Raw genomic sequence first — 72,089 nt, 5'->3', positions numbered from 1 at the left:
AAATATAATAGATATGTACATTTGGCAACATTTTCGTAATATAATATATCCATATACATATGTATGTACATAGGCGATAGTACACATATGCATATGTACATACATCCCGGAAAATAATCGATTATGCAAGTACATATGTATGTAGACAGATATGACGAAATGGAATTTACATTGCGAATAAATCAAACATTTGAAACTGTAACACTCGAAGATTGTGACAATGGAAAATCGTGAGGCACGTGTACACAAAAATTCATACATGAAATAAAAACAATAACATGCAATATCGTATATGTATTCTATACGTATAGAGATTTTTTCGATGAGCAATACAATAAGCATACATTTGACATGAGTTGCAAAAAAGCTGTATAAAATCGAGATTATCCGATGGAATTTCTATTTTTTTCAATTAGCTTATTAATTCAGATGTGTTACTATTAATATTAAAAATATTTTATATTTCATTCAAAAAGTTTGATTTTTGTGAGACTTTTTACAATTCATGTTAAATTGTGTTGTAGTTTTGTGAATAAGGGAAACATTACGATCGTTGACAACTTGTTCTAAAATAATATATTAATGCCAATCTAGGGCAAATCAATATATTAGTATCGTTTAGCAGTCAACAGGAGCATCTTCAAGGGCACAAAGGATGTTCAGTAATATCAAAAAGTTCTTATTATGTTAAAATTAAAATCTAAGTTGTCAAAGTTCATACCGTTTCCTCTACGTATGTATTCTTATTCACATTATCATTTTTAAAAATCATTCGGATACTTTTTTCTAGACATGAACTATATAAACATCCAAAAACTTTCTTAGATTTCTCACTCACTCAATTGCGGATGTATGTGTGTGAAAACATTGAATATACGCAACCTTACAGAAAAATGTTCGGTGGTGTGAAAACACTGAATATATCGCAACCTTAGAGAAAAATGATACGTATATTATATACCTATATTAAATGAAATTGGATTATTTTGATCTCCTTTTTAAATTCAATCAAAGCTTGTTATTAACATTTAAAAAAAAATGTTCTTAAACTTTAATTCGAAATCACGAATCAATTACCTTTCATAACCACTGTTTGAAACACCAACTAGTAAAACGCTAATTAGAAATTCAGTATTTTTTCATAACAGTTTTTAAAACTTTAAATTGATTTTTTGATATATGTATGTACATATATATCACCATTGTACGGAAAGGACGCGATATGTATACTAAATGAAATAAAATAAATATGTATGAACCTTTCGTTCGATCACACCGGCTCTTCAGATATCCTCACAGGAGTCCACCAAGATAACACTCAACTGTTTATTTATATATTTATTACGATATATGTGAGTTCGCACTAATTTCCGTATCACTACGCGAGATAGTCCCGTCCCGGTTTAGTCCAATTGTCCAATGTGATGGTTGGGGGAGGGGTGGTGAGGGGGTTGTCACTTCCACGCCGGTTCCGGTAGTCTTATGGCGGTGCTGCTAGACTTCCGGCGCAAGCATGCCATTCCCTCTTGTCCAAGCAGGGGGAGGAGGTTGGTGGGGTGGTGTTGAAGAGGGGGATGATGGTGTTGTGGGGATGTTGAAAGCAGCGACGCGACGCGCGTCCGCCGCGACCACCGGTCAACGGTAAACTGCCGAAGAGTTTTCACATAGCCCGCGAGTTCTTTTTCATACAAAAGTAGGCGAACGTGCTGAGCGATGTTGCACGCACATCACACAATTGGCCGGTAGATAGTTACGATAAAATTGTTGATGATTTTCCGAGTGCACTTTGTAATGTACTCTTCTATAGGGTTTTCAGATCACGATGGTGAATTTTTAACATTGTGTTGGGTGGGTTTTAAATGTATGGGAATCAAACACGTTCGAAATGTATTAGTGATCAATAATTGTAAATATCTTTTACACGCCTTTTACTAAGGAGAATCAAATTGTTTCAGTATAATGTGTTGTTTTGTTGATTATTTCAGTTCGAGATGGTTTATGCCGGTGACCATCACCGCATCGAAAGGTCGAAAAATCATTTTCATTTACCATTAATACATATGAAAAGCGGGTAGTATATGTATATATCAGTGGCGTGCGGTAAAACTCTCTCTCCCCCCCCCCCCCCCAACCCCCCGTCGTACAGCTTCACTTAATTTGCGCGAGCAGGATACAAGAGAAACAGGCTTTTCCTCCCGTATCCTGTACGAGCACATTAAGCAAGGCTGTACGACAAAAAGAGAATTTCACCGCATGCCACTGATATATATTATATATAAATAGTACCGTTTACAATGCATACATTAATTTTGATCTTTCGACTTAAGATCTTTCGATTTTCGATATTTGCTTTTTTGATCTTTCGACCTTCCGATGCCGTGATGTAGACCCGGTTTATGCATACACTAGTGGTGCTACCCGGCTTTGCCCGGTTCCACTTTTGACGATCTCTTCCGTTTTAACACGGATATAATAAAAGTTACTTGATATGGAAATGCAGTATATTAGTGAGAATATCATCGAACCATGAAAAAATCTTCGTTTGTTTTTTTATTAAATTTATTTGAATGAAAAAAAAATTATTTAACGACCGACCAATCAATCACATACGTCTTTCTAAAACTGAAACGACTTACAGATGCCGTTTCGGTTTTATATATAAGATTTTTAATAAAATTATTGTAATGTAAGTTGTTTATTATTTAAGTTCATTTAACAAAACTAGGACACTTTTTTTTTTAAATGTTTATAAATACTTGAATTATCAAAAACATTAAAAAAAGGTTGAACACAAATTTGCGAAAATAAAAAAATTGAATTCAATATTTATAAACAGGCCCATCCCAAGGATTTTGCCGGGGTAGATAGGTATACCAAAAAACCAATAAACTAGTACAAATGATCACCGTATTAGTTTTTAATGTTGACATTTAATTTATAATTTTTCGCCTTTGCGACCTGTTAAATATATTCTAGAAACGCTTAATATACTTGTATATTAAAGTATATGTATTTTCACTATGAAATTCGTCTAATATTCGTAATATAGATGTTCCAATTAGATTCTAGTTCATTTTCCGACAGTTTTTCAATGTGTTCTAAACTTAAAGCATGAAGTTTCAAAAGTTGAATATAAACTTGCAATTTGTTTAAATCTCTCTTCATTTTTAATTACAATAAATGTAGTTTTATAAAAGTTACGTTTTATTTTATACAAAAATAATTTACTTGCGTTTTTTTAATAAAAAATACTTTTTTTTAAATAGAAAACGGTTTTTATAATTGGACGTTTCATTAATTATATTTGTTGAATAGTGAAGATAGCTAGCAAGGCTTCTTTACAGTTGGAATCGGGGTCGTGGTGTTTTTGGTGAGGTCAAAATCGTGTGACGACTTCTGTTTTCTTTTTTAATTCGAATTTTCAATTATTAAGTAATTTTTGTACTTATCGAAGTAGCGATAAATAATTTAGGTTTTTTGGTATTGTTTGAAAAATGAAACTGAGCTGAAATCAGAGCCGGAGTTAGATCATAGATCAAAATCAAGGTTGGACCCCGTATATTTTTTTCTTAGATGATTAAACCTTAATAAAGCAAATCATATATGTATATACCTATATAATAGGCTAAGCCGACTGTTGGTTTGTGTTTTAGTGATGGATACTATATTTTAACATTTTATTATTTCAAATAAGAACACATTTTGCATATCGTAGACACGGCTGCCGACGACAGAGGAGCACCCATCCCACTAGTCATGCGCATTTTTTCAATACAATACAAGTTACATTACATTCTGCAAATAATTTGCTCGTTGAAAATTGCAATGAATCAATGATCTGCAACTTCGAATCGAGATAAAATAGCTTGGAATATTTAATGTAATTTATAACAAATTAGAAACGGCGCAAAGCTGTAATGAATTCACATACAACCAACCGATTTATACACAGAAACATACAATGTCACAACATTTCCATAACAGACATAGATATCCTTCCCGGATCACGCTCTAAAATTGTACAGAATTATTTATCTGAGCATACAATTCATAGAATGTTGCGCATGCGACGCAATATTATGATACAGTACATAAAACATGATAACAATCTGTACAAGGAATAGGCGGTGCGCGGCTTCAGAGCTACCATCTTTCGATCGAGACCGGATAGTTGTGTAGTTGGCGCGCCAGCACGCCGGCAGTCACGACTCCTCGAGTCTACGAAACCACCAAAAGTGGGCGGGATGTGGGAGGGGGTGGCCAGGGGGAGGGAGGGCAAGAAGAGGGGGGGATAGACGATAGATATGGTGGTGTTGTAGTCTGTTTGGGTCCATTGGCAGTGCGAGAGGAGGAGGTGGGGGGAGGCCCGGCAGTTGGGGGGAGGGGGGAGGCCGCTATGTTTTGATCAGCCCAAATCTAATGGCGGCCGCTGCCTACAGTTATACACGACTTGCGCTTGCAGGTGTGGTCAATCTTTCGCCTAGTTTTGTTCTGGGTATTTGAGACGTACATATGTACGTATGTACATATTAGGGCTTCCAAGCCGAAAGAAAAAGAACCGCTTAAACCGAATCCGAAAAGCCGGCTTTATGACCATTTTTCGAAAAACAGGCTTTTTAAGGTTTCCTTTAATTATTTTTTTTTTCCTCAAAACTAATGATTATGAATTTCAAATTTCTATAAAAGATCAAAAAAAAATGTGTATATCCAAACTTTCTTATGGAATAGGCTGGTCTGGTTCACGGCATCGAAAGTCGAAAGATCGGAAAGCAAAGATCGAAAATCGAAAGATCTTAAGTCGAAAGATCGAAAATAATGTTTGCAAGGTAAACGGTACTATGTATATATAATATATTTATATCAGTGGCGTGCGGTGAAATGCTCTCTCTTTTTGTCGTACAGCCTTGCTTAATGTGCGCGGGCAGGATACGGGAGGAAAAGCCTGTTCGCGCAAATTAAGCTGTAAGATGGGGGGAGAGAGAGTTTTACCGCACGCCACTGATATATACATATATATATATATATATATATATATATATATATATATATATATATATATATATATATATATATATATATATATATATATATATATATACATATATATATATATATATATATATATATATATATATATATATATATATATATATATATATATATATATATATATATATATATATATATTTCATGAAGGCCTTTGATATGGTAGACCATAATGTTTTGTTTGTGAAGTTAAGAAATTTTGGGTTATCAAATGGCTTGATGCAACTTATACAAAATTACTTTGAAAATCGGAGGCAATTTGTCTATTTTCATCCTAATTCCTCAAATGAGTTTATTTCACATTCTGGGGTACCTCAGGGGTCCAACTTAGGGATATTATTCTTTTTAATTTACATTAATGACATCTCAAAAATAATCAAGTATTCAGACTATCTTTTATTCGCCGATGACCTTAAGATTTTTATGACAGTTAAGTCTCATAGTGACGCAGCCCTTCTCCAATTGGACTTAGATGCGCTGTCAAGTTGGTCTGTCGATAATAAATTATTTTTTAGCATTCAAAAATGCTGTGTTCTCAATGTGGCAAGATCTTCAAATCGCTTGATTTATCCATATCGCCTAAGTGGTGTTGAATTAAAGTTTGTGGATGAATATTGTGATTTGGGGGTCTTGTTCTCGAATAATTTTCAATTTAAACGACACATAGACAATATTTGTTTGCGAGCCACAAAAATGCTGGGATTCTTACTAAGAGTTAGCAAACCTTTCCAGAGTACGTTGGTGCTTAAAATTCTTTATGAATCTTTAGTACGTAGTATTCTAGAATTTTCTTCTATTATATGGAATCCTACCCATATAACTCATTCATTGAAGATTGAGAGAATCCAAAAACGGTTTCTCAGAAATCTTTATTTGAAACAGTATGGTTATTATCCTTGGCTATATCCTAGTGCATTCCTATTAGGGGCGTTAGGTTTCAACTCATTGGAGTCTCGTCGGAATATGTTACTGGGAAGGCACTTTTTTAAGCTGTTGAATGGGATAATTCACAATCCTCAGGTTCTAAATGAATTTAGGTTTAATGCACCTAGCAAATTCAGGGACTTGAGATATCGTGATTTGTTTGTTCCTCCTGTGGCTCGCACAAATATGTTGACAACGGCTCCTATATCTAGGGCTATATATCTGCTCAACCGGATTTCTGGTGAAATTGACCTCTTCAATATAAAATATACTAATCTGGTTGAGTGGTTGTTGAGGAATGCCAGTGGTTGATTTTGACTATTATTTATTTATTTATTTATTTATTTATTTTAATATACAAGTATACCACAGAGTCTTTACAGGTCACCCCAATATGACACTGTGGCCAGACAATACATAAAAGATCAAATACATAAGAAAAAATAAAACAACAATAATAGAAAAACAAATAAAATAAAACATTTAAAAAATTGTACATAAAAATTAAAAATTGAAAAATTGAGAATTAATAAATTGAAAAATCAAAAATGAAAATAATACACAAAAAAAAAAAAACACATATATAAATAGTTTAAATTGAATTAAAAGTAAAAAACAGTATTATAAATATGAATGATTGTTATTACTTTATCTATGTTTTTTTTTTAATGATTTTATGATTTTAATGATGTTGTGTCAATATTGTTATTTTTATAAGTTATTATTACTGTTATGATGTTATTATTACTGAATGACCGGCCACAGTGACGCGTTGGAGATCTCTGTAATGTCACTTTGGCTAATATGTTAAATAAATAAATAAATATATATATATATATATATATATATATATATATATATATATATATATATATATATATATATATATTTATATATATATATATATATATATATATGTAGGAATGATTTTTAAACGAGCCGAGCCGTATGTGTGGTTGGTCAAACTGCTAGGGATAAAGTGTGTGTGTGGTATGCATGGGAGAGACCGGATGCGTGTTGTTATGGTCACTTGTTGGAGAACAAGCCCAACGACATGTGATAATAAATAGTTCTGACTTAACCTGCACGTTTCATTTGGAATCCTTCACATCCGGATCCTATATTTGGGTGCTCGTTCGGGATGCCCGAAGACATTCCAGTGACAGCCAGGAGCGGTCAGACGACGACGCGGAATTGTGACAGTTGAGGTTATGGACGCCACTGATATGGATGCGGTACATCCGCTCTAAAATCGCCAGACAAATTGAACGACATATTAACGGACGGCTGCTTTAAATGCAATTCTCATCTTCTCGAATGATATATTGCATATCAGATGACGGGTAACCTTTCGATGTGCGCAGATGCAATTATTACTCGTCATCTGATGTGCAATCTATCATTCGAGAAAACGAGAATTACGTTTAAAGCTGCCGTTCTGTTAATCCGGCGATTTTAGAGCGGATGCACCAAACTCCACTGATATATGTATATAATACAGAGCCAGCAGCGTGGCTCGGTCGTTAAGCTTCTGCTTAACACTGAGAGGCGCCGAGTTCGATCCCTTGAGCTGACCTCGATTGAAAAAGAATTTTTCTGAGTATATCTGTAATGCTGCTGGTCAGACCAGGATTTGTGACTCCTGGTTGATCGTTTCCTATCAGAGTTTGCCAATTTTCTCTGATTTCATTGTTGAAACGATTCCCGATTAAAAATTGGCTAAAAATCCTTCCTACCCACTATGTCACCACTATTTGAGTATGATTAATGTAAATATTACAATAAAAATGTATGTACAATTCATAGATGTCTCGTTAATTGTCGAGTTTGTCAGTGTCTCGTAATTTAGCGACTTATGTATATAATAAAAAAAAAAGCTGTATTGTTTGTAATTTGGCCAGGAAGGCGCATTGGGGTTTACCTGTAATGCCTTCCTGGTATGAAATAAAAAAAAAAAAAAAAAAAAAAAAAAAAAAAAAATACCCGCTCTTCATATGGTAAATGAACATTTTCGATTTTTCGACTTTCGATGCGGTGACGGTCACCGGGAATAGGCGTATATTTCTTTGAACAACAATACGGTACAGCACTTAGCGGTAGTTTCGAGATTTATGAATTGTTATGAATTTCTTTCCGAAAATTGCAATGGTTCGACAAGCTTTTTCTGTTTTAAGCTAAAACAAATGTGTAAAAATAACTTTGAAAGATGGAAATATTTCATAGTTCATTACGTTTTCGAACACAAATTCATCTCAGCAGTGTTTTTATTCACGATTCCACGATTTTTTCAGGTAAGGTAAGACATTTCTTTTTTTAATATACATATCCTTTATAGTAGCTTATTTAAATCATTTAATTATTTGTGCGTATTCAGTATCTGCCATTTTACGGCTGTGATATATAATAAAAAAATATTATTTGTAATATTTGTAATAATAATATACATACAATAATGATCTTATGAAAGTTCATAACTCAATTTAATTTATAAGCAACTATTTTTTTGCATAATATAATATGTACATGTGTATATTTATAATTTTTTTGTTCGATATAAAATTTAAAACTTAAAAAAATCTTGAAACCGATGAAAGCCGGTCAATAGGATTTTTATTTGTAAAAAAACCGAAAATGGTTTTTTTTTTCGGGCGGTTTTTTGGAACCCCTAGTACATATATGTATGTACATAGGTACATATGTATATGGTTGTACATAGGTACATATGTATATGGTTGTACATATGTAAGTCTTGGTGCCGTCGTCTTGTCTGATATATCAAATTCCAAAAATCTTGGACTTGGGTGCGTTTGATGGAAAGTGGGGTTTTTCTGTTTTAAATGTTTTGAATTTTTTATCGCATATGTAATATTCATTATTGAATAAAAACTAGTAAGAATAAAAATCATCTTTTACACAGTTGTACGTTTCAACTAATTATTCTGCATAAACGTACACACTACATACTTAGTAATGTTATTTCTATCGTTGTTTTGTTTAGGTAGTTTTTATTGTTAATAAATTATATTCATAATAAATCTTAGGTATATTCTAATAGCTACTGATCAATTGATCATTGTCTATTTTACATATTATTTTTTTCTTGTTCGTTTTTACAGTAGGTATTAATTACCTTATTTTAATGTTAGTGTATATCAGGGGCGGCTCGTTTTTAACCCTTTGAATGCTGACCAACGCCGATTGGCGTTTTGCCAACAAGTCCATGAGCCTGAAATACGTCGATAGGCGTTGTTTTTTAAGTATGTAAAAAATAATCAAGAATACTACCCGCTAAGCCTTTCCAGGTAGCATTGAAAAAAATGCATTGAACATGGGTCGTGTAATGCGTGTCAATGTTGATAAAAACTGGTTTACACCGGAATTTCTAAATTTATAACCATAGAAAAATTTCTTGATGGAAATCCCTAACTGCTGAGTATTTTGTATTGTGGTTTGGCATTTAGACTGTGAGCATTACATTTTAACAACAATGAAGAAAATGGAAAATGGACTTATTTTGTTTATTTTATATTGTTGCAAGATATATTAGAGTCTAAACACACATTTACAAAGCTCAAAATCCTCGGTGGTATTAATCTAGGGTAGTCATTTAGGATTTGTTGCATTAGCTACAATTTTTATACTTGCTTTCTATTCGATTTCTAAATAATTCTAGTTAGAAATGCTGGTGAAAGTTTCAGTGTGGCGGGCTTTCAATAGAAAAGACGTCAGCACTCAGAGGGTTAAGGGCAACTTTTTCACAATTATCCTTGCCAAAAAATAAAATCAATGTTGTATATTGTTGGTCAAGAGTCAACAAGTATTTCTTAATCCCGTTCACCACGCGGTGAGCAGGACCGGTTTTTAGCTCAATTTGGGGCAGTCGCTTATCTACCGTGGTGCCGTGGTTGCCAGCTTCAGTTTACATGCTACTCTGGCACTTGCAAATGGTACCGCGTGTAGAGTATTGACAGTCAGTCAAGGCAAAAAACGATGGGTATTTTCGTATACAGAAGGTTGCTTTTAGTTGAAAGCGTAAGGGCGAAAACACGCTGAATGGTCTGGGGTACGTGTTTTTTTTTTTTTTTTTGAGATACTTCTAAATATGCGAAAAAACGTAGCACCCCTAGCCCATATACATGGTACGTGGACCCAAAAATCACTACCCTGAGTGTTTTCTCCCACTCAAAAATCACTCCCCTTTGTATTTATTCTTGCTTGACAGTGATCGGTAACGGTGAATCCCATATTTGACGAAATGTAGGAGAAACATATCGGTTGCATGTGGATATGCATACATATACGACCTCCTTAAAATATGCATTCTGCACGTGCAAGTTCACCCGAATTCGGTTTGGAGAACACCCACTCTCAACGGCCATAGTGGGAAGTCAAAGACACATGAACAACCATAGCCAACAGAATGGTTGCCGAGAAGTCGCCAGGTTAGATCCCGTGAGTTGACCTCGATTGAAAAGAATTCATTCCAAATATCTGTAATGCTGCTGGTCAGACTTGGATATTTGTGACTCCAAGTCAATCGTTTCCTATCAGAGTTTGCCAATTTTTCTGATTTCATTGTGAAACGGTTCCTCAATTTAAAAAATTGGCTAAAACCCCATCCTACCTACTATGTTCACCACAATTTGAGTATGATTTGTGTACAATAAAAATTCATGGATGTCTCGTAAATTCCGACTTTTTCAGTGTCTCGTAATTCAGCGACTTTGTAATTTGTAATTGGCCAGAAAAGCGAATTGGGGTTTACCTGTCAGTCCTTCCTGGTGTATATTTATTTATTTAAAGTTTGGACCATTGTAGCGTTACAGGAATTCCTAATGCGCCACAATGGTCAAAAATATAACAGTATATATAAATATAAAAATATATATGTATTTACATACATATATATGTATATACATATGTATGTAAAATAAATAAATGACGTCACATACCACTCAGTGTGTTTTCGCCCTAAAGGTCTCTTTGGGGCAGAATACGCCAGCCCCGGTCGTCTATATTATCTACAACGTAAAACATATTTTGACCATATGTGTCACATTGAGGTAATTCCTGTAATGGCACATATGGTGTATGTATCTATCTATGTACATCTATATGTGTATATACATATATACAATTGAATGTCTGTGTGTGTCTCGAATAGGCCCCTAAACCACTGAACCGATTACGATGAAACTTTCAGCATTTGTTGTATGCATGTCCGGGAAGATTACTGTGAAAAAAAAATCGCCCAAAAACGGGAACGGAAACGGGAAAAACGGGAATGAGTATCATTGCAACACTATAATTTTAAATGTTTTCGCGTCGCGACCAACGTGTTCGCTGCCTGCGTTTTTCCGACAAATGGGAACGGGAACGAGAACAGGAACGGGAACGGGAACGGGAACGGGAACGGGAACGGGAACGGGAACGGGAACGGGAACGGGAACGGGAACGGGAACGGGAACGGGAACGGGAACGGGAACGGGAACGGGAACGGGAACGGGAACGGGAACGGGAACGGGAACGGGAACGGGAACGGGAACGGGAACGGGAACGGGAACGGGAACGGGAACGGGAACGGGAACGGGAACGGGAACGGGAACGGGAACGGGAACGGGAACGGGAACGGGAATTGCATGCGTTATTATGGCATTGCAACGCATGCCGGGTTCAGCTAGTATGTAATAAAATAAAATATAATATGATAGTATTAAAAATGTCTACAATATGTATTACAACTACAAATTATTATTCGACTCGTTTCTTATGTCCCATATTTTATTTGTTCTACATAAAGTTACTCGAAAAATAAATCCCACATGAGCTTTCGTGCATTGTGTAAACACAAATCAACTACTATGCATTAATTCCATCATTGGAGCCACAGATCGCTCTCCAACCGATATGATACGACCCCTGCTCCAGTCGAGGTGAACAAAGCTCCGCTCCGTGATAGAATTATATCGTCGGGCCAGTTAGTTAGCTGTGTTTGTGCTGTTATTTATTAATTCGGACTCTCCGGTTGGCCTTGAATTCACTACGGTAATTTCGGTTTTTGAATAATTAACCAACCAGACCCAGGAATTTCTGCTCGATTGTCGACCAACACACGCCGGTGAATCACGCCGAACTGACCACCTATTTATACGTACACACACATACATGCATACATGCTTTATCTCGAGGCGTAAGTTACGCACACGATCGCAACCGAAAATCCGATAAGAGCTTAACGTATCGGACATGTCAACCGAAACACGTGTGCGCGTATTTCTGTCGAGGAAGTCTTTATACTTACTTACATATATATTTACACGGCTGACGATAAGGGGGGAGGGGGGAATTCTCGTGCTACTTAGGGGGACAGATTCTGAAGAAAATCATGGCAAGGATATATTAAAAAAAAAACTAATTAAAAATCTAAAGCAAATAACAAATCTGCACTCGCTATATGGTTACGATGATTGAGGGCTGTTTGTACTCGTTTTTAAAAATAAACAATATTTATGTGCTTATTACATATATTTATAAGGTTTTTTTTTTTGTTATGTAATTTAACTTAATGGAACGGCGTTCCGACACCTTTTTTGGCTTTTTAAATTAATATAAATTATGCTTAATTTTATATGCACTCCGTGGCATAGGTATAGCTGCTTTAAATTTCATTTAAATGATATTTGACTAAAGAAGTGAGTTTTGGCATCTATTTTTTTGAAAAAAAGCACTGCTTTTGGTTGAAATCTTTAACCAGTTAGCTGACACTCGCGATATATTTTATCTTTACCTGTACGCCAGCAATTTTTAAATAAGTTGAATATATGTACATATATAGAATCCCGAAAACTCAAATCGTCGCTTTTTTTATAACCAAGTTCGTTCATAGATAGTGCAGATTGTACAGTCATTTTTAAATGTAAAATTTTGAGTCAATGTGCCACTCACAGGTGAATCGCTGGCGTACAAAGGGTTAAGGAAATCGGTAAAAATTGGTTATTTGTATTGTCATAATTCGTCTGCAACGTGCATACGCTACATCTAAATAGAATTTTTATATAATTAAAATATCCTATATTGAAAACTATTTTCTTATTTTTGATTTGCGAAGGTTTTCAACCTGCAAATAATATTTTCAAGGTACATATATGTATATGTATTTTACGCTTATTCTAAAAAAAATTGTTGCCTACGGCACATACTTTTTTTTTTAATGATTAACCTTTTCCACTCTGGCTATCGAATAAACGAAACATTTTTTTTTATTCTAAAATAAATCTCCCTCCTTTCAGAAAAGAAGTACGAAATCATTGTTTTCCCAAGTTCGCTCTCGACTGTAGCATTCAGTAATTATTCTGTTTTAATGATAATAAAATAATTTCAAGGAGTCAGAAGATATTGAAATTCCCATGGTTCATATAAATATTGCATAGCAATCAAAATAAATAAATATTAAATTTTAATATAGATTCAATAGCTAATTTTAGCTTACCTTATTTTTTTTCTTGTGTAAAAATGTTTTTCTATTGTAATTGGCTAATCGATTATTCAATTTGTTATATCGTCAATACTTTATCGTAACAAAAAAAAGAGGTAATGTTAGTAGCAAATCTTTCAAGGATTAGATGATTTAGCTTTGTTGCAGTCGATTGTAAACAATTTTAAAATTTTAATTTTAATGTTTTATATACATACATAAGTATAATCTCAAAATTTTTGACATAATTTTCTAACAAAATGTTATTCGAAACGAATTGAAACTAAGACAAATCGCTAGCTACGACACATATCGTGGACAGCGATCCCTACAACAGATAAATCGGACGAAAAATCACTTTGTCTATAAAATACACTTTCTAACATAACTTTTGACGAAATTTGAATAAAAGAAAATAATTATGAACAACTCTAATTCCAATCAGAGCTTAGTGGTAAATGTTTATTAAATTTAGTTTACTTGCAATGGATGTACATATTTAAAAAAAAAATCACAACTCATAGTAATATCTTTCAATGTACGATCGATGCTTCAAAATAGTTTTATATTGTGTATAAGTATTACGCGAGAGATGAGCTTTGTATATATGCACATATGTATGATATTGCTCATATATGGTACAATTTAAACGTGACATGAAATGTCATCATACAGATATGACTAAAACGTGATGGAAAACATGCCGATCATGCTATTCTATTAAACATAATAGTACACATGTTTGCAATATTGTCGAACACGGAGAAAACACATCAGATGTTATGATATTGTCGTCTTTTCGCTCTAAAAGTCTAAGTTTTGCGAAATGGAATTTATTGATTCAATTTTTATATGAGCGTAAAATATGAATAGAAAACAAATGGAAATGAATTCAAATTTTTAATTAATTTTACAAAATGGATTCCGCATTTGAATATTTTTGCATCACTTTATTAGATGCATTTATTAGACATAGATATTCTTTGAAAAATGTCTTGTTAATTTTCAAAGAATTTAAAAATTAATTCCATATAAAAACTGCAATACAAAACACGCATTAAATTTAAAATAAAAAGTGATAAAATTCGCGCTTTAGCAAGTCAAATGTTTTCCCATATTCGGTTACGGTCATGATTGCGATTATATTTTAATTTATTCTCATATTTACAAATAAATAATGTTAATGAAAAAATTGTTTAATTTTGAGTATATTATCGCATGATTTGCATAATACGATTTTGTACACGTATTTTTAACGTGTGTGTTTTTTTTAGTTTAAATAATATAAGTAGATAAGTAAGTGATGAAATGAATACACTCATTTTTTGCTGCAGGTTGAATAATATATGTACGAATTAATATGTGCATAGAATGCGTATTCGCAGCGACATCGTTCTAGAAATATGCGGGTTTTAGATAAAAGGAAAAAAATGGCTAAAAATACATATATACGTATGTGTTAACGTGGCGGTTTTTTTTTTCATTGAAAATAAAATGCATTAATCTTGACGGATGCGTGTTTTATTTATGAGATGGCAATTATCGAAATGTCAGTTGCCATAAAAAGGTTGTGCAAATCACGGTCATGCAAACGGTTTCATGTTTGGAAATTCGCATCCAACAAACAGCATTTTAAAATAAATAATAGCAAAAAGAGTAAAACGATGATTTAAAAAAAACTTGCCGCAGAAGAAATAGATTCGTTAGAAAATAATTTGCAAATATTATTAAAAAAAAACCAACCTCATATACACACACGTTTATACTTCACAGTATGGATTAAAAGCACATTGGTCGGTTACTGACGTCAATACACATTTTAAGTAAATATGTTACAGTCAAAGTGTACATTTCGTTCATTCATGAACCTACCAGTTTGTTCATACACGAACCAACCTGGCCAGCTATAGTGTAGACAAAATAATAAATTGAACTAGTTTGTTCATGCACAAACTATTAGCCAGAAAGTGTTTTTCCTCCCGTATTCTGCGCGCGCACATTAATACGGGAGGGAAAGCCTGTTCCTCTTGTTCCTGTTGTATCCTGCTCGCGCAAATTAAGTGAGGAAGTACGTGAGTATGTACCGTTTACCGTGCACCCTTTTTTACGATCTTTCGACTTAAGATCTTTCGACTTAAGATCCGACTTAAGATCTTTCGACTTCCAATATTTGGTTTTTCGTGCATTTCTAATTCGATCCATTTCTAAGATATCTTTTGACTGTTTTAGCAACTATTTTAACTAAAACTAATAGTTATTTTATGAATAAACTAGTTTGTTCATGAACAAACTGGAGTGAACACTTAAACTGTAACATATGCATAATATAACAGTTCGATTAAATTAATATTTTTGTTGATATACTCACTGTGAGTATAATTTAATTTTTGTAGAAAATTAATTAATATCATATTCGTGCTCAGTAGATCCACATACAAATGTTATTAAATGATACGTTAAACCCAACTTGAATAGTTATATGTATGAGTGTATATAGTAATTAAACTTAAAAATGTAATAGATTGCATTATGCCTATCTCCCAATACATACATAGTATCATTACAAGTATGCGGCTTTTAAATTGACGGAAAATGTTGTTAAAACTGGTCAAAGTCGTTATATAATATAACACATTTGTAATTGGAAGTTTTAATGATGATACTATACGTATAGCACGAAATTAATTAGTAGTTCATGTATGTATGTGTAAAATTTCGTATAAACGTCTTTGGCCGGGTATTGTCCTCGATGGCATCGATACAAGTGCAACAAAATAACCAATTTTCCGTTGCAATCGTACGTACGACCTCCAAGTTTTAGCTCGTTTATTGTGCGTACAATAATGAATATTGCCATGGCCGTATTTTACGCGAAATTGGACGATAGCAACACAAAAGTTGGCGCGGGAAAAACTGGTTTTTAAAATGCGTCGATAATTAGGCAGTGCCCCCGAGCTGTGGTGGTTGGCGTTCGCGAAAAACGAGAATATTCGCAAATAATGTTTCTGCAACACTCGTTTCCAGCTCACGAATGCACTGATTATATTGTACGACGATTATAACCGCAAGATAAAATTAAAGAAAAAAGAACGAGGCTTCTATATTAACTTTTTTCGCCGAAGCCAATCAAAAAATATGTGCCGAATGTAGAGAACGACGATTGTTTACACACAAAAGCGACAATGTCAACATTAAATTTGTCAAAAAAATTGCCTTGAATGTGAAGCATTTAACTATGCATAACAGGAAACACTTTTAAAATGGTAGATATGTAACAATAAACGGTCCAACAGTGTTGAATGCAAGAGAGCAATTAAAAAAAATCTACGAATTTAACAATAGCCATAACGCCTCAAAAATAAATTACCTTAATAACCTTAATATTTAGTGGTAACCGTTAGGATGAAATTATGAACAAACTTGTTTTCTGACTGACCCAAGAGAATATCAGAAGTGGAAGCTTCATAAATGCTTCATATGTATGTATGTGTACCATAGATCTAGAATAGACTAGATATGGCATTCATACAAATTTCGTTGGAGATCTTGTTTAACTAGCGGGGGGAATTTGGAGAAAAAAAAGGTTTTTTTCCCCACGTTAGTGACGAAAAGATGAAAAGATCTCCGCATATCTATCGACAAGATCTCCGCAATCGACCTTTCCTACTTAGAAGCTACTAACCTACTGAGAGAAAAGTGTGCATGCGCCATGTATTTTGCATGCGCCAAAAGGGAGACCAGTATAAACCGTGAGGGCGGATCTATGTATTATACATCTATGAAGTGTACATATAAAAAAAATATCAAAAATTTATTCTTGCCATAGTCATATAATAAAATGATTATAAATTTAAAATGACATTATTTGAAATGATTATAAATTTTAAATTACATAAAATAGAGGTGACAAATGAGGGTAGCTGGCCAATTTGGTAGGAACAATTTCAATAATGAAATCTGATAAATTAGCAAAATTTTATAGGATGACCTGGAAACACATATATACAAGGTTTGGCCACCGACACTTTATCAGGACTCAAACCCATGACCCCTCAGTTGTTAGCATGTCCGGTCATCAACGTAAACATGCACGGTATAAGATACTCAATTTCTATACTTCTTTCAAAATCATAGTCAGTAGTAGAGCGTGCGAGCTGTCGGTAAGAGGCTTACGGGTTCGAAACCCACCCAGAGTGATTTTTTTTGTTCATATGAATATAAATTTTATTCTAATAATGTACCCGATGACATTTAATCGTCTATGATAATTATAAATACTACCGAACAGTAATGAAACAAATTAGCGGGGATTCAAATCAATTAGCTGAAATTTTCACGTGATTATTATACATTACATTTTTCGATTTAAGTGTAAGGAATTAGTTTGTTCATATGAATATGAATCTTTTTTTTTTCTAATAATTCGCAGGGTGCTATTTCATCAGCCTATCACTTGTTATACTAGTATAATATAATACATATGTACATATGTATATCCGATATTAAAAAAATATATATTCAAACGGGCAAATGCTGGATAATTAGCACAATTATTCATATTATCAATTAAGTTCGGGTTACTTCTACATATATGTATGTTATCTCAAAATGACCGAAAATGTTAAATATTTGTAATAATATTACAACTCTACATTTAAAAGTGGTGAAAGTCCAATTTTCAGTTCCAAAAACACTATTTCTATTTGACTTCATTTACAAATTATTATTACTTCTTTTAATTCCAGAATCTCAGAAAATCAGAATAAACATATTACAGGTCACCGGTATTTTTAGGCATTGTTAAATGCAAAACATTAGATTTAATGTTTTGAAAAACTATTTTGCAAATTGTAAACTGTCAGTAACTACTTAGAGAGATGATTTTAAATTTATGTATGTACATATATGTATATGTAAATATAATTTTACATATAATGCTAAATTTATAATATGACTTCTTTCAGACTGAAAATATAATTAGAAATTTCGATTTCTTGCGTTGAGCAGGCATCAAGTGCGATTGAAGCCCGATTAAAAATAAAAATTGAAATTTTTAACACGAGGAAATGCATATCAGATTCAATGTGTAAATTTTCCGCGTCTAAGATTTAAGCTTCATCATTCTTATTGAATAAAAAGTGAAAGACAGGAGTAAAGCTATCATCTAACCTCTAAAGACCAATATATCTTTGATCAAAGTGATCAACATACAGTACATATACAACATCCATTTGCTTCTGATAAATTAGTTCAAGACGTTTATTATAATGATTTCTTTCATCTAGGCTACGTTGAGATATATTCAGGAGGATCAGCATCTGCTGATCGGCGCCACATAAATCCTCCGAGATGCAAAATCAAACTTGACAACTCTTATATGTGCAAACACACATTACTATACAAAACAATAAATCTTAACGGTAGCATTCGACTAATTATCGTACGTACTACACACTGCAAGCAATTAACTCGATAGAATTTATTGAAAGACGTAATTGAAATTTGACGTATGTTTTAATTAATCTAAACAACAAGGCCACTTTTGATCGTTGCTTAATTTATTCATAAACAATACATATATAATATATAAATCGACTTGTCAAATACACGCAAGGAGGGGGGAGGGCCTCGACGTTTTCAGACGAAACAGGTGTAGGAGGAGGGGAACAGATGATAAAAAAATCTAATTATAATATTCATAAATCGACTTTTGGCATTGAAGTGAAATCAAATAACTGGCTCTTTCGGACGACCGACAGACGTTCGATCAAAACTTGATTTCTCAATCGCTTATCTGCGATGATCTAGCGGGCGTTGAAAGGATCATGTGTTCGCTAGAAATGTTCCCGAAGATCTTTGATTATAATAAATGCGGTTTTTCTTATCGATTTTGTACGGAAAGGTTGTTAGGATTGTGTAATTGCTTGTTCTTATTTGTAATACATAATGATTATAATATAATATAACAGGAACCCGTGCCGAGTCGGAACATGAAGCGAAACCGGAACGAACCGGTGGAATTTTTAGCGAACCTTAAGCCGGAACTGAACCGGTAATTGTAACAAAATTCAAATCAAAATTGGACGCATATTTTATTATCAGCGTCATTAAATTTGGTTGGATGAATTCTTAACTAAACAACAGCAATATAAAATCAAATAGGGAATTTTCCGAGGCTTATGAAGAATTTTCCAGGCTTGTAACATTTTTCTATATATAGCACTTCACTTAAGAAAATCCTGTATTTAATTAATAAATTTTAATTAAATGGACTTATTTTTTGAAATTGTGTATCTTTATATAAATATTTAACAAAAATGTCACATATATTAGTATAATTAGAAATAATAATAAGAAAAGCTGTATGCAGATCACAATGCATGTAAATAAGATGACTTCAAATTTGAAACTTCAGATTGGGTTATATAATTCGAGTAATGATCTTCTTACCTTCATATTAAACTCGAAGTAAATTTCGTGTGCACTATTGATGCAATTACAAAAATAAGACCATGACAACAATGACCCAATACTTTTTATATATTATTGATATATGTGATGAGAGTTAGGTAGAGTATCTACTTTATATGTTGACGAAAAAAAGATACATATTATCTTATAAAATGATTATTTTATAAATATGGTACCCACTCTGTAAAACGTATCTATTTCTCGTAAAATTGTGCTGTATATTGAATTTGTCCATAAATGTCTCTGTGGTATTGTATACAAATAAAATCGTATTTTTAAAAAAATTAGTACATAATAAAAAATAGTTTACCAATAGTAAAAAAATCAATAACAATTCAACTAGATCAGCATATTTTATACCAAGCAAATATGTACGTATTTAACAGCAATATGATTCAGGAACTTGATACTCTTAGCTTTAATTGATGAGATCTTCATATTGGTACATGCAACTAGAAAAAGTGAAAAGATACGGAGAAAAAGTGGTTCCACCAAATTGACAACCTATCCTCGTTTCTTGCAAATTTGAGTTTCTAACATCTTGAATTTGTTGATTATTATATAAATATACTACTCAATCTGTAAAATGTATGTACGTATTTCTTTCAATAATTTGCTGTATATCGAATTTGTCCATACATGTCTCTATGATATTGTATGAATAAAATTGCTTATCGTTGTTTGTAATTGGCCAGGAAGGCGCACTAGGTTTACATGTTAGCCAGCAGTGTGGCTTAATGGTAGCGTGTATGTTTAGCACCAAGTAATCAGTGGGTTCGATCCGCTATACTGCTAGTTAGATCTGGGGGTATTTGTGACTCCAAATCAATCGTTTCTTATCAGAGTTTGCCAATTTTATCTGATCATTGTTGAAACGGTTCCTCAAAATTAGCAAAAAATCATCTTTCCTGTTGTCCCAAATCTTCTGTATTTATTGTGTGTATAATTTGTAAAAATTATGTACAAAATCTAAATCCATAGATGTCTCAATGCATTAATTTTGTAATTAATTAATTAATTAATTGTTATTTCGTGTTCTTCAGCTTCTGAAAATACAGTGATTTATGTAATAATAAAATGCTGCATTGTTTGTAATTAATTGTCCAGGAAGACGCATTGGGGTCTTCCTGCCAAGCCTTCCTGGTATACATATATGTACATATCTATGTATAAATAAAATAAAATGTTGTGCTTTTTTGGTGTAAAGGAAATAAAATATCTATATAATATCTGAATATCTACGTTTCTGAAAACGTAGATTGTTTTAGTATGCAATGAACGGAAGGAAAAAATATCTCTCATTTCATAACTGAAATATAAATTCACTGAAATTCTGAAATCGCCAAAGGCTTCAGCAGAATAAATTATCATATAAAATATAGCAGTTCTAAAGAAATGTTTCGTACATAAACTTGTAGCTTTGTTACCCTAAGGCACATTTTTTTATTCAACCTGTAGATAGTTACTCAATTTGAAGTCATAACCATAAAAAACATTACCAATAGCGTAAACGATAGACTCGTTTATTGAATAGGTGCACACGAACATAACAAACATACAAGTTTACACGAAAGCGTATTTATGTCAGCGCACACTTTCAGTATGCAACTAACTGAGAGGTCAATATAATTGTGGTATGAAAATGAAGAAACCATCCATAAAGCTTTTAACGTATCTCATCAGCAAATCTCGAGAGGCGAACGGAGAGCCTCAGATGGGACTATCAAGCGCAGTTAAATAAAACGTCACAATTTAAATGTCCGATGAAAAAAAACTGGTTAATTATGTGGTCAGTTAACGCGTTGATGATGGATCGCCAGAAGAAGAGTGTGCCGATTGAAAATTTTTTGATTGATACCCTTCGGGTCGAGTTTCACAATTTTGCTCATATGATATGATGAGATTCAAAGCATCTGGCTCACCTTCGACGAGGATGTACCCGTGTGAACGACCACTAAAAAAATAAATGAGACTGACCGATCCATATCTGAGTATTACGGCTTCATCTCCGACCTCGTACGTACGCACGAGTTAGACGTTTGATAGAAAGTCGCAAAAAATTCGTACCCAGACTCCATTAAGTCGTCTTTGCTTATTAATCACGGGGTAATTAAGTTCGGCTTCTGCTCTTTCTCGAGGCTGCTTGAAGCACTGGTTTGTTTGCTTTGTAAACTATTGGACAAGTGTGCTGTTGAACGAAGGGCTCTTGCCAGATGCATGTACATATGTACATATGTATTGGCGATATAATACACCCGGATGTTTAATTTACCTTGGACTATTGTATATATATATATACATATTATGGAAAACTTTACATTTATTTCGTAATAAAATATTAATTAGAATACGTGTTGAGATCTACATATGTTGTGCAGAAATAGATTAAGAAAAGTTGTTACTATAATATAAATTATTTATTTGGAAAATATGCAGTCTTGTTTAATAGATTGTATAGGTATATATGTAAGTTCGATTTGCTGAATTAACATGCATAGATAAGTTTGTCACAATTGCCGAGTGATATAAGTTTAAGAAACATACGAGTATACTCCTATATGTATGTACATATGGGTAAAGACTAGAAAATTTTCTCAAGTAGACTAGAATCTTTTGTGAAAATTGCCGTCATTTTATGGAATTATTTAACGACTCCTTAAAATTGACAGTTCAATGTATGTATTTTAAGTGATTTATGTTTGTAACAGAAAAGTAGAGAGATGTTATTGTAATCGACGAGACCTTTCACTGGTTTACGAGTATTGTGATAATCATAAATATTCTTGTTAATTCTGTTGATTACAATTAACGGAATATTATTTATGTATATACTCTCTATATAGGCCTTTGCAAATCTCTGTGGTTCATCGAAAAAGAAGTAATAACAGTCTGGAGATCCGTAGTAATTGGTGATGTGGAGGGAAAATATGGAAGAGGGAAATCCGCAACACATTGTACGTGTTGAAATTATAACGGTCACAGGATGTTCTCATGATTTGTCGGAAAACTTGTCTGTCATAGGGTTACTTTGGCATTTGTACAATTTTTACGTTTCTACTGTAGCAGATCGCCAGCCTCTGAGAAATATATACGGTAGAAAAACTTGTGTAGACTGATCTGCTAGCAGATTTTCCAATGAATTTCAAGACTATCTTGATGAATTTCAATGAAAACAAGTTCAACACCATTGCGATTGAAATGAAAAAAATGATGAATTTATATAGGAGAAAGACTCTGCTACCAATGTATATCAAAAAATGCAACAAAAATCATAAAATTTTATAGTAATCTATTGAAAGAATACTTTTGATGAGACAGAGAAATTCTTACAGGTAAAGGATAGTAATGTTAAACAGTCTTTAGTTGAAACAGCTACAGAAAAAAATATGATACACTTGAAAATACTCTTATAAACGTAGATGAATTGCTATGAAGATTTCTTGTATTAAATTTTGTTTATTTCAGTTCAATTAACGATATTAATCATTCAATTATAGTATTTTGTTCTACCTATAGAATATATGGGATAACAGTAACACCCAATCCATGACAACGTTTCAATAAGGCAACAATTTTTTGGTCATTTTCTAAATACAAAAACGGTGTGAGTAACTAAAATTTAAAATTGTCATTCAGTAAGATTCAACAGATAACAACCGCTGATAACCGAGATAACAGTATTAACCTAATCTTTGACAACGTTTTAATAATGCAACAAATTTTTTAGTCAGTTATTAAATACAAAAACGGTCAGTAACTAAAATAAAAATTGAGATTCAGTAAGTTTTTATAAAATTTATCAGCAAAAAACAATAAACGGTCAGTAAAAAACAATATTTTATATAGTGAAACACCAAAAATGCTGAATTCTCTAATTCCGGTATCTCGGTATGGTCCGAACACCACCGTTCTACTTGACCTAGACCATTTTTTTCTTTTTTCTATGTCTTTTTCCTGTCTATTTTCTATACTATGAAATAATTAAATATTTTAATCGCATTTTTTTATTTTTTCATATTTTCCAATTATCTTATGGCCACATCATCAAACCGTTCATGTGAGTGTCCTTCTTTTAAATTACAAACACACTGACCGATGGACGAAGTCCCATTTTTTAATTCTAACTGATCATTTGATATTTTACAGACAACTTATTTAATGACCGTAAAGGGGACAGTAACTAAACATTTTAATACCGGCCTTTAAAGAAAAGAGAATATTTGCATTTGCTTTCAGCTGTTTTTTAGAGATATTTAAAATACAAAAACCTTAACTTATGGCCTTCATTTTTAAACTATGTATCATACATATGTATATTGCAATAAGTAGCACGTAGTTAGAATAATCTTCATCTGAAATTGTGAGAATTATTTTTGTTCATTTTTATTATAATGCATAGACATATGAACATATGTATATGCTCCAATTTGAATTGTAATTAATATTTTTTCTATAGATCCACCATCATACTATGAATGTAGGACTACCCAAAACTTCCATGCTAGATTTAGAGCACGCGAGCGTTTTGAGCACCAATTTGAATCTTAATTAGTATTTTTTTTCTATAGAACCACTATCATCGTATATATGTATGTACATATGTACCCAAAACTTCCATGCTAGATATAGAGCACTCGAGCGTTTTGCACCATATACCCATTACGCTAGAGCAAAATGACACGGTCCATATTGCAATTTGGTCCAACCTCAAATTGAGGGGTGTGAGAAGTGTGGCGAGGCCTTCGTCCACTTCGTGCACGGTTGCCGGCCGACAATGGGAGCTGGTGTGGTGCAACGCCGGTGGTGCTCTGCGTATCCGGCTCGGGCAGGTAGAGGTACCTTGAACGAGACAAAAACCAGTGGTGGCAGGTAAGTGCTGCCACAACTGGAGGCACACAGACCCAGTGCCCCCCTCCTGCTTTTGTCTCAGCAGCAACCAGCAACCAGCAACCAGCAGGACAGCCTGAGGCTATCATGCCGCGCGTGTTGCAACCACAACACCACTAAACGCGCAACAACGCAGCGAGCAAACCTTTTACGTCTCCACCGACAAATGCACGCCGTGTAGTGTACATATATCTATCTCTACCTCTAGATAAAGTTGCTATTTAGAATCTCGGCGGAATCTATCTGCAAATTTACGATTTGCACTGCCATGCCGCGGTGCGTGGGTGCAGTGGAAACGAGCGAGCATTTGCGGCCAACGAGCAAAGGAAGATGGCAGGTTGGGATTAGGACAGCTTATCTCCCTTATGATGCCTATAGCGGTGGTTTACAAAGTGGCCAGTCAACCTTAAGATCCTTTGGAATTACTATGTTAATAACTTCTATTAAACTATGCATCATACATGAGTAACAACGATCTATCAATATTATTTCATTCGAAGCAAAATGTTCTTCGATCCTTGGATCACTTCAGTTGTATTTTGACTGCTTCAAAGGGTTAATAATCTTTGTCATTGCCTTGTGCCAGTTCTACACGCGGAACATTGGCATCAAACATCATACTTTAAGGTACTTTTGTGTAGATGGGAAGATGTATTTTTCTTTTTGAAAAGAAAGTCTCATGAAGACAAAGTCTGTGATTGAAAAACTTGTATCTCGATGTCACTTTTCAAAATGATCATATATGTATTTGCTATTAATAGATGTTATTCTTTTCTATACTGTCAAATTTATATAATATTTAAATTGGAATTTGTATACGTTACAGTTCGTGTTCACTCCGGTTCGTTCATGAACATGCTAGTTTGTTAATATACAAACTATTGGTTTTAGTTTAAGTGCTAACCGTTAAAATCTATTTTCAACTGGACGCTGCATGAATCTTTTCACTGTTAAAACTTTTGAACTGTCAAAACATCGAGTATTTAAAAGGGAAATCCTATGGAAACCACATTACAACGTTGAGATAATTTTCGTTTCCGCTATTATTAAAAATAGTGTAACCCAGATTAAGCATCTATGTATATGTATGTTCATAGAGAATGGGACAAACGATTGGGAATACTTAAACTTATTCCTAATAGTTCCTATAACTGGCCAGATTGATTTGTGCATGAACAAATTAGTATGTTCATGAACGAACAAAATGTACACTTGGACCGTAACATATTATATATGTATACTATTTAAAACCGTCAAATAGTATACATTTATGTACATATGTCTAAATATTTCTTATGAAAAAATAGAGAATCCTCCTTTTCAAATAAAGTGCTTATATAATCTACCAAATGTCTAAATTCTAGTAATCTAAGCCCCTATTTGGTGACTTCGTCACCTGCTGCAAGGAACATCAAGCTCCTCAACCAGATTTCTATTAGCTTGGATCTTCTTAATCAAGTATACCTATCTGGTTGAGGGGTTATATAATTTGAGATCGTAAATTTGTTCTAATATGGTATTTGTTTTAATATATTGATTTATTTCTTACATATTTTATCTTATCTTTATATATCTTTGTTATTTATGTATCATATATGTATATACATAAGTATAATTTAAATAAATAAAACGCACACGCTGCTAATTATTTTGACTTTGAAGCTGTCAAATAACTGATGTGCTCATAGTAAGAACTGTTGACGATCTCTGCTCAGCTATTACTATTCACGACCGACGAACAAATCTCGCCAACTTATATTCCCGACGATGCTGGCCTAGTAATCCGAAATTGCTATCAGCGATATTACGCAAATTCTATTTGAAAAATTGTTTTAATTACATATTTACTAATTCGAATGACACACATCATGGTCGTGCAACAAATATATATGTATGTATACACATTTAAATAAACTACACACGCTACACATATAGACAGATACACGTTTGTTAAAAGAAACTGGGTGAGGATGCAATATATGCAGTGTGGTCCAAAAATGGCACTTGTTTTGATAAGAAAAAAAATCCAGTTTTTTCGACCGTCAATTAATTCGAAATTTAGTGGTGTTGCGTCGCTGATGTACATAAGTTGTTCGTGAAATCTTCTCGAAAATCAATTAATGGAAATTTAAAGAAGGCGGTGTTTCTTTCGGCATTATTATTACTGTTATTATTGTTTTTTTTTATATGTATATATTTCTTCTACCGTAAGTCCATAATTAAAGTGGCCATTACAAATTTTGATCGCCAAAAAGAAAAAAGAACATGTTAGCAAGTCGTAGAAATTCCAATAAAAACCAAACAACGTAATTTGACAGTTAAAAGGCGACGATTAGTGAACACCGACAATTATTTAATTTGACAAAATTATTAGTAATGAAATGTGAATATCAATTTTGCATATAAATATTGCAATAAATCACGGCATGATTATTCGTTTTGAGAAGAGAAATTTTCTTCAAATATTTGCACAATTTATAATGGATTCTTATTAGATTTGGCAAAATTCAATTATGTACATATTTTCATTTTCGCAAACTTGAATCATTGAAGCGTGTCAGTGACATCTGTGTTTTTACATTTATACTAATAGCATAATTGAATAATTGTTTGGTTAATTTTTGCGCCATCTATATAATATAGACTATATGTATGTATATTATATGAAAGGCTTTAATTATTATATATATTTTCTGGGGTAATATGATGTTTAATTCTATAAACCAATGCAACTATGTACCTAAATTAAGATTTCACCATATGTATTCATATGTCAAAAACAATAAAGAAAAAAATGTTGCCATCACTAAAACAAATATTGTTACATTTTATGTATACGCTAATATCTAAATATAGTAAAGAGCAAAGACGTGTAAAGGTCTGTTCATACTTAGTCGGCACGAACGACTTCAGCAGGTATCTGGCCGTACGAAAAGTATTATTTGGTACATTTTGTATAGGTATGTTCATTTCAACCGCCACTGCAGTACCCGACATTTCCTTTTCATACCTTACAGCAACATCCGTCAACGTATCGTATCCGTCTTTTTGGCCATCGTGGAGATATACACGCGAATTACGTGCCATGAGTCTGTCGCTTTGCTGTTTTGGACCAATTATCGATAGTGACAGTTGACAGCTGTTCAATCTTTCGACATGGTTTTGGCGCAAATATTTAAATTTAATTTAAATTTTTTACGGAAATATTTAAAAAAAATTTGTCCATCATCCACAAGCTCCTTATACAGTGTCCAAAACTCTCCTCCGGTTTTTTTTATTTTTTAACATGGGATGCACATCAAAACGCCTCCGTGCTTTTTTATTGCCTTCTTGAGCTTCTTCTTCCAACAACAACGCGATTATACATAATTTTTCGTTCTATAAACGCCGAAACATTTTTGTTGACTTGTATTCTGACGCGTAACTACGAATGCACGTGTATGCATTCATATTGTAAGTACTCGACAATAGGACGTAAGCAATATTGCGCCGTATCGTCATGACCTGCAATGTATAAGTAAGCCGATTTTGCCTTGCACTCGGCTAAAGTGCTGTGAACGTGACGTGACCGCGACGTGTAGGTAGATATGAATAGAAATGTAATAAAATGACATATTTGAAACGGAGTCGTGCAGTGCTGTTAAGTATGAACAGACCTTAATACGTTGTAAATCGTTTAATCAATTTTTGAATACGAATCGAATTTTTGAATTTCGTTTAGTTTTCTGCTGATGCTAAATCCCATCTCCACAGAATATGCTTAATTCAATGTATAATACGGCAAACATCTTCATAAAATCTATAAAATATGCATTAATAAAATATACGACACATTATCAAATCAATAAAATCCACAATAAATGTATATTTACATATTGAATTGTAATGAAATGTTTTTTGTACACTGGCAGCACTGATAACTAATGACGAACCGGTTGGAATCTTGGAATGAAATGTCATTTACAGTAAGGCTCCATCGTCTGTATGTCGTACTTGAGTGAGTGCTCTCGATTTTCTTTTTTAATTTATTTATCACTGAACTTCCACTTAACTCAAATACACAGACAATAATAACTCACGAACTACATTACTACTTTTTCGATTAAAAATCAATATATTTATTTGTGCAAACGTCGACTCCATCGGAAGTATTGTCACATTCATATGATAAATCGTCCATATTTCCGTCTCAAAATTTATTAAACGTTTCAATACAAAGATATATTGATGTACGTCAATTGTAACTAGTTTCCTATACCGGTTTATTTCGCTTATGTGGCAACTGAACGTAACCTTAAAATTTGCACAATTCTGAAATTATACTTCATTCGGCCATCATAATTGTATACTATGTGTTTCAGGTATAAAATTAATACATTTTAAAAAATATTAAAGACCGTAATCTTATTTTTTATTGATTGATGAAACTTTTTCTTCATATATTTCCCTATATTAAATTGTATTTAATCGTATATGATACAATTTAAATTTGAGTGAATTTAAGGCAATAATATTTAGTCATTTTGATTAAATGGGTATATTATTTTATACGAGCATACATCAACAGGGCTATAAATGAAGTTTTACCCAATGGAATCAACCCACATGAAGATCTTACAATGTAAAAGTCATATATGTAGGCTTGAACATTATACCTTCGTTTAAAATTGAAGTTTGCTTATATAAAATTGTGAGTATCATAAAAATAACTCATTTAGACTTGTTCTATTGGACAAAACAAAAGCTAAATTGTAAGATTTGGAGTCTTCAAATGACTTCTTACCTCAATTCCAATTATTAAAGCTAAATACTAAGAATTAAAGTTCAGTAATGAAACTCTAAAATAATCAAAAAGACTTACAGCTTAAGTTTATAGTTGGAAATACATTTTTCTATCGGCTTCAAAATAAGTCCAATTTTAGATGTTCACCCAAGCATAGCCATTTTTTCACTCGAGCTCATCGTTAAAAATAATTGCTATTTCAATCGGATTCTTCTGCTGATTGCGAATTTTTTTTGACTGTTTTTAAACAGAATATTCCTACAGACTACAGACAGAGTACGGGATGTGGTTTGTTTTTCACACCAAATAAACAAATTTCTAATAGAACCGTCTGTTATCACGTATATGTATTCAAACCAGATGAACGCCGTCAGTAACAACTCAATATATGAAAAGCAATATAGTATTATGTATTCTTGTTCATAACATTTGAATGATGAATATACATTATTGACCATCCCTTCCCATATTGGAGAAATTGTCTGTAGTTTAGTTGTGGTCTAATTGGCTTTCCCTTTTGTCTTTGCTAGATAATTTCTCTTATACATATAGAAAAATGTTGTTTTGTATTTTTATCGTTTTTTCGCGTGCCATTTTTTACTTCAATAATTATTGTTGAACCATAAGATTGAAGCGTTTTTTTACAATAAGAATCTGAATTACTTTGATATCTCCCCTATATGGTTTATCGATTTTAATCGTATTATTTTTCAATGTTGAAATTACGATAGGAGTTAAACTGGGCTTATCTCTATTATACGTGTTGCTAAGATTGATTGAACCGTATGATACATGATTAAAATGGATTACTGAAATAAATTTGATTGTAACTCCAGATTAAGCAGTACTTATTGAACATATTTATTTTGATTTTTTACATATCTCTTCTTATTCGTGAGGCAAAGTTTGGTTTTTTAACTTTTCTTATGTTATTTTTTTGATTATTATATGTACATACATGCATTTTATCTTATTATACATGCATATGTATGTATGTTTGTACATATCGCTTCCTTAGAGTGTAAATGTGATAACTCCACAATTTAAATAAATTGCGTTATTAATGTAGGTTTGTTCGTGATTTCACATTCTACATATATTAGTTACTTACAATTCATCTTTTTTATGAAATACTAAAATAAATGTAGGAGTCCTGGGTATAGGGAGGATTGCAGGAGAGAGACAATTAAAAGGCGATCTTTATTAAAGATCCACGTTTATTATACGATATAACGTATACACTCGATGCGTGTGCGCATCCGGTCAGCGGCTCAACGCTACTCTGATACTCTCGACCAATCACAGTTCAGCCGGTCTCTGGGGTACCAACTGTTAATAACACTCACTCTAACACTCACGTACAACAACCGTTCAACATCACTCACATTATTATACATCAATTATAATCATTTGGATTAATTCCTACATAAATAAAAATGAATGCAAAGAAACTTACAATTGAAATACATTTAACTGTAACGAATTAAATCATTAGCATCCTTGTGCATTGGCAAATTTACACCTAGCATTTTTTTTAAATAAATTTTTCATGAATTATTATAGTTTTTCTATACCAATTCAATATGACATCATAAAAGTTAATCACTTTCTGATGACAAAAAGCGTTCATTATTTTATTAAATGCATTACATTTTCGAAAAGCTCCTTATTTGCACTTATGGCCAGAACTTACTCATAGCAGGGATTTCTGCATTCTCGCCTTGAACTTGGTGTGGAAATAACATTTTAATTTTATCGTTTTCTAAAAATATCGTAAGCGGTAATAATGAGGCGATTATGCGCGCACGTACGCATTTCCGAAAATTCATTAAGCACGGCTTTCGTCTTCATTTGGTAACCGATAGAAAGAAATAGGCGAACGACGGTTGAAAACTGTTGAATTAAATCATTCTAAATCGGTATTTCTAGCTTCTACCTTCTATTGGTATTCACTCAACAGATTTTTCAATATAAATTTGATTATTCAAAATTTTTTGCTAACGTTTCTGATAACGAGTAGCTTTATCGTATTTAATGCACGATATATAATACAATAAATATCTGTTCTATGTAATTACACTGAGCAACAAAAAATTACCATAACGGAGACTAGTTGGCCCTCATTCTCTGGAGAGTTTTTATCTGGACCCGCCATCATCCCCTATTTCGTATTCCTCAGGCACGAACGATGGCATATTCTAATTCTACCATTCCTCGAGGCCTCCGTTTTTTAAACTCATTTGATGGTGCCATTGACATTTTTTATATCTCTTTTCATTCTCTGCACCGCTTCGATAAAAAATAATTAATCTTTATTAATTTTTACCTATCGAATTCGAATATGTCGATTATTTTTGTTGGTTTGCTCTTGTTTATGATATGAGCGTTTAAAAAAATGCGCAATTTCTACAGATTTTTGGTTTTTGCAATATTTAATTCAAAATCTAGTATTGCTGTGCCAAAAGTGAGTATTGGAATCAATAGTCATACGTTTTTCTATTGGTTGTGTCTTTTTATTGCTTTAAAATACTTATAATTAATTACCTGCCGAATTTTAAAAGTCAAGAATAGTCATAATCAATACAAAAAACATCTGACTATTGATTCTAATATTCAATTTTGGCACAGCAATACTAGATTTTGATTTGACTGTAGAAGCCAAAAATGTGTAAAAATCGCGCATTTTTTTAAACGCTCATATCTCATAAACGAGACGAAACCAACAAAAATCATTGTTATATTTGAATTTAGTGGGTCAAACTTAGTACAGAATTTTGCATTCTAAGAACGCGATATTTCAAAGTATTTTCCCATTTATTTTGGTTTCACACTTACCTTGTTTTCATTTAAATCTTATTATAATTTACAACACAGTACATTATAAATGATAAATAATTATTAATCATCAAAGATTATAAATGATTTAATATTTGACGTTTTAATCTAGATAACACTCAATAGGTTATTATGAACGAATCGCATCATCAATTTAAGTAATATAATTCAATGTCAAAGAAAGAAACATCCACGTCGTTCCGTTCTTATATAATAATAATTCTTCCGTAGAATTTAAAAAAATCATCATGAGTCTCCCAGGCCCACTTCCAACCGTTTTCGATCAGGTCGACAAGAACAAAACCAAATTCATCGAGGTTCTCCGCGAGGCCGTCGCTATAAAATCCATTTCAACGGACGTCACATGCCGAGATGAGTGCACCAAGATGGTCCTGTGGACCAAAAAGAAGCTGGAGGCACTCGGAGCCACCGTCGAACTGAAGAACATCGGAACTCACGTAATCGACGGCAAAACGTATCCCCTTCCGGACGTCATCGTCGGCTATCTTGGCAATGTGAGTACAAAGCGTATACAATTGTAAGATCGGTGAACTGTGTTTTTTTTTTTTTTTATGTATTTTCATTTGTTCTGCGTGATGAATAATATAATTGTGTATTGCGGTTGGATATTATGATTTGATTTGTACAGCTGTTATCGTACTTCCAGTTGGACATTGAACAATTGGTATTATTCATACAAATTGTTGTCGGTGAATGTTGAAGCTATGTACATGTGTAGCTTACAAAAATAATATTTACAATACACTAACTTAGAAGTAAATGAAACTGACTTTCTATTAGGTGCTTAACCTAATTGACCATATTACTCATTTCGTGGTACTCTAACTTATATCATAGATCATAGATGGCTGTGTTCAGAGGGGTCAACGGGCATTAATACAAAATTTCTTTGAAAAAATCTTTCACCTATTTTATATATTTTTATATTCATCCATGATGTCATTACTAGTTGCCCCTGAGCGACATCTACGGTTTTAAACTTGTACATATATAAAGTTAAAGATTATAAATTTTGAAATCGTATTCAAATAGTGGTGACATAGTGTGTAGGATGGTTTTTGCTAATTTGGTAAAGGAGCCGTTTCAACAATGAAATCAGATAAATTGACAAACTCTGATAAGAAACGATCGACTTGGAGTCACAGATATCCAAGTTTGACTACTGATTATACTCAGAATAAATTATTTCAAATTGAGGTCAACCTACGGGATCAAACCCGGTAACCTCTCGGTGGTTAGCATTAACGAAACCACCGAGCTATGCTTCTGGCTATTTGAGCAACGTTTAGCAAATTGGCAAAGCTCTTATGTAGGTGCAGGCCTGATTTATCTAGCAATGTCACTACTGTGACGTCATTGATCTATACCGTTTGAGAAAACTTAAATCCTTAGTAAAAGAACTGGCAGTTTCATAGAGAGATTATTTTCTACTTCAGCCATATTGCCAGGTTAACTGTGGAGAGTCTTAAGGCGCAGCCATACAGAATGGTACGACACGGCACGCCTAGGTAGACTTCATCTGTGAATGGGCGTAATATGTTATTGTTAATTTGTAGGATCTTATTATTTCGACAAATTTGTCTTATATTTCTTCAAATATGGGAATCGCCGTTATTGATCACTGTCAATACAAGGAAAATATATCATCAAAAATACTACAGGGGTGAGTTTTGGTCTGGCATAAATCAGGCGTGCGAGTTATTTTTTACATGTGCAAAACTATCTAAAAAAAAATCTTGCCGCATACCCCTCTGTATGTCTGTGCCTTTAAGAAACTGGTAGTCTCCAGAGCACTAGAAGGAAGGCGAGCGACAGGACAATTTCCCATAAGATGGTCAGATTAATTTAAAGACCTGACGGGATTGTGCCTAAACGCTGATTTCAACTTGGCACAAGACCAATAGGAGTAGAATTGAATATTCCTCAAATTATAGAGCAATCTCATTGATCAAACGAGAACGACATTATTATTAGTTGAAATTTCCATTCTTGATTGTTCCCCGGTAATAACTCGTTATGTAACGTATATTGTTATCGTGAATACATTTTCAGGATCCTAAAAAGAAGACGACATGTATTTACGGTCATTTGGACGTTCAGCCTGCCAATTTGTCCGACGGTTGGCTCACAGAGCCGTTCGAACTGGTCGAAAAGGATGGAAAACTGTTTGGCCGTGGTTCCACCGATGATAAAGGACCCGTCCTATGCTGGCTTCACGCAATCGAAAGTTATCAAAATTGCGGTATCGATGTAAGTACATATGTTTTTGTTGTTTTATGATATTGTTTTTTTGTGTTATCTTGTCGGTTCTGTGAGTTTAGTTACACTGAAAACAGTGTATACAGAACACAGATAAAAATAGTAATTATTTTCATGAATCACAATCTTATCGTCTTCATTTTGTGGTTCATCATATCTTTATTATTCGGAACGATCAGTTGTTCTATGTTGAACAACCACTTTTAAACTACTCATGTTTTACTTAATCACTTTCTATGTTTACTTTTTGTGTTGCTAACGGAAATTGTTTATTGGACTATTTTTTTTTTATCTAATCTCAATACGCTCTCGGTAAATATTTTATATATGAAATTACCTCTATTCAATTGTTTTTCAAAAAATAAAAATTATATTCAATTTACGGCATCAAATTACAAACATCTGCTTTTGTATTGAAAAATAGAATTTCTGCTTAGATATTTAGATTTTTTTTTCTGTTAATGAAATAGCAACAATTATCATGATAAATTATTGCATATATGTACATACATATAATGAAAATAAAAGTTTAAATATTGAAATTGATTTTTCGTTACCTATGCTATTATTTTTGGTATCAGTTTTCAAACACTATGATTGTGAGTCGCTTTTATTAATTTTTCAAACAAGTTATGCTAAAATGCATCTATTTAGAAAAAACTGCTTCCCCTTTGGTCGAAATTGATTTAAAATTTTAAAGTTGTTGACCTTGATTTAAGCAAGTGTATTTTTTTTATCGACTAGACTAAAATGCAAAACTTATGGGTTGACACAATATTCGGTGTGTGATATCAATTTTGTATAAAACGCTCTCAATAAGTCACTCTTTATATATAAATATGACGTACATGTCCAGATCATACAATCGTACTTAAAAAGATCGACATTGAACGATTTAAAACTTCAATTGATTCCAATTTAATGCAACACGATAGGATTGAATAATATGATAGCTTTAGTGTTAAATTGGTTCAATGTACATATATTATTATACAATATAAAACTTAAATTGCATATATTGCTTTCAGATTCCGGTAAATATCAAATTTGTGTTCGAAGCTATGGAAGAATCTGGTTCCGAAGGTCTCGATGAACTTCTCTACGATGTATTGAAACCCAGCGGGTTCTTCAATGACGTAGATTTTGTATGCATATCAGACAATTATTGGTTAGGTACTACTAAGCCTTGCATCACATATGGACTTAGAGGCATGTGCTATTTCTTCGTAGAAGTTGAATGTGCAGCTCAAGATCTTCATAGCGGAGTGATGGGTGGCACCGTTCATGAAAGTAATTAATTTAAATTAACATTAAATGTAAATATATGTAACTTAACATGCTAATATTATTATTTCGGTTATCTAAATCGATTAAATAAATCTTGATGTTTTCCCATTATATGTAATTAATTGCAAATATGATCATCATTTTTCATTTATCATTTGTGCATAGCGATAATGATCCCGTTAGTTACAAGATTATCGTAAATTATTTTATATGGATGTTGTTACATTAAATATATTTCATCGTACATTATTTTTTAGGTATGGCTGATGTTGTATATCTATTGAATAGTCTTGTTGATAAAGACGGAAAAATCATTATAACAAACTTGTACAAGGAAGTGGCTCCAATATTTGATGGTGAAAAGGAAATGTATGAAAATATTGAATTCGATCCCATAGAATACAAGTGAGTGTTTTAAGCGAGTGTAACTGTAAAAGTATTGAAGATTAATTATATTTGATATTGATGGATTCTTTGGTTTTTAGAAAATCATTAGGTGCTCACGGACTTGCTCACAATGGTGATAAAATCCAACTCCTCATGTACAGATGGAGATATCCCTCTCTCTCCATCCATGGAATTCAAGGTCGTTATTCCATTAGAAAGTTTTTGTTTTTTTTGCTTTATTTTTTTATTGTATAATATTTACAAATTTTTCTAAATGATATAGGTGCTGTTTGGGAACCTGGCACTAAAACCGTTATTCCCGGAAAGGTTATAGGAAAGTTCTCCATTCGAATTGTACCCGATCAAGAGCCAGAAGTTATCGGAAAATATGTTGTGGATTATCTTAATGCTAAGGTACTAATATATTCGGAATTTGGACAAATTATTGGGATTCAAATTTATACGCGGTTTACTTATGAAAGGTTAATTTTGATTTGTTAATAGTGGGCTGAACGTGGTTCTCCTAATCGCATGAAGGCACATATGGTTCATTCGGGAAGACCATGGACAGCCGATCCCAAACACGAACATTATGCTGCCGCTGCTCGTGCTACAAAACACGTTTTCAAGGTTTTTAGTCTACTTAAATTATTCTTAAGATTTGTTAAATACTGATTATGTTTGCTTATATATATTTTTATTTGTAGATCGAACCTGATATGTGTCGTGAAGGTGGTTCAATTCCAGTTACAATCTCTCTTCAGGAAGCGTCAGGCAAAAATGTGATGCTACTGCCTGTCGGCGCTGGAGACGATATGGCTCATTCTCAGAATGAAAAAATCAATGTCAAAAATTACATCGAAGGGGTAACGTCAATTTCGTTATTTGAATAAAATTATAAATATGTCTGTTATGATTTAAATTTATTTTTCCAATTTCAGACTAAACTTCTTGCAGCCTATTTGTACGAAGTCGGACTGTTGAAGTAAATCTGAATACTTTTGGTAATATCATATCATACAGAATAAGCAAATAAAACATTTAAAATATTTTTATTTTATATTTCTTTTATCGTTTTGTATAATTTCTTTAATAAAATGATAAAGATCTCTCATTGAAAATAAGTTTATTTTCATGAAAGTCTGAATAAAAAAATAAGTTTTATCGTAATAATTTCAATTAATTTTTATACTAATTAATCAAATAAATATTTTATATTATTGATATTATTTTCTTAATTATAATTTGAAGTTTTATCAAGTTGATGATTCTAAGCCTGTTATGTGTCACAAAACATTATTAAATGCAAATTTAGTCAGATTGGCAGTGTTTTATTTTATTTTAATATAAACTTAAAGTGTGTAATCAAAAGCAAAGACTGCTAAAGTATTAAAGACATTATGATTGCTGTGATTTTTTTCTGTATAAATATATATTTGAAACCATTATAATTGGTATTGAGTGTGATTATTATAATAAATTTTTTTTTTACATTGTAAATTTCGTTTTATTATATCGGGCATGATATTTATTTAGGAAAATACATTAAGTAAATGAACAACGTCCAATTTGGTAACGCCATTTTATTTATTTACTACTATTTACAAATTGTAAATATAAAAATATACAAATATTAATACTAATACAAATTTTTTCATGGAAACATTTGACATACAGAATTTTTTTAAATAATTATTTATAGATTTCGACAATTTTTTTATTTCTATATATCCAAACAATCCATAAAAGTTGTTTTTTTTTTATAAATATAAAAAAGTCATATTCTAAAGCTATCATTAAAAAGAATAATTTTAGTGACTAAAATCATAAAGCATAATAAACGTCAATACCAATAGTTTCAACAAAAAATATATTAAATCAATAAAAAAATGTGTAAACGACACTGCTATTTTACAAAAATACAGCAGATACTGACTAAAAAAATTCTTAAAACGTGTACTACATTTCAAATCAAATCATTAAAATTCACTTTTCATATCAATCATTAAACATATAAATAATCACACAAATTCAATTATAAAAAAGTGCAAAATAAATAAATAAAATCTAAATTTGAAGATTATTCCCTCAATTGCTTCCTTTCAATAAAACTTTTTAATCGATGTCCTTAGGATCTCTGAAGACACCCATAAAGGTGATCGTTTGTGTGGGTTTATCGAACAAAAAGTATACAAATGGATGATTGCAAATAAACTGAGGTTGTTCGACCGGTCTAGAAGAACGGAAGCTGAAAATGGCAGTGGCAGCCGCAGCAACAGTACCTAAACAATTAAACAGTAAAGATTAATACTATGCAAAAAAAAGTAAGATCTAATTTAAAATGTGGTAGAATATTCACCATTTTCATCCACCCTAATTTTAGCTTTGTGTGTGGCATCATTGAAGTGGGATCCGATTTCGCCAGTGAGCCAACTGAAATCTGAGGTCGGTTCGAATAAATCGCCAACACCCATCATTTCTAGTATCTGAAAATCAATGAAAAATATATAAAAAAAAGCTTACAAATAAGTTTAAAATAAAAAAGACAGATAATAATTCTTACACTTCTAAGTGGCAAAGATTTTTCAATGGTGAATTTGGGGAATTCTACTTCTACTTGACGTGGAAGAAGTGCATCTTTTCCTACTACTTCAGCGAGAGTTGTGGGGTTCAATCTTTGTAATACTTTTTCAATGCCTGAAAAACAACATATAAGTTAGTGCATGTAAAAATAACTAAACATAGAGATCCTTAGAAATAATAGTTGACTCCTTGGTTTTAATTTATAGTAAAAAATAAGTGATTCTTTTTGGTATATTACCTTGTTGATCAGCAAATGGTGGTAGTAAAATGAACATGCTGACGTTATCTCCTTTGTATGGCATTTCTAAGATGTGAGCTCCCAACTGCTCAGAAATTCCTGAAATAAAATTTTAACAATATAAATTATATATCTTTCCCCGATTTCCGTCACTTTTTCTTTCAAACGCCTATAAAAGCTAGTTGTTTTCAATTTTTTTTTAATTATTACAAATATCAAAGCTAAAACATAATAACTCCTTAGCTGTATTTATAGCCAGCAGCGTGGCTCGGTCGTTAAGCTTCTGCTTAACACTGAGAGGCGCCGAGTTCGATCCCTTGAGCTGACCTCGATTGAAAAATAATTTTTCTGAGTATATCTGTAATGCTGCTGGTCAGACCAAGATTTGTGACTCCTGGTTGATCGTTTCCTATCAGAGTTTGCCAATTTTCTCTGATTTCATTGTTGAAACGATTCCCGATTAAAAATTGGCTAAAAATCCTTCCTACCCACTATGTCACCACTATTTGAGTATGATTAATGTAAATATTACAATAAAAATGTATGTACAATTCATAGATGTCTCGTTAATTGTCGAGTTTGTCAGTATCTCGTAATTTAGCGACTTATGCATATAATAAAAAATGCTGTATTGTTTGTAATTTGGCCAGGAAGGCGCATTGGGGTTTACCTGTAATGCCTTCCTGGTATGAAATAAAAAAAAATAAATAAAAATAATAAACGAACTACATAGCAACAAGTAGTGTATAGTCGGAATAATTAAAAAAATTTAATTTATGTATGAAAATTTTTCGAAAAAAAGTTGTTTGAAAATGATCAATGTTTCATCTAGTCATTTTAGTATTTTGGAATCATTTAAGTTAAGTCACACAGATGGTGGAGACCCGTACGACTATGGGACGATCACTTTTACATGGTTCCGCAACAAAACGCTCACGGACGTAACGCTCATTCTTGTGTATAAAAATGTTTTTTTCAATAAATAAAAATAATTCACACATTATCTTATTACAGATTAATAAATGAAATATATATTAGATAAACCAGTTTAATCTCAATTTATTCACAAAGTACCAACTAAATTATAATATTTTTTTGAGTCTTCGTATTTTATAAGGATTTTTGTACCGTTAGAATAATTTTTTTTAATTGCTGTTAATTATAAATGCTTTTATATGTATAATAATCAACGGTATAATATAATAGGGAATAGCGCTATTATATATATGTATAATAATGTTTGTGTAGCTGATATATAATGTTTTATCTGTGAGTATAATGTCCGTGAGCGTTCGTGCGCGTTGTGTCGTTGAGCGTTTTGTCGTGACACCCTTTGACATTTGGTGATTGAAATATGAACATTCTTACTCTTTTTGAATAAAATTCCATATAAAATACTTCAAATTGAATTACCAAAAAATAAATCACATTATAATAGTCAGAAATTTTCTTCATATGTTTCTATAAACAGATCGCTAGAAAATTTCCTGGATTAAAAAGAGTTTATATTCTCTGGCGAAATTTTCCTTAACCATAAAATATGTAAATTAAACCATATGTATGTAATCCACGATTGATTAAACGTTACCGCAATTTAATATCTACTTCATATTTGCGGTAAAGTTTTTATGTACTAACCGTGGTTGAATTTTCCCTTTTGCTTCATCATGGTGACAAACGTTTGCTTATCAGCAGATACATAGAAAACTTCTTTTTGTGTTGATTTAGAATCGAAACGAGATGCCCAAACACCTTTAAAGTAAGCAGCATTGACGAGCACCAACTTTGTCATTGAATCGATACCGTCTTTTGGAATGATGTCTTTAATATTGCTTTTGGTCTGATTGTACACAAACTCATTTATATGCAAACGAGCTGACTCAGTATCAGCTTGAAAGTTCTGTAATGCAAATTGATTGTTTTTTAACACAAACTATTTATTATAATAAAACTGTAAATAATTGTAATTATACACACCAATTTTTCTAATTCATCTTGAAAGAATTTCAGCATACATTCCCTAACAGGGAGATTAGAATCAACGTAAACTTTGTTTGCAGATATGAATTCATAGCTCTCCGATGTTCGTAAAGTTCTCATGAATTGATCAAATTTATAAGCGTTCATCACATCGATCTTAGTCTAAAATAATACAATAGCATTAAAAATGTTTCGAAAATAATATGAAATTTAATTTGTTACAATATTGCACCTCATCTCTGCTCAATCCCAATGCGTCCATGATGCTCGCCTCGGTATGATTGGCAGCTGCGAAATAAGCCAGCAATAATGCATGATAAATTGAATACGGCGAGAAGAAGATATTTCCTTGAGGTTGAGCTTGGTTAATCGATTCGAATATGTTAAGTGTAAAATTCAGCTGGCCATTGTACAGAGATGCTCCGGTCGACGGTAGGCCGGCCTTTGTATCATCTTCGCTGAGGCATTGAGAATTTACTCCGTAGACTGCCAACACTGCCACAACAATGCTGGAGATTAACATTTTGAATATTCTGTAACAATTGGAAGCATACTGCTGTATTAAATATTCAAAATTCAAAAAGACAAGTAAAATATTATTGATAAGTCTACAGTTGGTTTATTAGTAGTTGACAAATTTTGATTTTAAACGTAGAAATAAAGTTATATATTTGTATCGATCGATAGTGAACAAAAGCACCATTGTAGACCCACTAATGTTATTACATTAAATAAGCCAAACGCTATAAACCAGGCTTATCACTGTGGCGTTTGATATTATAATAATACCACAGCACAATATAAATTTACCATTAAACTGCAATTTTTTCAATCATAAGAACATGCAGTTGATCTGTATGCTCCGAAAAGATACTTAAGCATTACCATAAAAAAATATTTTGATGGAATAAGCCCGTAAATATTATCCAGATTCATTAGTATGTGAAATATTGAGCCTGAAACAGTTCAGGCTGAAGATTTATGACGATTGGTACTAGGTGAAGGTTGGTAAGTTCAAGTGTCTATCCACTCAAAAAACGTATGCATTTTTTTAGGTGTGCAAATCATACTATTAGATTTAGCGATTAAAAATGAAAACATTCAAATCTGAATAATGTATGAAGACCCAAAGAAACATTCACCTAACAGTAGAGTAGGAGACGAGCGTGGATCGTTACTTTGGTGTCTGATCGTTGACTGATGTTTCCAACAGCCTTCTGATGGTAGATGCAAAGTCACCAGAGCCGGATGCAGGTAATTCCGAGATGGTGAAAACGAGAACGACGTAATCCGAGTGCCACGTGGATGACTCAACTGCTACAAAAGAAAGCATCGACTTCCCATTTCGCTCGCGGGACAGAACCGGCTTTTGCAGCCAACAAAACACGACCACACGTATACCCAAAACATTGGATCTCACGATACAGAAATAAGACTCCAAGAAAATTAACATTGAATTGAAAAAAAAAAGAGAGTCACGGTCATGAGAAAAGAAGTCGATCTTCGACGTCGCTCATTGTCTTAATTTACATTGCTGTAGGTTTATAACAAGATAATGTATTCGTTGGAAATCCCAAGTGCATGTGTGTCATCGGACTGTTGAATGAAAACTAGATACGAGGTTGTACCAATGAACTCGAACAGTGGGTGCTAGTTCTATAGAAAGTGAAATTTGAGTGGACCAGTCGAATCCAAGGTTCACTTCGTAGAATTATAAATAAGGATATTCGACAAATTGACGTCTTCAATAACGGAACTATCATTTTCGTATTCTTCGTGATTGCCAAGTTAGAGAAAAATGAAGGCTATGGGACGGTCGAAATTTGACCATTTGAAAATTCTCCATGAATTGAGATTTCTTTTCAATAAGACAAAAGTCAAAATTGACCAATTGAAGTTTTTTTTTATTAAGGATTCATTTAAATTTTTATTACAAACTTTTTATGAGGGTTTTTTTACTGAAGAGAAATTGTTTGAAAAAAATTTAGTGTGAATTTACATAATATTATTTTTATAAAAATCGTCATAAGTGAAAGTATGTATGTATGTACATATGTAGTATTCATCACAAATAAAATTTTGAGTACATTTTCTTCATTTCAAGTCACCGAAATATGAATAATTATACCAATTATTTATTAAATTATTGTCCTTTCTCTATTTGCATTACGCCATCTCCAAAAGAAAAAAGTGAGTAGTAAACAGAAGCATCGTTCCTGGTAATGTCACAAATTTGATTTGTTATAATTAAAAATAAACGTGGGTAATAAGTAGAGGTAGGACCGGAAGCGTGCCGTTTATTGTTCAATTGTTGTAAATGCTTTGTAAAAAAGGTTCAGCAAACCTTTAACAATGCATTTACAACATTTGAACAATAAACGGCTCCCTCAGGGTCCGGGCTTTAGTGATAAGTATCCGCGCTTTAGTAATAACTAGAGATAGGCGCGAAAATACGCTGAAACGGGATCCTATTGTTAACCTTTTTTGCTCTCTAGAGAGCGAAAAATAAGATTAACAATAGAAATTGACAAAAGAAACCCATTTATTTAGAGCTGGCGGATCCTAGCGCCGCTCACTGGTAATAACTAAGGAAAGGCGGTCAGGATGCTTTTGCCCAAAAAAAGGATTCATTATTGTAAATTTCTATTGTCAACCTTTTTTTGTTCTCTAGCTTTGTAGGACAATAGTAATTGACAATAGTTAACCCTTTTTCTTGGGAAATGGAAACTACGCCGTCGAAGAATAGTAATAACTCTATACTGGCCAACAACTGTAGCGCTTTCCCTAAGCTGTATTCATCAGATTCAGACACGCATTATGAAGTGATGTAGATATGTATATACATATGTTCATATGTATGTATGTCAGTTTAAAACCTACATAGCATAACGTCACGCATCCTATTACGAAGTATTTTCCTGTATAACGATATTATACAATGTCATTTATATAAATAAATATGTTCTCCTTATGATTTTCCAAATTTGTAATCTATGCCATTTTCTATGGTACATTTGTGTGAAAATATAATTAAAATATTATGAAGGCAATTTGTATTAATGGTTTTATACCGATAGTTCCGATAACGACTAAAGGTAATTGAAAATTACTAAAGAGCAGGGTAATATGTAATTAAAATTTCCGAGGTGATTAGTCATAACTTTTAACATAAAAGTGCTTATCGCAAGTGATTATTTTATTGTTGATGATAATGCAAGAGGGAAACGGTAATTGGATTATTACTCACATTGCGATCGCCCAAAAGACAATGTTTGCCATGAAAATCGCGAATACAGAATATTTGGCACTCGATTTCTCGTTAATATGGTAGTTATCGTTAGTATGATGGACTTTTTGGCTGCCAGATGTTCCGTTATAGAGAGTTTAGTGACTTTTGGGCGAGCGTTTTGTGAGCAATAATCACCGAACCGAGGGAAACAAATATTTTTGAATTTGGACGATACGGGTTCACCTCAGGGCCAAAACTTTCAGCAAATGCGCCATTTTATTCGATTTTTTCTACGCATTATTATTATATCGAATCGCACGATCAATGATACGCAACCGTGCGTATTTTATAACCGTGTACGTTTAGCGCAACACTCGAAAACTTTCACTGTGACAACAATGCTCGGTCACGGTGACATCACGGATGGCTTTGTAACATTGAAAAAGTGTCCAAAATTTCAGATTGTCATCGTTTCTGTATATTTTCATTTATTTAACACCGGAATTGCGCACTGTTTGATTTAATTTCGCAATTCCGCAAACGTGATAAGGGCACCTTGCGACCTGCTATACATAGAATACATATGTATGTATGTATGTATATATATGTAAGCACACTCACCTACTCACAAGTGAGTAATAGTAATATAATAAAAATGTGGGTATTGCAAAGTGCATATAATAAAATGAAATGCTATTCAATGCACGAAATTGGTTTTTAACAAATTCATAGAAATGCATTTACTCATGGAGAAAAATATAACATACATATGTATATTATTTATACCCATTTGATTCTCATAGTAATAGGTAGAAAATTGAAAAAAAACTCCCAATATACATTTTTAGAAAACCGTAATTATAAATAGAAAGTGGATTGTTGGTATATGATTTGTTTCACTTTCGGAAAATCAATTGAACATTATATAAACATAAAATGTAAATTTGACAAACATTAAACATCTCTATCCTTCGACAGTGACAGGACCGAAAAATTTCCTATCGTTTGCAAATATTAAATTTTTGGATGTAAAGCTTCTCATAATATTGCTGATATATGTATGTATGTATATAATAGATAAAACGACCCAGGACTGATCCTTGAGAGACTCCATTGAGAACAGGAAACGAATATCTGAAAGACAGCCAGCAATTCGAACAGTGGATTTCTTCTTACTTTAAAAATTCTCCAATCCAATTCAAGATATAAAATATTTAAATATAAATATAGTTTAATATAAATTAGTTTAAATATATTTTATAGTTATAAAGTATTAAAATTAGATTCAAAATTTGAGAGAAGTAGATTTTAAGGTATAAAATAAACTATTCCTATGTTTTAATGCATGTAATGTTTACATATAATGACTTTCATCGCTTTGCAACGCGGATACCATTAAGTCAGGCAATGAACTGAAGTTTTTTAAATTAAATATATTGTTCAAACGAAAGGCCATTATTGAAACATTGACAAATCTGCAAAATTAACTTTCCTGCCAAGTACTACCCCTTCGCTTAAAATTCAGTTTGTGTATGCCTTATGTAAATCTCAATGTTACCTTTTGTTAAAGCCTAATTGCAAAATATTCAAGGTACAATTGTAAAATGTCAAAGTGAACTTACAAGAGACGTGTATTCACGTCAATCCTGTTCTTAACGTATGAGTTTTTCAGCACGATTCCGTGTAGATTAGGTACACCAAATGCTTTTCGGTCACATTAGCGTGAATCATGAACACAATAAGCACATACCTACATAATCAGCACTTATGAAAAGAGTCACTTTACGATAACATTTGATAAAATAGACAAATGGGATTCATTCGTTAAAATTGAGCAAATAGTGATGAATTGTTTACTATTTTTCAATATGAAATACAGTACGATGAGTGATTACATATATTTTATGATATTTACATACACGTATTTTTGGTGTGCATACAGTATGCACACCATAAAGACTGTGCATACACCAGTTGTTATTAAAAATACGCAGCATTCTGTTGGATGGAATAATTTAAACTAATTTAAAATATAAATAGGAATCATTTAAATTAGAAATAGGAATAATTTAATTATAGGTAGAGTTAAGAAAGAAAGAACTGCTGGAGGTGTTTTCCACAGAGGTGTTCAAATATACATATAATGCCCTTCCTGAAAGCATTAGAGGTGCTAATAACATTGGTGATTTCTTGAAGAGTGTTAATGGATACCTCTGTGGAAGATGTCGTAATTATAAAAGCTTAATAAAATGCAACGCTTGGAATTATATATGTAATATTATGTTATGGTTACTAATTATAGTTTTGTTAATTATGTTATATTTATTGGGTCTCCCTCACGATTCGGAATGTGAAATTACCGAAAACGCAAATATCGGAAGGCAAAGATCGAAAATCGAAAGATCTTAAGTCGAAAGATCAAAAAAAAGGGTGCATGGTAAACGGTACATACTCACTTAATTTGCGCGAGCAGGATACAACAGGAACAAGAGGAACAGGCTTTTCCTACCGTATTCTGCGCGCGCACATTAATACTGGAGGAAAAGCCTGTTCGTCTTGTTCCTGTTGTATCCTGCTCGCGCAAATTAAGTGAGTATGTACCTTTTACCATGCACCCTTTTTTTTTGATCTTTCGACTTAAGATCTTTCGATTTTCGATCTTTGTCTTCCGATATTTGCGTTTTCGGTAATTTCACATTCCGGCTCGTCACGGAGACCGATATTTATTATAGTAAATAATTTTAATTGTTACTTTTGTTATTTGTTACATATTCATTAGCAATTTTCTACTAAATAAATAAATAACAATTATTATGATTCGACTGAGAAAGACAACAGTAATTAGCAAAAATTATACTGAGTATTTGAATATTGGTTTTTAATTCATATTTTTATATTTTTTAGCAGAAAACAAAAGAAGAACATAATAAAATTGGTCCTAATTAATGCTATTTTTTTTTAGCTTTAAATTCGAAGTGGCCGTGGGATTTAATCTCATTTTTTTATATACATATCTAAATGGAATTTAATTTACCAGGTGCAAACATATTTTAATTTAAATAAAATATCGAATGAACCAGAAAAGCTTTTAGTATTTTATTGAGGCTTCTTAATCACGGGTGGTCTGATTTCAGGAAGTGTCCGATTTATCGGCCATCGACCGTTGCGAAATTTCTCCACGTAAATGCAGATAATCAGGTTTCGACAATCCAAAAGGGCAATAAAGCTTCTTCGTGAACCTCGAAGTTGAAAATTTTAAGGTTGTAGACCCGAAAAGAATGAAGCAGGGTTGCCAAAGATGATCGTATCATAAATATTTCAGACCTACATATCTGCATAAGCTATCTTGCTAATAATTGATATTAAATTAAATTTTATTTATTTATTTAAAATAAAAGTTCCATGTTGCTATTTTTCTACATACATACATATGTGTATATCCAAAATGACACCTGTCGACAACCCTAGAATGACAATAACCAGGTCAAGGCATCTCTGCCGATCTGCAAACTCGTCCCACAAATGTATAATATGATTTCGATTGAACGATATGATAAGGTGAACCAGATTTTATAAATATAAGCACCTGTGTTATTAATGATACATTGTGAAATTGTTAGTTAAAAACTATTATTCTCCATCAAAACCTATACAACTATTAAATAATACAAGACTGTAAAAAAATAGTTATTAGTTAAACAGTAAATGAATCTATTAGTATTCATACAAGTTTTGAAATTACTGTACATAATAATGGGTACATTGAACGAACATTTTGTTGAGTTGAAGGTGATGTTTCTTTCGTACCTACAAGTTTTTATTGAATAAAAATTGTTAATTCATTCAACATTTTATTTTACAACTACACAGACGATGTATTTGACAAAACATGAGGATAAAAATGCTTGTTGATATAAATCAAACAAATTAATTAACCACAATGACCTAAAAACTCATAATTTATAAAATTGTAGGTGATATGTTCTACTATTTTTAGAATAACACAATAAAACCATTTTTAATAGAATATAATAGTCAAGTTGTGGGATACTTCAAATAAGAATACCACCACCAAGCTATTATTAATAGTTCATTGTCATAAATCTATTGACGCTATTATGTCGACTTACTAAGTATCTTTTGTTTGAGTTGATGATAATGGCTGGTGACTAAACGACCAAAAAATAAAACGTTTCCTTTCATTACCTTGATTTGTATGCAAATAAGACGTGGATGTAAATCGTGCACGCTGTTGGAATTTCCACTTTGATTTATCTGTCTAGCCTTAGTAGGCTCGGGGGAATACCAGATAACATTATTTTACTATACAGATATTTCTGTAGATAGTCAAGTTCAAGAAATGTATCTCCTTATTATTTACAAAAAAAATAATTTGCCACCTAACTATCGAAGAAACTTTTTTATATACGAATTTTAGCCCAAGCTAAAAATGATTATACAGAATACATATAGAACGTTAATAATAATAATATTAATCCAAAAAGTTTTTGATTAATAATTCGAAAACAATATTTCCCACTGAAGAACGAGATAATTTTATAAAAATACTTTCCATTAATTCTTTGAATGATGATTTGGAGTTGTTTTGAAAATGTTGACAAGTATTTTAAGCGTCAGACTTGTTTGAAGAATATCGTCATCTATTTGACAAGTGTTGTTTATTTGTTAGCTAAAGAAAAAAATGGGTATTTTCGCATTTTCATATCACTATTTTTGCAATTGTTATATAATATAATATAATATAACAAAATTACATTATGATAATGGGTCACCGTTTTAAAATGGGAGCAACATTTTAACTTCAAAATTACAACATAGAAATCGCCATCCAGGAAAAGACGAATTATATACTATAATTCATATAATGACGGCTTTATTTTGTCAAAGGGCTTGCACGCCCTTGCCGATGTGTATAATTGCACCGTATTTCAATGATGTATACATGCGTTGTGATTATGATTATAATTATGGTAATTGAGGGGATTTTCATACGTTTCCGATTGCAAATTACACACTTAAATACTTAGCGATCATATGAGACGATTAATGCTTACGTTTACTTCGTGTGGAAACTTTTTCAATTATTATTCGAGTGTGATTGTGTAAATGCAAATTCGATGTTTACAACGACCGGATGCTCGGTTTACGGTTCGATAAATCAACAACATAATCAAATGCGGAAAAGTTTAACGAAAGAGTTACTTACCTCACTAAATTGCCATTATGGCAAGCATCCGTAAAGACGCTACCTTACTTTGCGATTAAAGTATGCATATTATACACATGTGCAACTAATTCAACATTAACTGCAATATAATGCACATATGTAGGTATATGATACTATGTATGAAAATATTTTAAAATAAAAAAAATGAATAATAGATTTTGTTTTTGAATAGTCGGGATTCATTATGTATGTATAGTGAAGATGAGCACCATTGTAAAAAAAAGGAAGTTTTCAGTAATTTTGTGTATCAAATGGCAATCTTGGGGGCCCCGAATTGAACCTTTTCTACCAAAATTTACAACTTACAAATCATTATCATTGTCCACAATACGTTCGTAAGCCAAGAATAAATGAAATTACTACCTATTTTACATAGTATTTTAAAATAGTACCTATTTTATTCCAAAAACTGTTAGTGCTTCAAGTGCATATAGTAAATAAATAAAAAAAATATGGTTTTGTAAAATTCTAATGAAAAAGCATATACTGAAAAGGGGTCTACGTGACGAGACAGAATGTTAAATTACCGAAAACGCAAATATCGGAAGGCAAAGATCGAAAATCGAAAGATCTTAAGTCGAAAGATAAAAAAAGGGTGCATGATAAACGGTACATACTCACGTACATACTCACTTAATTTGCGCGAGCAGGATACAACAGGAACAAGAGGAACATGCTTTTCCTACCGTATTCTGCGCGCGCACATTAATACGGGAGGAAAAGCCTGTTCCTCTTGTTCCTGTTGTATCCTGCTCGCGCAAATTAAATGAGTATGTACCGTTTACCATGCACCATTTTTTTTTTATCTTTCGACTTAAGATCTTTCGATTTTCGATCTTTGCCTTCCGATATTTGCGTTTTCTGTAATTTAACATTCTGTCTCGTCACGGAGACCGACTGAAAAGCATGGTAAAAAACGATGATAGCATTTTTTTTACTGAAATGGGGGCCTCAAATTTCAATTGTGCCTGGGGCCCCCCATTTACTTGATCCGCCACTGATAATATTATAAACCAAGCTAACTACTGTATTCTTCTCTGTGAAAAATATGGACTGAAATGTACGTACATAAATCAAATATAGACATAAAATAAATATTCTTAATGAAAGTTGATGAATTTTAAATAATATATATAAAAAGAAATATGAAACATGTCTACATACAAATCACGTATTATTTTGTTACATACATTTTTGCTTTATTCGATTATAAATATTGAAAAAAAAATGCAATGGGAGACATTGAAAGACGTGTTTAAACAATTTTAATTTTAACAGGACAAAGTTGCCATATTTTTTTAAGAATATTTTATTCTATAGATAGAAAGACATGGAATAATTGTAATTACGTACATATTTCTACCGGTACATTTTTTCACACCTGGTGGCATCCTTGATATAAACATTGTACCTACCGGTCAATCTTCGATTCGATTCAGATAATTGAGTAAAAGTTTCCACGAGAAACTCCAAATCTGCGATTAATACTAATCAGAATATGGCAATCACAGCATCATCCTCGAAAAACGTACGTGAATGAAAGTGGCGTGTGTCACAGGTGAAAGCTGTCCAAAGACCAAGAGCGTATGCAATTGTATACTAACCGTTTGCACGACCAAGTGATGATACCGAAGCGGTTCTTCTTTAGATCTCTTTGGCACTTTGTCGTAGAATTTTGCACAAATTTGCTACGGTGTTTGTAACGTTGTAGACGATAGAACTACTACGTTTTACCGTTGCGGCTACTACGATCAGCCGATGCGACGATCCAGCGCACACTGAAGCTAAACAGTGAAATACGATTGTTTAAATCGACTAGTTATGTACCGAAGCATCGTATGTTTCACAAATGCTAAATTCGCATATCATGTTACAAAAAAAAAAGAGGTATTAATCATTAGCAATGGTTTTTGATACCATTTTAAGTTGCCTTCATTTTTATGTTGGTTTTTTTTTTGCTAAATTTTATGTCTAAGTTACTGAATTTTTATAAATAGTTTTGAACATTATACAATTATACTAGTGTTGTACCCGATGAAATATAATCGCATGGGTGTTGGCATATTTAGTTATTAAATTAAAAAAATTAAAGAAATGTGTCGGTTCTTTGTTCGATCCGCACGCAGTCGAATTTTTTTCAAATACCTTATTTAATTTAATATTTACATTTAATTGTTTAATATGAAAAAAATAGTAAAAACCTACCTACATATAAATAATATAAAAATTAATTAATTAATTAATTAAATACATTATCAATAGATGGCGGTAAATTCTCAGAAAATAATTTTTCTAGAGGAAACATTGGTAGCAAACAGTATATATAAAAGTTTTTTCTTTTGTTATTATATTCGTACGTTTTGTTGGCATTGGTTTAGCTGTGACGACTATTATAGTACAGCGAGCGTTATCTCAGATACACAGATAGACACAGAATAGCGATATTATATATATTTATAATTCATGATGCAAATTTTAGACGCTAATTGAAATTTAAAGAAAAAAAATGATAAAAAAGCGTGAGGCTATAACTATTGGAACACCGTGCTTTTTTCAATAGGTAGTTGTTTTGATATGTGAAAAGTCGTTAAAAAAATTATTAGCAAGAATTTCCAGCAATCAGTTGTGATGTCATTGAATTTTCTGGTTTGAATGCTATATAAATTATGTATTGTTCGTAAATTTAAATTAAACGTGATTTTTTATTGAAAGATTGGAGAACAAGAGTTAAGCGAAAATACATTACAATATTATCCTGTTGATATATTTTTTTTTGAGCATGATTTTGAGCATGTGTTACTTGTTTATTTATTATTATTACAATTCTGTGAATAAATAATTAATTAACTAAGAAAATTTACACATTATTTCAATATCTACTATATTTTTTAATCTACTATTTTTTATCTACTATGATAAACTTGAACAAGTATAATATGAAGGAAATAGCTTAATTATGACTTACTGCTGAGTAATTGCTTTCGAAAGGAAATAGTCTATTATTTGAGTGAAAAAAATATTTTCAAATAGTAATTGTCTTATCTTTTGATTAGTCCTTACCAGTATTGTGTATTTATATTATTTTTCTACAGGAAAATATCTAAACTTATTAGGCAATATTCGCTTCGATTGCAAATAATGTAAAAATAGAAAATAGTGGTCAAAGTTCGGTGACTGATATTAAAAATTCCTACATTTCGTTTTAATATTTTATTTTACCTTTTATATTATATGGGTAATGAATATGTTTATCTTTGGAATACTAAGCCGCTTAAACGAAATTTAACGTTTAATACCATTAGCTTTGCGTTAATACATATACGTTATTTACCAAAAAAATCCGAATTTATTTTTAACATAAATTACCAGCAAATTAAGCGGGTAAAATATTGAATGCATAATTAAAACTTATTCAAATATATTATATATATATATATATATATATATATATACATAATTCAAATTTTAATATTATATAGGTCATCAATATTTACGTATGTAATACACACTGCTTTTCAAATTATCTAATATTCTTCATCTTATACAAGAGTAATTAAAAATGCAAATATTAATAGAAATGTGACGACAACAGATATATTCTAAGAAGGTCAGTTTTTTATCCGCTAATGTGTATTACACATAGTATGCAGTTTATTAAAATTCTAACGTACAAGAGAGTGAAGTTTGAATACATGTGAATTCTAGTCTGATATATATAATACATACATACCATGTAATTTTATCAATGGACGCATATTAATAAAACAACTAATTTAATACCTATAGTACATGTGTAGTTACAATTTTATTTCAATATCGATTAAATTCTTTAGTTTATAACCTTAATACCAATATTACATGTGCACATATTACATATATGTATATACATACATATATGCTACTGTAAAAATCCAAAATGTAGTAGATTTTAGGTTTTTAATTTAAATCCTAGCATTCATTATAGTGGTAAAAGTGGTGAAAATTCGAGCAATGCTTGTAAACGTTTATATAATATTTAGGATTTTTAGCAAACTATTTCGGCAACCCATTAAAACTTATCAAAATCGTAAAGGAGATCATATACGAAGAACATTTTAAACAATGTTGCCAGCAATATTACTTAAGATGATGTGGATGAATAATAATTGTGATGTGGTGCAAAATAGGGCAAGGCGTGCAATTTTGAATGCGAGGAAGCGTAAGAATGTTAGATGAATTGGAATGGTTGGATATTAGAAATTAAGCACTTTAAATTTTGTATATAAATTTGATAATAATCTATGACCTAGATATTTTAAAAATTACATAGTTAGAAATAGAGATATTCACAATCATAAAACCAGAAATATGAATAAATATAGGTAGAGTTAAGAAAGCAAGAACTGCAGGAGATGTTTCCACAGGGGTGTTCAAATCTATAATTTCTTTCCTGAAAACATTAGAGGTGCTAATGACATTAGTGCCTTCTTGAAGGGTGTTAATGGATACTTCTGTGGAAGATGTAATTATATTAGTTAAAATACATATGTATGATATTTTAGTTTGTTATTTTGGTTGTATGTTTTAATTAGCAATTTGCTATTAAATAAATAAAAGTATAAAGCAATATTTTCAGCATTAAATGCACAATATGTCCCCCCCCAATAATACATATGTTGCTCAATGATTGCCGTGAATTAGTTGCAGTTTTCTTATTGTCCAGATTTTGCGTTTACACGGGCTGTGTGCTCGAGCAACGTGGACAATACCGAAATTCTTGTGGCTGCTGCATATGTCATATTACAAAATGGCAAAAAGAAGAGAAGAATATGCCTTACCTAAATAGACATTTGATGATTCCTCCTAACCAAGAAATACAATAAGATTCTTCTTCTTCTAATGCCGAATCCGTATTCGGACGTAGGCGACTACCATGGGCAGACATCGTTTATGGCCCATGCGAATTCTTTCCTATCATGGGCAAGCCGAAATAACTTTTCGAGTCCCATCTATGACCTGATGTTCCGGAGCCAAGATAATAAGATAATTATATATTATTAAACTTCCATATAATGTGCTGAAACAATAAATTAAAGTCTATTGATCGAAAAAAAATACATTGTTATCTGCTAAAATAAATATACATAGTAACAATATCACAATTTTTATTAGTTTTTTAGCTTAAGAATTGAAGTAGTCAAAATTGAAACATTTTGAGATTGGTTGTTATATCTAAAACATCAAAAAAAAAATGTAATTGAATTTGCGAGTAGGGTGTAGATGAGAGTGTTACGACCAAGGTGAGCATTGCCGTGTGAGTGCGGGCGAATTGTAGGGACGCCATCCGCTGTCCGCCATTTGGCTTTTCCCGGCGCTCGTTCCGCGATTTCGCACTCCAATCATTCAAAGTATATTTCGAAGAATTGGCCGTAGCATCCGCAGACGTACTCCTTCTCTCGCCAGCTCTGACTTGGCGAAGGCGGCCGGTCGCTCGGCGCGTGCCATTCGCACATCAGTGGAAATTCGCACGCCGCTCGCCGCTCGTCGCTCGTCGCTCGTCGCTCGTCGCTCGTCTGTCGTCGCCACCACATTCTACTACTTTTAACGGTAACTTCCATTATTATCATCAATGAACTCTCATAATCGGCGCCTTCACTCAATTCTAGTACATTTGTTCGCATTGTACTCGTTTGACATGTCGTAACGCCGATTGCGTCGACTTCGTAATTGAATAACTGCGACTTATCATAACCTATACGCTTCGAGTTTGTGTGATGCACTGACAGCTAGTGGTTTTTGACGTTTTTGTGAAGGTTCGTGTGTGGAATTGTTGGATTCGACTCGATTGAGGGTTGGATTGTCGATTGCTGTGAATGCCAAGTGGCTTTGTTTTTGACAGTTTTGTTTTTTGTCTCGTTTTTGCACATTCGTTCAGTGGCGAGTGAAAGAGAAGTGTATACGCCGCCATATTTGTCGGTTGAAACATTTGAATTTAATTTTATTCATGTTTCATTTATTTTGTATGGAGACATCTATATAAAGATGAATTTTTGTTCACCAATATTTCCAATTTTTGGTTTAAATTTGATCTTATAATCTGCTTCTTTCTTAGTCAAAAATTGAAAAGCTTTAAATAGGTTCATCCATGAAGACTTATCTTATGCTGCTGCTGGAATTTGTTCTCACCGAAGATGTTCCCACCTTTCATATTTGTTACATGTTTATAAGCATTGACCTCATCTGGTCTTTTGTTTATCAATACTGCAGAGCGAACGATTATTGGATCATTTTCTATATATGACCTTATGTATGGATATCTCTATATTATATTAGACAAAACTAAGGCATGTCAAATTTAAAACTGGTAGCTGCTGACTCATATTTGTATCATGTTGGATACAACGATTACTGGCCACTGATACATATATGATTCACGACTGCGCGAATATATTTTTCACTGATATATATTTGTATCACGATTTCGTCATAAACGTGATACAAAAATGTATCATCGGCCACAAACGATTGATACATAAATATATCAGCGGACTAATACATTTCGCGTAGTCGTAAATCATATATGTACCAGCGGCCACTAAGTGCACCCATGATACAGATGACGGGCTGAAAACCAGACTGGTACAAGTAACATTTTAAAAAAAAAGCTGGTTTAAGTGCTAAAATGATAGCATTTCATATATGCTATTATTTTAGCACTTGATCCAGATTTTTTAAAAAAATGTCACTTGTACCAGTCTGGTTTTCAGCCCGTCAAATATGAGTCAGCGGCCGCCATTGTGTTAATATTTTTTTCGTTATGTGTATTTATATATTTGTAATTTAATTTTAGAATCTCTTTGGTGTATACTAATACAGGTTGCAGCACTTATAGTGAGGTCATGTAAATTTGTTGATTTTTAATCAACTTCTTTTCCTTTGAATATTTTGAATTTTTCATTTGTGAACACATGCATGAAACTCAAAGAAGTATGGAACGATGTGAGTTCGACATAATAAGCAGAGGTAGAAAACGGAATAAATGGATGAGTAGTAGACATTGTAGATAAAGTGAAGAGGTTGAAATGTTAATAGACGAGTCACATCGTTGGAAGAGTGGACAAAAGTAATGCTGGAATGGTATCCGAGAGAATCTAAAAGGATGCAACAAAGGCCACATGGATGATGGGTAGATGTAATTAGAAAAATGTGTGGGTTGAGATGGCTGAGTTGAATGGCTTTAGACGATGTTTACATGAAACTATTAACAATTACGCATTTGGCATAATGGATTTGTCAAACATCGAACCTTTCCTCAATTTGACCTAAACGTTGTTGAGTCACAAAATGTTTGTGACTCGACAACATGTTTCATGTTTGTGACAAGCATGAATCCTTCTCATTAGTGATTCAATACTTAAATTCACTATTAAGTAAAAAATAAATAAACAGTATTTGAATATTGAATCAGAAGTCGTTCGATTTTCTACGACTTTGCCCCCACAGCCCAAATAATACTGCACAGTGAACACAATCTCGATGTAAAAAAAAACTTGAATTTCGCTTTTTATATATCGATGTTTATAAATTTATTTTATAGGTGAATACTGACTTGGTTTAATAAATATGGACGGAAATGGACCTAGAGGGCTTAGACCCAGAGGAGGACATCTTGGCCCACCGAGGGGTCGTTGTTTCGACAATAGGCGAAGGTAAACTCATCGAATATATGTACATATACTAGATTGTTATTAATATGAGCTAAATAAAATTATCAATCCAATTTCAGAGGGGGGATGATGATGGGAATGAGGGGAAGACCTGGTCCAATGCCTGGAATGAGAGGACCGATGGGCCCTGGTGGTCCAATGGGTCCTGGCCCAATGGGACCGGGTGGTCATATGGGTCCAGGTGGACCTCTTGGTCCGGGTCATATGGGACCTCCAGGCCCGATGGGTCCAGGTGGTCCAATGGGGATGGGTGGACACATGGGCCCCGGTCCGATGGGTCCAGGTGGGCCAATGGGTCCCGGAGGACCAGGCGGTGGTCCAAGACCGATGCGAGGACGTGGAGGATTCAACGGTCCACGTGGACCATATCCTCCTGGGCCGCCTGAGGGTCGAGGTGGTTTCAATCGTGGGTCGTTCCGAGGTGGCAACTTTGGCATGCGCCGTGGATTTCCGCCGATGACACCCCAAGGACCTGGTCCTCATCCCGTACCAACTATCGAGACTAGAGGACCTCCTCAAAATTGTAAATTCCATTAAATGATTTTTAGTTAAAAATCATGTTTTGTAATTAAATAATTATGTATATTTTTTTAGGTGATCAACAAGGTGGATATGGTAGAAATTCAGGCAACTACAAAGACCACGGTGGCAACAACAAGACTAATAATTTTGTTCAGCGTGGCGATAAAGGAATCCGTCCAATGCCCATGAAAGGTTCGATATATAAATTTTATTTTCGTTTCCCTATACTTGAAATGTTTATTAAATATTGATTATCGTATCAGGCAAATCGGTCACCACAGATTCCCCGACTAACAACTCGAATAAGCCGGCCAACGACGTAGCTAACAATAACGGCAATAACAAGTCAAATTCCAATGATAAACCTTCATCAGGTTCCGCAAAACCTCTGGCCAGCTCTGGGATTCCCACGATCGAGAGGAATACAGTGCCGGTGATAAGTGGTGGCATGAAGCGACCCGACAGGGGTGGCATGCACTATCAGGGTGGAAAAAGACCGAGGCGCGAATTTATTCCGAAAGGCAATCTGTCGCAGCAACGTTTGTATCAGAATCAATCCCACCAATCACATGGCCAGCACCAACAAATGAACCATCAGATGCAATCCAATGGATACTCACGATCAAAGTAAGTATTTATTATGTTTTTGTAATTAAATAAATCTGAACCATAAAGATTTGGGAGGAATAAGTCATTGGGAACAGTTTCACTCTATCATCATTCTTAAAATAGTGCGGCGAATGAACTTTAGGACTGATTGGGTTCTTTTTACAAGGCTTTTCTATGTCTCACATCGCTAACGATTCAGTATCTATTCCTACAGTCGTCTGATCGTTTTAAAACTTAGTAATTTTGCGCGGTTTGGTCAATGTGAGAAATTTAAATCGATTCTGATAGTTCGATGGTGAAAAATAATCATATTTGGAAAGATATATTCATCATGATTTTATATACGTATATATTTTCCCATAATACCATTATTGGTTGCCCTTGAGTGACACCTATGGTATTAAACTTGTATATATGTAAATTTGAAATCATGTTCAAATAGTGGTGACATAGTGGGTAGGATGGTTTTGATAATTTGATGAAGAACAATTAAATCAGATATGTTGGCAAAATCTGATAAGAAACGATCGACATAGAGTAACAAATATCCAAGTCTGACCAACAGTACTACAGGAATACTTCCAAAAACAATCTTTTCAATCAAGGTCAACCAAGAGCTTTAACCGTAAAACCTTTTGGTTGTTAGCATTAATGTAAGCACCTAGCTATACTGCAGACTATTTACATCCATTCATTAGTTAGTGATAGTTCCAGACTCTTAATACTTTGCAAGTGGGTAATGAAAATTCTCGTGTTTGAGTAGCCAACCTTTGACGGCGTGTCACGAGGATTCTCGTATTTACGTAGTCTGCGCTTGGACTTGTGGGTCCCGAAAAAACTATGCCCGCATTCGCCCATCGGTAGGCCGCATGACCCACCCGCTTGCAAAGTGTTTAGTATAGGTGCTTTTTAGCTAATTACTAAAAATTACCGTATTTCTAATTTTGTTACACGGTCTATTTATTTATGGTCTTTGTTCTGCAACCATCGTTATTTTCTTCAATCAAATCATTTTTGTAATTGTATGGATCAGATCAGACACCATCATATAAAACAGTTATTGTGTATGAAATAAAATTTTAATGTTTTTCAGTCACTCTGGATACCAGCAATATGACAATACTCCCAATGAATCTTATCAGCAAACACAGTATTCACAGAGGTATTATATTTGAATAAATTTCATTCACTCTTTTCTAATTATATTACTCATTTTTAATTATATTACTTCCATCAGCTCGTATTCCAACGACAGCGGATATATGGGAAACAATCTGCAGTATGGAGCTTCCCAGGGCGGTGCATCTTACGCTTCGGCTCCGGTTTATTCCAATGCGGTGCCGCAGTCGACGCAGGGCTACGAAGTGACCGATTACAGGTACGCTGCAATTCGATTCGGTGCACTATAAAATTGCAATGTTTTGTATTTAAAGTATGATTGATAACTTTTTTCAGCTCTCAATATCCTTCGTCTGAATCGGCTCCGGTGTACTCCGATCAGTACAACCTTTCAGCTACGGGGTACGATCAGTCAGGTGTACCTCAGTACGCTCCAGTTCAATATTCGACGCCTGTCTCTTATCAACAACCGCCGCCAGTGCAACAAACTGCGTATTCTTCTTATGGTAATATCTGATACGATGATTGTTCATGTTTTGTATTGTAATGAGACCAGTTTGGGTGTGTTTATGTGTGTACATTTTTAAACGTTGACTGTGTTGGCAATTTCAGACTCGCACGCTTATGGAGCGTCTGTGGACTACTCGGCAAAGCCGGAATACGGTGGAGCACCGGCTTATTATTGAATTAAATCTACTAGGAAGTGTGATAAAATGGTGAGTTACATGAATAATGTGAAAAAGTATTATAAATATTACTTTTAACACATATGTATGTATGCTTATGATGTGTGTATTTGTATATGTTGTGCAACCAACCACTTTTACCCGTCTCCGGGCTTTATGTAGACTCTCATGGTTTATATGAATACATATTAAAACGTTCTAAAACAACAAAATAAGAAATTGACTGATAAATATTTTTTTTCTCCTCACCAACATGACTTGCATCTATTGTATTTGTGTATACTGTCATTGATTGACGGATTTAATAAACAAAAATCATGTGTATACTTGAAAGTTTCAATTCATGACGCAACGACCCATTAAATTATAATATTTATATGACATTACAAAAAGATGTAAATATGACATCTTATTTATTATGTGGATAGAATTAAAAACGTTGTCACACACCGTGATGATTATTTTTTGTAAGGTGTATACTGATGTTTTATTCGTCATTCAACTATTTATTCTCTTTTTTATGTGAACAGTGGAGTTTATGTCGATACATTTCTGAGAATTATTTTGTTATCGGTGGCGTAACTATGACGTGAAGACGGAGTGATTCAGTATTCAATAAGCATATGATTAGTGAAGTGTAAGTTCTGTAACGAGGTGCAATTGGTCGACAATACAGGGATTACCGAATTATTAAAAATACTTAAGAGATCAATTTTACTGTTGAATAAAATGTGTACAATGCTTTATAGCTTAAGATTAACCTATTTGTATTTTAAATGAAAAATACCTTGATATGGATTTAATTATTACTATAACAGTAAAATATTGTTGTATTTTTTCTTTCCCTTGAAACATTTGAATAATTCCTAGGTGATTAAATTTTTTGTATTAGTATGTATATTAGAAAAGTTACGCCACTGATGATGAATGGAAATGGTTAAAATTCACACAATAGCATGTATATTATTTAAGAAAAACGAAATCTCACTATGATTTTATATTTAAAAAAAAGAAACTCTAATAAATATATACAAAAATTTGATTTGGATGCGTAAATATGTTTCAAATTGCCATAAAATTTTGTATTGTGAACAATTTTTTTTTAAATAAATTTATTAGCTGATCTGAATGTGAAGATGTGTTTTCGTCAATCTCTCAAAAAATACTATCATTTACTTTTCATGCAATTTTTATGTACTCTATAGTTCCCTTAATACATTTTTTGCCGAGCGTAAATTTATTTGTAAAATTTAGTCTGTTGCGATATTTATTTTCAGCTCAATTTTATAAAATAAAAGCAATTAATTACTTTTGTAAAAATTAACAAAATGAAGTGATAAGTGTAATTTTTGAAGAACATTTGATAACAAACTTGATGTTTATTTGATTTTTATTTTGTTTTTATAAGTTATATTTAATAATTTGATGTTTTTTCCTCTGATTTACACTGATAAGAGGCAAGAATCTTTTTTCAGATTGGTTAAACTCGAATCAACAGCATAATTTACATGGATTTTGATTCTCTATCTTGTTTAGTATGTGTGTGGACAAACGTGAATGTATTGTCCCGACTCCAGTGCTTAAAAAACGGCACACTTTTATAGTCTTAAATGTATTGTAATTAATCAATATTGCAAATCTTACCGTTGTTCTGTTCAATACAATAATGTAAAATTCGATTCAAAATTGACGAATCTTATAATTAAAATTAAAACATATCATATATTTTTTGTTTTAATACAACGTGAACCTGGCTTATTCATATAACAACCAATGTATGTAAGATCGAAGTGAATTATAATATATTGTGAAATCTTATTTGATATATGACTGAAAAAAATGTAGCTGCTTGTCATTTGTGTATGGAAATGGTTAAATAATATTTCGTTATATAAATAATATATTGATACTTTAACTTTTTCAGAGTTCTATCAGGATTATAAGTCGATTTCGTATTCGTCAAATTCAATTATATTCAGGACATTGAATCAAATGCACTGTTTGAATATACTTGCATATTTATTAAACATTTTAATTTATTTCCACTTTCAGAATGATAAACAAATGTATTGAAATTACAATAAGAGAAACACAAAGTATCTGATGGATGCATTTTTCTTCTCAAATTCAGTCAAAATGTAATCGTAGTTATAGTAATAGATATTTTTTTTAAAAATGAGTTTGTTCTTAATCAAGTGGAGAAATAATTATTTCATAATTTCAACTATTTTTTACACATTTGAATTATATATATTTATCGTTTTATTTGATTGAAAATCTAGCTAAATATTGACTCGATACATTACATTTATTTTTAATGCAGCTCTAATGTCTTTGTAGGACGAAGTGATATCACCAGCTTTACATAAAAAATTGTAATACATTAAAAAGATTTTCATAATACATGGATAGATAGTTCTAAAAGATACGAAGATAAAGAAAAATATTCCACAGAAATCATTTCAAACTTCTCAAAATCCTATGCGCAAAGTGTGAGATTTGTATAAGGTTTCGAATGCATTCTAGGAATTTTAAACTTTTTGAATAACGTTTCTTTTTATGAAGACGTATTCAATTTTCAATCTTTCACAAATTTGTTGTGCTTTATTTGAATTACTCCAACATTTACAATATTTATTTTACATATCTTTACAATCACTCTTTTATTAATTACTAAGACTCAATTGTTTTTATGTTTTAACGAACTTAATTTCAGTTAAATGCAAATAAATAACGAAAAAAGGATAGTTAATTTAAAAAATTGACCTATTGAAATATTACAGATAAAATTCAAACAGTAATTTCGATATAACAAATTATTTAGTTATTATTTATTTTGATGAACAGATATTATGTATATGATTATTATGTCAATTTTTCATTTTCACAGAGGACAGTTTCTTGATAGAAAAGAGCACATATTTATAAAATTGAACACAATATATTGTGTTGTTCACTACTGTTAAACAATTATATTGTTGGTTCAGTCAATGAAAAGATGAGGTTTGTATAGAATGAACTACACGAGCACCACCTAAAAATATTTTAAATGTTACATTATTTAAAAAGTTTTTATTTATATATAATAACATTATCTTTGTTTATTATGGAAGCAGATTTGCATTTTAAGTCTGAAAAGCAAGTTTTTTTTACACATATTTCTTGTATTTCAAAATAATACATTTGATAATAATAAAAATGGTAGCTATAAAATCTTAATATATTTGTTTAAATATCAAAACTATATTATAATCGTTAACCTATTTGAGGTATGCTTCAAGTTAAATTTCAATTCAATATAAATTAAAAAAAAATTAATTTCTTATGACTAAATAGTCTGAATAGTTTTTAAAGTTTTCTTGTTACATAAAAAAAATTTTTTTTGAAACGATTTCAAGTTAAAAATTTAAATAATTTTTTCATTAAAACAAAACAATAAAAGTTGAAACAAAAACAAGAGTAATTGTAGGAAAATAACTAATAACTTATCTATATGCTTTTTGCCTTTGATGTTGAAAACAAAAAGTAATGGACCAATGACGTGAGTGGTCATCGTAGTCTTTATGTATCAACTCAAAAGATTTTCATTGAAAGGTATGCCAACTGATCGAATTTTGTGAAATTGAACGATAAAAACATGTAAAACTACCATGATTTTACGCAAAATGCCAATTGTATTGCTTTGCGATTGACAACACCCAAAGGTACTGTTCAAAGTTATATAAAACTAGGTCAATTTCTTCTGCGACTACATATTTCATTTTATTATATTTAAAAAAAAAAGATTAATGTAATTTAATAAGTCATAGCAACAATGAGTTAACTTTATTTGCTATGAGAGTCATACATTTTTTTTTGTACTTTGTAAAAGATTTATTGAATTTCTTCAACTAAAAATGCTAATACATAATATTTGTAAAATCAGTCAATAGTTTACTTTGCATAAATAATTGTGATACAACTTTTTAACTTTGGTTTTGGAATGAAATATATGATACATTATGAAAGTAATAACACAAAAGATAAGTCAGTATTGTGTGAATTTTTAGGTAGTCTCCGAACACTACCCATGACAATGTGAAGCTCTCGAATATAACAACGTAAGTATCATTAAAATTTTCAGAAATATGTTTGTCAATGTAAAGGAGAAATATCCGATCACAGTCATTTGACGTAAAATTTTTCAATGATCATTCAAATGAGATTTTAATGTATCATTTTCGATTGTTTTTTAAGGTTATGGGTTTATGAGGAGTTGAATTCAGGCCAGCAAAAACTAGTAAACGAATTAATGCAGTACTTTATTCTGTTTTGACTGTTCTTAAAGGTTCGTCCCAACAAAGAGTTTATCATTAAATTAAAATTATTTTAACTTAATTAGTATTTTCTTTCTTAGGTGTGTAGAAAGAATATGTCTTGGAAAATATGTGTTGTGAAATCCAGTTCAATACTTAAAAAGTAAGTATAAGAAACTACATATAAAAAATACGGGTCTACGTGACGAGACAGAATGTTAAATTACAGAAAACACAAATATCGGAAGGCAAAGATCGAAAATCGAAAGATCAAAAAAAAATGCTGCATGGTAAACGGTACATCTTAAGATCTTTCGATTTTCGATCTTTGCTTACCAATATTTGCGTTTTCTGTAATTTAACATTCTGTCTCCTCACGGAGACCGAAAAAATACATATGACTTTTACAATTAACTTTTTTAAATTTGATTTTACGATTCATTTCAGGCATCATGACCACTCCAAGCCGAGTTGAATGGATCGACAAGGATTGTGTTTTTTGTTGGTTGTTTTAAATAAATGATTTAAAGAAGAGTGAAATAAATACAATGTAAGCTATTTTTTATATTATGTTAATAAATTTTGCTAGATTTTACTCGGTAAAGTCACAATCATCTCATCAATTCAAAGGAGTTTTCATTTACCCGTCCAAAACGTCGGAAGCGGCTGTAAATCATGCATGAGTATTCACATCAGTACTTTTGAGGTTCAGTTCAATCTTGCTAAAAATAAGCTCTCCGGCCATTAAAGAAAGCTACCGGCCATTGTAAAAATAAGCTGTCAACGCGAGAATAAAGTGCATTATTTATATGGCAAAGTCCCTGTTCGTCCAGACCCATTAATCACAATCAGCGGGGATGTAAGCTCGGCCGTAATTGAATTCATTGCTGATCGCGCGTGCCGTTACAAGATGGCCGCTGCGACGCCATTTGCGAAGACACTCGAAAGATTATGGTATAACTTTATGTAAATATATCAAATTGACTTACAATTAGCATTAAAATAATATAATTGTATCAAATTTTGAATACCAAGGCTTAAATCATTCAACGTTCAACCTTCTGAGACTTATGAACATCTTTACTGTGAAAATTTGGAGCCTATCGTTTAATCCGTCGAATAAAGGTTAGCTATTATGAATTGCATGTTTTGTTTTTAATCGCATTCACCTATTTTATACGTCGTATGCATTCATGAACACCAGTATGGTTATTGCTCATTGTAATATTTTTAGCTTTTTCAACCTAACTATGACTCGAGGCTTATATTGAAAACAATAGAAGCTTGTTTTGTGTTAGAGAAAAGTTGGATTGTGAGCATGAGTACATATTGTGCAAGACTTACTGTAAGTATGTACGTAATTTATTTGAATATTTAAATCGATCTTTGAACTTTTTGTTCAAATCTGAGTCGTATATTGCGGTCGGGTAATAATGCAAGGGCGTAGGTAGATTACCAGATAAATGTCATCATTACGAAGATTGCATATTATATGGAGCACGCGCCAACGCTCAACTGCATTAAATTACACTACATTCGTATATGTACATAACAGCTCGTCCCGAAATTTAAGTCGCAGTAATACAATTTAGTGATGTTTAGGAGTATATTCACGATTTGATCCACGATATTCATTAATAATATTAAAAGTTATTACATCAATTACTAAAATTGTATACAAAAGTTAATGTAAAGGGAAACTGACGCTTTTGGATTTCAAATCAATTTTTCACCTCTTATTATAATTAAAAATAAAAATGAATATATTATTATATTTGATACTAGTATTGTACCTGATTAAATATCATCGCATGGGTGTTGGCAAAAAAATTAAAAGAAATGTGTCTGTCCTGTATTCGATCCGCATGTGGTCCAATTTTTTTCAAATACCTTTTAAATATATATATATATATATATATATATATTTAATTGTTTAATATGGTAGTAAAAACTACCACCTACCTACATATATGTAAACAATATAAAACACCAATAGAAAAATTAATTAAATAAATTTTCAATAGATGGCAGTAAATGCTCAGAGACTTAGCGCCGTCTATTGGTCTAGAGCAGGCCTGGGCAAACCGCAGCCCGCGGGCCGCATGCGGCCCGCCGAGTTTTTTGGTGCGGCCCGCGAGCAAAATTAAAAAAAGTTACTTTTTCTGATCTAAAAAATTTTTGTTGATTTGTTAAATGGTTTATCGTTTCTGACATAAGATATAATTGAAATTTGGGCTAAACTAGACGGCAAACTAGAATACTAATTTTAATAAGCAATTATCATCAATATTACAATCGATCTCATGGTACTCGATAGCTTTCGACGAAAGTAATGATCGAAAAGATACCGAAGTTATTAATTTTCATTCGCGGATGTAACTCTAAATTTGAAATTATTGAAGAGCTTTTGTCATCGGAATCACTTCAAACAACAGGAGCTGATATTTTTGAAAAAGTTGTTAATTGCTTAAAAAAATAACAACTCATGGCACACCAAGTTGGACCGGTAAAAATATTGGACTATTAAAGAAAATCCAGGATAAATTTGCGAAAATTGTCCTGATTACAATTTAATTATGATTCATTGTATTATATGTACATCAACAAGTATTGTGCAAAAATGTGTTAAAAGTTGAACATGTGACATCTTGTATTATTAAACTTGTAAATTTAATACGATCGAGTGGCTTGAAACACAGACAATTTATTGCTTTCCTTCAAGTTATTGAATTTGGTTATTCGGCGAGTATGGGATACAAGAGAAGAAATCGTTCTATTTTTAGAAATGATAAATATTATCAACTTCCCCGAATTAACTGTTAATGACTGGCTGTGTGATTTTGCATTTACTTTGGACATCGTGACACATTTAAATACTTTCATCACAGTGTTCCAAGGGGAAAATTTATATGTCCATGATATGGTGAAAAGTTTGAATGCAATTAAATTAAAACTACGACTGTTTCTTCACCATTTATTGATTAAACGGGTGGACCACTTTTCAACCATGACATTGCTGAAGATACCAGAAAATAAATTTGAAGAATATGGTGAAATTATCAACGATTTACATAAGTGGTGAGTTTCCATGAAGATTCGGCGACTTCCGAAAAATTGAGATAGACTTCGGAATTATACGAGATCAATTGCAATATACATATATTGATAGCGTATCGACGGAGATATAAATTAAGATTATATATTTACAGTGGGATGCTGATTTAAAGGAATTACACCGTCATGAAGAAATTTGCAAATTTTACAACGCCCTTAAGAGGGCTGGACAGCAGCGCCTTGTCCATACAAACGTACTATACTTCTCCCTTCCTCAATGATGGCACTAGAGAAATTATTTTTTAATATGCTATGGATATCCACCATTGGGGTGCATCTATCGTTTTATTTTTTTTGATAAATTATTTTTTATATGAGCTAGGAGCCGCCAAAAATCTATAAAATCGCCTCTTTTTTACACCCACGAAACGAGTCCAGCGTGCTTATTTAACGGTCGATTTAAAAAAAATATGCCGATAGATGCACAAAGTATTTTTCTCATACCGATGATCAAATTTTTTTAAAAATTGGTCCAGTTTTGGAGGAGAAAATAGTAGAATACGAAACCTCGATTTTGTCAATTTAAAATACGTTTTATCTGGTCGAAGCGCAACTGTCGCATTCACTCAATATATATATTGATATATATTGTCGCATTCACTCAATATATACATACACTCAATATATATATCGAAGAAAGGAACGGTAACAAAATTAAGGTTTCGGGTGTATAGCCCTCTTAATACGGAAAAATTCGACAAACTTAGAGATTTTGTTAAAAAAAATGTAAACAAACATTTTCAATCATGAATATCAATAAAAATTCTTTACAATCAAGCATCACAGATGAAAATTTACAAGCATTTTTAAGAATTTCAACTACAAAATTTTCTCCTGAAATTAAAAAACTGTTAAAAACGTAAAACAGTTTCGTTCGTCAAAATAAATTGTTGTTTTAAATGAAATTTAAAAAAAAATGTTTTAATTTCTTTCACGATAATAAATAATGTATATCTAAAAATAGTATTTTACTTGCGGCCTGCCGCTCATTTTTAATTTCTAATGTGGCCCTTCATCCAAAAAGTTTGCCCAGGCTTGGTCTAGAGGAAAGATTGGTAGCAAACAGTATATATAGAAGTTTTTTTCTTTTGTTATTATATTCGTTTTGTTGGCATTGTTTTAGCTGTGACGTACATATGTATGTCGAATCGAAACGACTATTATATTTCGGCGAGCGTTATCTCAGATGCACCGCATACACACAGAATAGCGATATTATATATGTATATGATCGTATAAAATCTGACGAGTATGAAAATGCATTTTTTGGTTTTATTTTTGAATTGAATGCGATTATAGATAAAAAATTTCCTTTTCGGAATTGCGATACGAGGCGACAGTTTACATGTAAGCGCTTTGACCCGGAAAAGGTTAAGCCACCCTTTTGTCCATTCAATGTTATCAATTTTCATGGAACCGACATCGTTACAATGAAATGTCACTCATCGTTTTTTTCCCTGCTTTATTTTTTTAAATAAAATTCCAATCGTAGTATTGTATTATGTACACATTTTTAAATTTTGCCACAAAATTTATTTTCATGCAAAATTGTACAATACAAATTAGAATTGGTCATTACAATCATATGACAATAATGTCTATGTTGTATTGACAATAATCATCAAGTTGATGATCTAGTGCTGCCACTAGATCATCAATTTCGAAGCACAACAACTCATAGAAAATAAAGAAACCTTTGCTTCTTTCCTTATTTTATTATTTTAAAATGCACTTTGAAGCTAATTTCGTACCTTCACAGCCAATAAATGAAAGCGCATTGTTACTTTCGGAATTGTAAAACCATTGCTTTTGCTATCGTATAAATGTATCTTTTTTTTATTAACAACTTTTATCTTTTTTCTCAAAAATAAAAATAAAATTGACTTTATAGATCATGCCTCCTGGGGACCCCCAACCCCAAGGGCCCACATGCACCGCATATCTCCGAGTCATAGTAGTTACGTCATTGCTATACTGTGAACCCTCCTATAACGCGTTAGATTTGTTTCGCAAGAAATCGGTAAAAAAAGTAATAAGATAAAAGAATAGGAATGAAATTGTTAGAAAATATGATCAGGATATAACGTCCTCTTACATTTTCACTATTATTTCTTACGATTTTTTGTTGCACCGATCTAACGCGTGATACACAGAAGAGTTGACGAATATAATTGGTAAAATACGCCTTTGTGAGATAAAACACTATACAAACTATGCATAGAACCGTTTTTATTCCTGTCTTTCTGAACGAACGCGTTTCGGGAACTAAGGATATTTCCAATAATTTCTAGATGTCTTTGGATTTGGATTGTGTCTTTAATCATCATCATTTACAGCCATTCACTGCTGGATGAACGCTTCTCCAACATGCTTCTATTCGTCTCTGTTTTGCGCAACTCTTATACATCTCACCTTATACATCTCACATTTTTCTAATGTCATCCACCCATCTATCTACCTTTCTGCCTTTCTTTCATTATTACATTCTCTCAGGTAACATATCAGCACTTATTTTGTCCACCTTAGTTGTAGTTACGTGACCAGCCCATTGCCAATCTCTTCACTCTCTCTACTATATCAAATACGCTTGTTATGTCTTTAATGAAAAAGTAGCCACTAACACAACTCATATTTTAAATCTACATGTATTTTGAATGGTTGTATGCCGATTGGTTTTTTCACAATTGAAATATGCACACATATGTAGACTGACAATTTTCATTGATTGGTAGACAAAAGCATCAAAATGGAAAAATCCGATAGAAGATGCTGGATAACGACGACACATGGAGTATCCCGGAGAGTTTTGAGTGGTTTTCCATGTTGCGAGCTATGGGTAGCAAACCTCCCTTATTGGCTTAGCCGGATTTAACCCCTTCAGGACCGCGGTACTAAAGCTTGCCCGTGCATCGGTGCAGTCACACGTGAACTGCTTCCCCGTCATCCGTGCTTTTCCCACACCGTTCACACAGCCTCCACTCTTGTGTACCTACTTCCGGTACAAAGTTCTGGAGGATTGTTCTAATGCCCCGTTTCAGCTGAAACAGCCGAAGCACTTGCAACGTTTGCAGTTTTCGTTTAGTAATGCACAAGATCGTGTGATTTCCTTTTTTACTTTTTCGGTGACGTATTAAGATAAGAACATTTTTCAATTCGAATCGAAAAAACCCACAGTAATTAAGCAATGTCATCCTATATTGATTCGACCCGTGACATTGGCCAGGGGCTTAAAACAAACAAACAATCCATAGCGTAATTTAAGTAACTATATAGTCCTATTCTATCCTCTTGTATGCATTTTCAGTAGAGGTTTAATAGATCTTTACCTAAATTTCTTCAATATACCAACCATTTATGAATCATTAACTATCCTTGTTAGTTAAATAGAGGTAGTTCGATTTATGAAGGCCTACCCCCTACTCCTTGGAAAGTGTGCTTAAAAGCAAAGGTCAGTACAATATCCTAGCGTGCACATATTTTCCGTAGGACTTTATAAATTGATCGACCTCTAACTATCCGCATCATTGTTTTTTTTATTAAACCGTTAAAACAATTAAGTCAAGATAAATTGGCAAAGTCTAACAGGTGATGGTCGATCTGGATCAATTTGCTGATTCACAACACGTACAAGTTAGGGCGAAAACACACTGAGTGGTACGCGGTACTTTTTTTTTTAGATACTTTTAAACATGCGAAAAAACGTAGCACTTCTAGCCCATATTCATGTTACACAGTCCCAAAAATCACCCCCTGGACTGTTTTCGGTGATATTTTATCCTTGCTTGACAGTGATCGATAACGATGAATGCCATATTTGAAGAAATGTAGGAGAAACTTGTCAGTTTCATATGGATATTCATACACGTGCGACCTCTCAAATATATGCATTCTGCACGTACACAGTGGGAAGCCAAAGACACGTGACGTCGTATACCACTCAGTGTGTTTTCACCCTTAGCCGCCTCCATAGAATCTTTTATGCCATATGCTTCGGGAACCAACCTTTGGTTGCTAACGTGTGGGTAACTACATGTAATTTCATTATTATAAATATTCGTCAATTGGCGTGTTATTGTATATAGTGTTGTAACAATGGCCGTTGTTTAGTTCACAATTTACCGTGCATTAATTGAAACTTGTTTGTGCTTAATGACCCGTTTAATAATATGCAGGAATACGTTCGGAAAATCTAGGCCGAACTATACGACGAGCAGATGTGACGGCTTGTTTACACCGACTGTATAAATTTGATAAATATTATAATCATCTCAGTGCGTTGATGCGAGACAAGCTTATGCATAATCTGTCCACATTTGAGTATGTGTAAGTTTTTAATAAGTTTAATCTTGGTAGTGGTAGGTCATTCTTGTGCAATATGTATATATA

The 72,089-nt window shown here is 32.5% G+C and overlaps 3 protein-coding genes across 6 annotated transcripts; 2 read left to right on the top strand and 1 right to left on the bottom strand.

The window, feature by feature from the left end:
- The first annotated feature begins 28,701 nt into the window (after positions 1 to 28,701).
- Positions 28,702 to 37,871, top strand: Cndp2 (Cytosolic non-specific dipeptidase 2). The gene is made up of 10 exons (XM_077434001.1): positions 28,702 to 28,799; positions 32,652 to 32,935; positions 34,494 to 34,691; positions 35,729 to 35,990; positions 36,245 to 36,392; positions 36,473 to 36,573; positions 36,658 to 36,788; positions 36,879 to 37,004; positions 37,082 to 37,240; positions 37,316 to 37,871. The coding sequence occupies exons 1-10, from the start codon at positions 28,787 to 28,789 to the stop codon at positions 37,361 to 37,363; spliced, it is 1,470 nt and encodes a 489-aa protein (XP_077290127.1). The 5' UTR covers positions 28,702 to 28,786; the 3' UTR covers positions 37,364 to 37,871.
- Positions 37,839 to 51,447, bottom strand: LOC143913927 (serine protease inhibitor 88Ea-like). 2 transcript variants are annotated; one of them, XM_077434002.1, is made up of 8 exons: positions 51,257 to 51,447; positions 41,408 to 41,708; positions 41,173 to 41,337; positions 40,834 to 41,095; positions 39,196 to 39,294; positions 38,938 to 39,071; positions 38,734 to 38,860; positions 37,839 to 38,656 (listed from the first exon to the last, which is right to left on the bottom strand). In XM_077434002.1, exons 2-8 carry the CDS (start codon positions 41,696 to 41,698, stop codon positions 38,490 to 38,492), a joined length of 1,245 nt encoding a protein of 414 aa, XP_077290128.1. In that variant the 5' UTR covers positions 41,699 to 41,708; positions 51,257 to 51,447; the 3' UTR covers positions 37,839 to 38,489. The 2 variants fall into 2 exon arrangements, with proteins under 2 accessions (XP_077290128.1, XP_077290129.1); XM_077434003.1 differs by lacking the exon at positions 51,257 to 51,447 and adding an exon at positions 42,323 to 42,434 and having other exon boundaries at positions 37,865 to 38,656.
- A 3,462-nt stretch (positions 51,448 to 54,909) lies between these two features.
- LOC143912812 (uncharacterized) lies at positions 54,910 to 65,215 on the top strand. 3 transcript variants are annotated; one of them, XR_013260658.1, is made up of 13 exons: positions 54,910 to 55,238; positions 57,229 to 57,340; positions 57,418 to 57,881; positions 57,953 to 58,072; positions 58,144 to 58,507; positions 59,583 to 59,651; positions 59,727 to 59,867; positions 59,945 to 60,114; positions 60,221 to 60,324; positions 64,344 to 64,394; positions 64,531 to 64,621; positions 64,691 to 64,752; positions 65,037 to 65,215. XR_013260658.1 is itself a non-coding variant. In XM_077432203.1 (10 exons), the coding sequence occupies exons 2-9, from the start codon at positions 57,255 to 57,257 to the stop codon at positions 60,292 to 60,294; spliced, it is 1,488 nt and encodes a 495-aa protein (XP_077288329.1). In that variant the 5' UTR covers positions 54,914 to 55,238; positions 57,229 to 57,254; the 3' UTR covers positions 60,295 to 60,324; positions 61,770 to 62,019. The 3 variants fall into 3 exon arrangements, 2 of the variants coding, with proteins under 2 accessions (XP_077288329.1, XP_077288330.1); XM_077432203.1 differs by lacking the exons at positions 64,344 to 64,394; positions 64,531 to 64,621; positions 64,691 to 64,752; positions 65,037 to 65,215 and adding an exon at positions 61,770 to 62,019 and having other exon boundaries at positions 54,914 to 55,238; XM_077432204.1 differs by lacking the exons at positions 64,344 to 64,394; positions 64,531 to 64,621; positions 64,691 to 64,752; positions 65,037 to 65,215 and adding an exon at positions 61,750 to 62,018 and having other exon boundaries at positions 54,914 to 55,238.
- Positions 65,216 to 72,089: the final 6,874 nt, after the last annotated feature.

Source organism: Arctopsyche grandis, chromosome 6 (assembly GCF_051622035.1).
Source record: "Arctopsyche grandis isolate Sample6627 chromosome 6, ASM5162203v2, whole genome shotgun sequence".
Lineage (NCBI taxonomy): Eukaryota > Metazoa > Arthropoda > Insecta > Trichoptera > Hydropsychidae > Arctopsyche > Arctopsyche grandis.
Note: the sequence above shows the minus strand (reverse complement) of the source record. Positions and strands in the feature narration are given on the sequence as shown.

What these genes read in the sequence shown, in the direction of transcription:
- Cndp2 (XM_077434001.1), top strand. An exon ending in ATCAAAATTGCGGTATCGAT is followed by an intron (nt 34,692 to 35,728) that starts GTAAGTACATAT and finishes TATTGCTTTCAG; the next exon opens with ATTCCGGTAAATATCAAATT. An exon ending in CTACAAAACACGTTTTCAAG is followed by an intron (nt 37,005 to 37,081) that starts GTTTTTAGTCTA and finishes TTTTATTTGTAG; the next exon opens with ATCGAACCTGATATGTGTCG.
- LOC143913927 (XM_077434002.1), bottom strand. Translation starts at nt 41,698, where the DNA reads ATGTTAATCTCCAGCATTGTTGTGGCAGTGTTGGCAGTCTACGGAGTA. An exon ending in AAAGGGAAAATTCAACCACG is followed by an intron (nt 39,295 to 40,833) that starts GTTAGTACATAA and finishes ATTTTATTTCAG; the next exon opens with GAATTTCTGAGCAGTTGGGA. An exon ending in ACCATTTGCTGATCAACAAG is followed by an intron (nt 39,072 to 39,195) that starts GTAATATACCAA and finishes GTTGTTTTTCAG; the next exon opens with GCATTGAAAAAGTATTACAA.
- LOC143912812 (XM_077432203.1), top strand. Translation starts at nt 57,255, where the DNA reads ATGGACGGAAATGGACCTAGAGGGCTTAGACCCAGAGGAGGACATCTT. An exon ending in TGTTTCGACAATAGGCGAAG is followed by an intron (nt 57,341 to 57,417) that starts GTAAACTCATCG and finishes ATCCAATTTCAG; the next exon opens with AGGGGGGATGATGATGGGAA. An exon ending in CCGTCCAATGCCCATGAAAG is followed by an intron (nt 58,073 to 58,143) that starts GTTCGATATATA and finishes TTATCGTATCAG; the next exon opens with GCAAATCGGTCACCACAGAT.